The sequence below is a fragment of the Panicum virgatum genome, unplaced genomic scaffold, assembly GCF_016808335.1.
Source record: "Panicum virgatum strain AP13 unplaced genomic scaffold, P.virgatum_v5 scaffold_4143, whole genome shotgun sequence".
In the NCBI taxonomy this organism is placed as follows: domain Eukaryota; kingdom Viridiplantae; phylum Streptophyta; class Magnoliopsida; order Poales; family Poaceae; genus Panicum; species Panicum virgatum.
Window position 1 is genome coordinate 1 of NW_024376364.1, and position 69,970 is coordinate 69,970.

Genomic DNA, 69,970 nt, shown 5'->3' on the forward strand with positions numbered 1-69,970 from the left:
TATGCAAGGGTGGTCGCGGCTAGCCAAGGTATGGTGGGTGTGCCAAGGCATGGTTAGGTGTCCGCGTGAACACGGCAATTGGCGATGCACACCACCTGTTGGGCGAAATGTGTGGCCGGTGAGACATTGTTTGGATTTCACCTTTATATCTTTTCCTTTTCTGTTTATCTTGAATTGATTCTGCTTCTTCTGCATTACGGTTGGTTTTGAACCCCAAGACGGAAGAAGATGGCCGTGGCCGAGGCATGGACTCATCAAGGTGAACGGCGACACCCACAGCCAAAAGTACGTCGACGAGGCCACCAAGAAGGAGGTCAAGGACATCTTTCGGCCGCTATGACCACACCCTCCTCGTCGTCGACCCCAGGCGCTGCGAGCCCCAAGAAGTTTTGGTGGGCGCGGAGGTACCAAGAATCGTGTCGTAATTGCTAGATCATGTATCAATTGGTGTTGCGTGTTCTGGTTCTATACCTAGCTACATCTTTACATATATGCTATGGGAGTTTAGAATTTTAAGCCTAGTAGTCTCATACGTGTAACCCACAGAAGGAGTTGAAGGAAACACCGGCAGCTACCGGCAACATGTGGAGTTTTTTGTCCAAACTTTTTTGAGGATGCTGCATAGACATATGTTGCCTCTTCGTCAAATATCTTGAATTTCTGAGACTATATGCATATTATTAATTTTCTCAGTAGCAAACCATCAAAATGCAGTTAATTTCATAAAACATTCCAGTGTTGTTATAACCGGATCCAGCCGCCGCCGGTCCTCCAACGACCGGATCCGTGGCGGGGCCAGCCTCCGGTGCCTCCGCGGGCTCCACGCTGCCTGGACCAGCGCCGCCTCGTCCGGATCTGCCGCCACCGGCCCTCCTCCGCCTCGTGCCGACGCGCGGGAGGTACCACGGAGCGCACCTCCGCCGCCGCCAGGACCCGTCGCCGAGGTCGTGCGTGCGTGCCACGCCCAGGGGTCATGCACCGGGACCTCAAGCCCGAGAAGTTCCTGTACGCGGGCAAGAGCCCAGACGCACGACTCAAGGCCATCGACTTCGGCCTCTCCGTCTTCTTCAGACTAGGTCAGAATGCTCGCTCACACAAGATCCATTGCAGCCAGTAATTCGCATGCTTGCTCCTGTCCTGCACGGCTGCACGTAGTAACAATTCACATCTTTTCCTCCGTCTGCCCCTTGCGATTCAAATCCACTGAGTTCCACAAAGTATATATAGCTAGCAGTCCTAATCAGGAGTGAATACGTTCTAGTGCAAAGATGACCTGATTGTTGTAGCCGAGTAGCTAACGAGAGACTGAAAACTATCCTTGTTCTCCCTGTGCTAAAAAATTACTATTAGCAAGGTATCACTTTCAGTTATGAATCATTATTGAGTAGGTTAGTCAGATATATAGTTAAAGTTCTTCGTCAAAGCTCTGTTATATTATAGTGTTATCATCTTATATTTGATGGTTTGGCAAAGATTGGATGGAAACTGTCACAGTTTATGGGAAATTATGTTGACCGTGGCTACTACTCTGTTGAACGTGTCACATAAGTGTAACATTAGCCTATCCATAACCATCATCGCAGTGATCATGAGCATGATAGGTGTTTAGTATGCACTGTGCACACTCTGTAGCTGGAAAGCTGATCATATCTGCCTTATGGCGTATCCACTAGATTGTGCAACTTTACTAATTTTTTTGTACTAATGTTGTCCCCTGTAACCAAACAGCTTTTAGTGGCTTTAAAAGTTCGCTACCCTCACAGGATCACCATTCTCAGAGGGAACCATGAAAGACGACAGGTATATGGTTTTTGCTGCAGAAATTATCCATTTTTTCTTGCTCCATCACTTCATTCTCTGTTATCAGCTTGTACAAACTAATTTTTTTAGTTAAATTATTTTCTGATCACTTGCAGATTACTCAAGTTTATGGATTCTATGATGAGTGTCTAAGGAGTAAGGAAGTGAGTATCTTTGCTTAGGTTACTGTAATTTCTGCTATTATTCTCTGGAAAATGAGTGTCTAAGGAGTAAGGAAGTGAGTATCTTTGCTTAGGTTACTGTAATTTCTGCTATTATTCTCTGGAAAATACTATCTTGATATCATGGGGCAGGGCTTCATATGCAAATTGAAAGGGATTAATATCTAGTATACTCCAAAAACATAGTTTTTTGCGCTGGAAAACTACATGTTGTGGAAAAATGTTAGTTTAAATTAATTATAACATGCCGAAGGATCGTTTCTCTACTGTGCCTAGCTAGTGTGGAAGTTAATCAGACATTGCAATGATTCCATACTTGCAACTTCTGTCGACTAGTCTTGAGATGGTTAAGGTTACTAAAAAAATATCTTATGAGAAATGCTGTTTAAAGTATTACATCTTTTGGAATTGCTATGATAAATTATCTTGTTGGTTCTTTAGGAAATTGACTCAAGATTGGCCAGAAGTGATTGATTGAAGGCTGGCGGTAAATTTCAGTTCAGACTAAGGGTCGCTGCAAGTGATTGATTGAAGAATGGCAGGAAATTTCTGTTCGGCAAAAGCAAATCCATCTCTTGTAGGTTTATACTGTATTCTTTGTATTAGCAGATTTTTGGAGCTATGAAGCCTAGACGATTATAATTTGTATTTAATTAACATTTGGTGTGTATGCATTGGCTGCTGTTTATGGGCTTTATTGAAAGTAGAAATGGGCTTGGCCCATAAATGATTGCTCATATTGGATGTTGAAATGGCTTGGGCCAAAACAGTTAAATATGTTGAACGTCTTCAAATTAGGCCTTAAAAGCCTTTTTAAAGGGCCCATCCCAACCATTTGGGCTGCATAAAAGCATCCCAAAATATGCTTAGAGCAACTCCAACAGATTGATCTTCTCCTTTCCCCTTTCTCACTATATAGGGAAATCTCCTTTTTTTAATTTCAACATATATGGAATAAGTGCTCTAGCAGATTGATTTTTTCCCCCTTTCTATATGGAAAGGGAGATGTGATGTCTCCCCTTTCTATTGGGGATTGGAGAGAAATTATTGGGGATTGAGAAAAAATAAAAGGGAAAGGGAGATGAAAAATCAATCCGCTGGAGTAGGTTTTTTCAACATAAATCCCCTATATTGAGAAAAAGTGGAAAGGGAAAAGAGGAAGATCAATCTGTTGGAGTTGCTCTTATGATGATTAAATTCATCATAGATCCTGTTCCACGCCATCTGCCACATCAATCGCCACGTCAGCACATAACCATGTCATCAGCCACATGGCAGTACCAGGGAACTATTTTGTGACACTCCTCATGACGGTATGTAGTGTCATTAGCATCTGTGACAGTAAATTTACAGTCATAAAGTTTATGACTGTTTATATATTCTGTCATAGAAGTACACAAAGACAGGTCTTCTGTGACTGCTGGAATACTATCACTAAAGTGTCATAGATTACGTTCGGTGACTAAAAAACCCATGATTATGACTCTTTCTAAGTATCATAGAAGGCCTGATATATTGTAGTGATGCAAACCTTAAAAAGAAGGGGCAAACATACAGTTGTAGGTACAAACGAGGGCAGATATGCAATTTGCCCTTTTTTAAAGTATTGTGGCCTTAAGGATTGAAGCTATAACCTTCGGCTAACACACAAGCAGAACCTCAAATTTAGTTCCTAGATTGAAAAGTTGACCAAGTAACACATACTACTAGCGTGTTAATCCAGGCAAAAACAAGTGACCTACTCCTGCAAACAATAAGTTCAGTAGTGCAATTGGGGACGGCCCTGCTCAGACTCAGTGGAGCTTCTCCACTTGGATCTCCACCTGCTGGCTGGCGCCACGGACGGGCTCCCGCGGCAGCGACATGACGCTGGCGACGTCCACACGAACTCCCAGCTCAGCCTCGCCGCGAACCGTGCCGTCCCCGCCGGCCACCACGCACTGCACGGTGCCCGCGCCCTGCCGCAGCACTAGGAACGCCACGCGACGCCCCACGCCGCGCACGCGCCCGCGCCCCGTGGCGCCTGTCGGCTCCAGCAACGCCAATTCCGCCCACGCGTACCCCTCTTGCAGCTGCCGGACCTCTCCCATAGTGGCCGCCGTAGTCCTCCCCCTCGTGGTGCTCACGTCCGGAAGTCCTGAGTACTCCTAGCTAACACATGTAAACTATAAATCTTATTTGAGAGTTTTGCATTGTAATTTTTCTCATGTTCATAGTTGGCCATAATACCAGTGTGTTCAGGCAATATTGGTCACAGTACCAGCGTGCATTGGACAACATGAGCCATGTTGAAGTTAAAGAAAAGAAACAATAAATAAATCTCTATGCCTTCATAACATCACAAAGATACTGGTGGGACAATATGATAAGGAATCTGCCAGTACTGAATTTTCATTATTCCAAAGATACATGCACAAAGGCTGACTGTCCAAGCACACACTATGACTACGAGTAAGCTACTTTTGCTTATACTCTCCCCCGAATCAGTTCTTCATACTTTTCTGTCTGTTAACCCTTTGATGCTAAAGCATCACTGATTCACTGTGATTTGAATCTTAATGCTACAATGCTTTGTATTGTCCTTATGCAAAAATGAGTGGGCTAAGTATCACAAATTAAAATTTTTATTGCTATTTTACCTTATGATCTATACTTCCTACTATATTGTAACTTTCAGAGCATGCAAGCTGATCCCAAAGATATCAAACAACTGAGCAGAAGAAGACCACCTGATTGAGTGCCATCTATAGTTCTATACATGTAGCATGTTGCTTAGCATTTTGGTGCCATCTTAGCATTGTGATAGTTAATCTTTATATCTTCATGGATTGGTTCACTCTGGTACTTCACTTTGATAGACACATTTTCTTGCTAGGGGTCGGGCGAGATAGGCCAACAAGTGCACATGAATGCTGGATCTAGGCAAATGCTTCCATACTAGGAACAACACTCTAATGAAACATCGAGTTGCTCCAGAGCAATAACAATGCACAAGACGGAATTTTCTGACCCAAATCTTAAGCTGGCCATCAGTTTTTAACTCAGGTGACAAATTTACCTTTTTATTATTACACAACATTGTCCTTTTGCAATATGATCATCCTACGTATGCAACACCTAACTATATACTCAGAATAGGCTATGGAACCATTAAAACATGGGATTAATCTGTTTTTTTAAATGAACCTGCAGGAGAGCTGCATGTTATATTGAAAAGTAGAAAACGCCCAGAGGGGCGAAGGTAAAATTTACAAGGCAGAACAAGAAAAACGGAGCTCCAACAGCTGCCAAGTCGGATTAATATGTTTGATCTTGCTAATATTGACATAGTGTACTGGTCAACTCCATTGAGGGTGCGGCAAAGCCGCGCTGTGTTTCTAGTATATACTTATTATCATTTGAATGGACAACACACAATCAGGAGCTAGCACAAGTGCACAACTATCAACTACTGCGAATAGCTACGTCAGTGCACTAATTAGTTGGACGATCCTTCAAGTTCGTGCTAGTGCACCTTGTTTGAAATCTTTCTTCCCTTTTCCTGCTTCTCCTATGAGTGGGAAGACTGCTGTTGATGTATGCAGATGAGTCGCAACTCTTCAGTCTCTCAATCTTTCTGCTTGTGTGCCGTGTTTGTATACTGAATTCTGGGTGAGCTTTTTTCTTTGGTCCTGGTTCTGCTTTCTGTATGTAGCAGTCCTGTTTTTTCTGAGAGGAGATGATGTGATGATCAAATTGTTTCCCTTTTGTTTTTATTGGCCACCATGATGGTTCAAACTGTATTAGCTCTATCTGATTATTTCCTTCACAATCTAATTTTTTGAAACCATTGAAGCCATTATTTTATCTCCGCCGTGTTGTTTCAACGATGTTGTTTCAACAATGCCGGTCCCAAGCCCAGATAAAGGAGGAGGGTTGTGTTAGGCATGGCGAGCCAATGTAGAACCCATCTACTCTTATGGAGATGAAACCCAAGAGAAAACCATTGGGGCGTAACCTTCTTAGCGGCGTGCCATATCGCAACCCGGGTATGGTGTTAAATGAGCAAGGGCCGGGCCATCACCCCATTGGTGCCGCGCCATATCGTGATCTAGACGCGGTGTTAAGTGAGCAAGGATCGGGTCGTCGCTTCCTCAGTGGCGCGCTACATCGTCTCACGGGTGTAGTGCTAAATGAGCAAGGGTCTTCGCACCTGACTCAGCGGGTGCGAGGGGTAAGGAAGCTAGTCGTGCCAACTAGGATCCATCTAGGTAGCTGGAATGTAGGGTCCCTCACAGGTAAGTTAAGAGAGTTAGCTGACACAGCGATTAGGAGATGTGTAAATATCCTATGCGTCCAGGAGACGAAATGGAAGGGTCAGAAAGCGAAGGAGGTGGAGAACACAGGCTTCAAGCTTTGGTACACAGGAACAGTTGCAAACAAAAATGGAGTGGGCATCTTGATTGACAAGAGTCAGAAAAATGGAGTGGTGGACGTCAAGAGGCTGGGGGATAGGATCATCCTAGTCAAGCTTGTTGTTGGTGACTTAGTCTTCAATGTTATAAGTGCGTATGCTCCCCAGGTAGGCCATGATGAGAGTACAAAGAGGCAGTTTTGGGGTGACCTAGATAGCTTGGTTAGAGCGGTACCCACCAATGAGAAGCTTTTCATAGGAGGAGATCTCAATGGCCATGTAGGGTTGTCTAATGCAGGTTACGAGGTGGCACATGGAGGGTTTGGGTATGGTAGTAGGAATCAGGAGGGAGAGGAAGTCTTAGACTTTGCTATAGCTTACAATCTGATGGTAGCCAACACCTTCTTTAGGAAGGTGACCTTCTGTAGTGGCCATCACGCTAGTCAGATTGACTTCATTCTCACAAGAAGAGAGGATAAGAGGACATGCTTGGATTGTAAGGTAATACCGGGAGAGTGTGTTGTCTCTCAACACAAGCTCGTGGTGGATGATTTCCACTTTCATCTGCGTACCAGACGGGATAAACAAGTCAAAGCCGTGAGAACGAAGTGGTGGAAACTAAAAGAGGCGGCGTCAGCAGACTTTAAGAGAAGGGTTATCACGGAGGGCTCTTGGGAAGAAGGGGAAGATGCAAACAACACGTGGGAGAAGATGGCAACTTGCATTAGGAAGGTGGCTGCGGAAGTGCTTGGTGTTACCAAAGCGAGCAAAGGTGCAACTAAAGAGACTTGGTGGTGGAACGAGGATGTACAATAGGCCCTTAAGGAGAAGAAAGAGCGATACGAACACATGTTCTATGATAGGAGTACAGATAACATAGAGAGGTACAAGGTGGCAAAGAAGTTTGCAAAGTGAATAGTGAGTGAGGCAAAGGGCAGAGCATATGATGACCTTTACCAAAGGCTGAGTACAAAGGAAGGAGAGAAGGACATCTACAAGATGGCTAGGGTTCGTGATAGGAAGATAAGGGACCTCAATCAAGTCAAGTGTATTAAGGATGCGAGGGATCAACTCTTGGTTAAGGAGGAGGACATCAAACTAAGGTGGTGTGAGTACTTTGATAACATGTTCAATGGGGAGAGTGAGAGCACGTCCACTGAGTTGGACGACTCCTTTGATGATGGCAATAGACACTTTGTGCATAGGATTCAAGAGTCTGAGGTTAGAGAAGCCATAAAAAGGATGAAAGGGGGCAAGGCAGTGGGCCCTGATGCGATCCCAATTAAGGTGTGGAGATGCCTAGGAGATATAGCTATTGTTTGGCTAACAAAGCTTTTTAACCAGATTGTGCGATCGAACAAGATGCCCGAAGAGTGGAGGAGAAGTATATTAGTACCAATCGTCAAGAACAAGGGAGATATCAAAAGCTGCACTAACTACAGAGGGATTAAGCTAATGAGCCATATGACGAAGCTATGGGTGAGAGTTATAGAGCATCGTTTGAGAAGATTGACGTGTATTACCATGAACCAATTTGGGTTCATGCCAGGGAGATCAACCATAGAAGCAATTTTTCTTTTAAGACAAGTTATGGAGCGGCATAGGGAGCTAAAGAAAGTCCTACACATGGTTTTCATGGACTTAGAGAAGGCTTATGATAAGATACCAAGGAAGGTTATGCGCTGGGCTTTGGAAAATCATAAAGTCCTAACAAAGTATGTGGCCTTCATTAAGGACATTGAAAGTGAACCGGACACCTAAGAGGGGGGTGAATTAGGTCTTTATCTAAATTTTCGCTCACCTAAGGGCTACTCAAATTCACACCAATGTCACACTAAGCAAAACCTAAACATGATATGAACGGTGCAATGACGGTTTTGCTAAGTGTGTCTACTCTACCAAGAGCATACAAGCAACCTAATAGCAACTCTAGAATATTTCTACTCTAGACAAGCATACAATCAATTGCAAGTATGAGAGTGCAGAATATAAATGCGTAGAGTAAAGAGAGGGTTTGGAGAAGCAAACTCCCGGAGTAGATGACACGTGGATTTATCCCGTGGTGTCGGGGAGGCAATCAACCTCCCCACTAGTCCACGTTATACAAGTCCCTCTCGAGGGCCCCGTGACTTGAACCTCCAATGGAGATCAAGACAACCTTGTCCTCTCGAGGACAAGGACACCGCATGCGCCCGAGGTGATCCTTAATCAAGGATCAACTTCGCGTCCGGGAACCGCCTAGCCACCCAAAGCCTTGGGCCACGTCTTCCCGGTCAGCTTCCACTAATGTAGAGCTTCGGACAAATCGCCGAGGGCCTCCCTCCCTCTCACAAGTATGGTGGCGACCCCTCCTCCCGAAGGACCTCGCAAGATTACAAACCACACACCTACAAGTCTTCGTGCTCTCGAGCACGGATAAGCTTTGAGACATGCAGGTCTCAGTGGGTGTAAGGGTGTTACAACTCACACTCTAATGCACTAAGGCTCTAGAATGCTAAGGGGGGTTCTTTCCTAGCTTGGATGAGTATTTCAATGTGTAGTAGTGAGCTAGGGGTGCTTGGAACCAAGGAATGAGTGCAACAGCACTTGGGTAAGCTCAGGGGTGTCCAAGCACACAATGGAGGCCGACCATGGGGGTATATATAGGCCACACCTCGAAATATAGCCATTGGGGGAAACTACACATTTGCAGTGAACGACGGTCCGTCCGTCGTGTATACAATGGACCGTCCGTCGTGTGTTAGGCACCGCCCCCAAACTAGCCGTTGGAGTCGACCGTTGGACTTGTCAGACGTTCATTGTGAACGACGGACGGTCCGGCGTTGCACGCCGGACCGTCCGGCGTGTAGAGTTGCTTTGCCCGCTATCTTGAATATCTCTCGCTCCTTGTCGTCCGTCGTGTAGCGACGAACCGTCCGTGGTGTATACGACGGACCGTCCGTCGTGTGTAACTTAGCCGCTCCTTCCTTCCTTCGCATTCTCGGCCGCTGTAGTCCGTTGTGTAGCGACGAACCGTCCGGCGTTGCACGCCGGACCGTCCGTCGTTTGTAGACTTTGTCGCCGGGTTGTTGTCAGATGCCGTGCAGCCGCAGGTCTATGGACGCCAGACCGTCCGCCGTTACACGGTGGACCGTCCGTCGTGTGCATGTTGGTTCTGTAGCTTTGTCCTCTCACCGTATTTCTTTGCCGTGACTTGGGTCTTTGCTTCGTCTTCACTTGTACCTCTTCTATAGCCTTTTGATGCCTTCATTGAGGTGTTTTGCACACCAAGCCATCATCTTCATCCCTGGGACATAATCACATACAACTTGACACAATCTTAGTCCCATTGGTTAATGTTGTTATCAAACCCCAAAACCTTTAAGGTATAATGGTTAGGGGGCCATTTTCCTTACAGACATGTACAACAAGGTTGTGACTAGTGTTCGAAGAAATGACGGTGACACAAGTGACTTCCCAATCAACATAGGACTACATCAAGGATCAGCTTTGAGCCCTTACCTTTTTGCCTTGGTGAAGGATGAGGTCACAAGGGACATACAAGGAGATATCCCATGGTGCATGTTGTTTGCTGATGATGTAGTACTAGTGGATGAAAGCCAAGCAAGAGTAAATAGGAAACTAGAGTTGTGGCAGCAGACTCCAGAGTCGAAAGGTTTTAGAATTTGTAGGACTAAAACTGAATATATGAGATGTGACTTCAGTACTGCTAGACAAGAGGAAGGAGATATGAGTTTGGAAGGTTAGGTAGTGCCCAAGAAGGATACTTTTCGATACTTGGGATCGATGCTACAAAAAGATGGGGATGTTGATGAAGATGTTAGCCATAGAATCAAAGCGGGATGGATGAAATGGCGTCAAGCATCTGGTGTTCTATGTGACAAGAGGGTACCACAAAAGCTAAAAGGCAAGTTCTATAGGACGGCTATTAGACCTGCGATGTTGTACTGTGCAGAGTGTTGGCCCACTAAAAGAAGACATATTCAACAACTAAGTGTTGCGGAGATGCGTATGTTGCGTTGGATTTGTGGGCATACCTGTTTCTAAAGAATCCAACCCGTGCGAGAGCCTAGATCGACGGTCCAGGGCAAGCCTAACTTAAAACATACAAGTTAAAATAATCTCTAGCATTGTGGTGCACGAGAGTGCCACTAGTACACAAACGCACTACAGAGGCGGTCCCAGAGGCCACAGCAGAGGCGGTGGAAAGATCCGCTGCTGCGCTAGTGTTGCTACTAACCCGAAGCTAGCAGCAGCGGTGATTCGAACCACCTCTGCTATGTACTTAGCAGAGGCGGTGGACTCTGTGCACCGTCTCTGCTATTTGGTCTAGCAGAGGCGGTGGGTTGTACCCACCACCTCTGCTAAGTCTGTAGCAGAGGCAGTGTAATGAATTTTCCACCGCCACTGCTAATGTTTGAATATTGGCGCAACGTTTGAATGTCCTGCTCTATTTATGTTTCCCGCCATTTTAAAAGCATTTGGTTCCCGCTATTTGTGATAGCATTTGCTATTTGATTTGAAATGCAGGTATTTAGTATTTTCGAAACACATCGACAAAACGGGATCACCGGTATTGTAGCACACCTCGAATATATAATTGAAATGCATTTTCGTTGCTTTTTCTCTAACACATGCGATAATAAAGCTGTGACAAAGTTAACACACATTTGTTATCCTATATACATCCAGCTTCACCAGATATACATATATATATATATATATACATATATATATATATACACATATATACAAACATACAATATATGCACAGAAGGCTGCACAGATATAATTAATACAAGTTCATTAAAATGAATGGTGCCCCCAGTCGATAAGCCGTTTGAATTTGTCGTCGCGTGTTAGGTATGACTCTGGATCAAAGAACCGACCTTGCCGGTTGCATACCTCGTGCATTGTGAAACGGCAGAGGTCGGCCACGACGTTCATAAGATGCCTTTCAGTTAGGGGCCAACAATACATAGGGATTTTAGGGATCTAATAATTGATAAAGCAAACATTATTAGTGATTTATACATATACGGACACGTTGTGTATTGCATTATTAATTGAGATGTTTCATGGAGCACTTACGTCTTCAGGGTTCGTTCTATACCTGACTCGCAAATATTTGCAAGCGTAGTATCCATAGTATCCAGACCCTTTAGGTTGCCGGTGGACCTATCACTACTGGAAACCGTTTTTCCCTGTCGGTGAAACAATTTCCTTGACGGTTTTTCAAAAACTGACAGGGAAAATATATTATCCCTGTCGGTCCAAGCACTAACCGACAGGAAAATATATATATACTAGCAAGTAAATAAGTATTTTCCTTGTCGGTTTTAGGAAACCGACGGAAAAAAACATAATACCTACAGGAAATAGGTATTTTCCGTGTCGGTTTCAGGATACCGACGCGAAAAAACAGAACACCGACAGAGAAATTAAGTATTTTCCTTGTCAGTTTCACGACATCGACAGAAAAATAAGAACGCCAACAGGGAAATATGTATTTTCCTTGTCGGTGTTTACAATTACCTTGTCGGTGTTACGTGCACCCACAAAGAAATTATGGCAGCCATAGTGAAATAACAGAGTGAAATTTAGCCGCGACACATTTTTTGTTCATCCGCATCGGAAAAAATAAAACCCCACCAAAACGCTGCCGCCCAAAAATACAAAATTTGTACAAAGTTTATTTTGTACAATATTTATCTTTACTAAATTTATTTATACAGTAAATCATCAATAGTGCAATTAAATTCATAAAAATATTGTATTGTTGACCAAAATTTGCAAATAAGTTATCTAGTTCAATAAATATGCTATACTAAGGTAATCTCAAGCCTCCACATGAAAAGTATAAATTCAACTATGGATCATGTTGAACCTTGGATGATTCTACCGACTTAATAAGTGACCCACGTTATGAGTGGAAGCCATATGAAAGAAACACTGGCAACATATGAAGTTTCTTGTCCAAACTTTTTTAGGGATGCTATATAGACATATGTTACCCCTCCACCAAATATATTTATTTTTCGAGGCTAATTGTGTATTATTAATTTCTTTTTGCAGTAAATTATTATTAATTTCTTTTTGTAGTAAATTATTAAAAATACAATTAAATTAATAAAATATTATAATATTGACAAAAAATGCAAATAAGTTATCTAGTTCAATAAATATGCTATACTAAGGTAATATCAAGCCTCCACAAGAAAAGGATAAAGTGAACTATGTATCGCGTTGAAACTTAGACGATGAGGCTAACTTCACAAGTGATCCACGTGGCGAGTGGAAGCCATATGAAAGAAACACCGGCAACATATGGACTTTCTTGTCCAAACTTTTTGGGATGCTATATGGACATATGTTACCCCTCCACCAAATATATTTATTTTCCGAGACTATTTGTGTATTATTAATTTCTTTTTTAGTAAATCATAAAAAATACAATTAAATTCATAAAATATTGTAGTGTCGACAAAAAATGCAAATAAGTTCTCTAGTTCAATAAATATGCTATACTAAGATAATAGCAAGCCCCCACATGAAAAGGATAAAGTGAACTATGTATCACATTGAAACTTAGACGATGAGGCTAACTTCACAAGTGACCCACGTGGTGAGTGGAAGGCATATGAAAGAAACACCGGCAATATGTGGATTTTCTTGTCCAAACTTTTTTGGGGATGCTATATGGACATATGTTACCCCTTCACCAAATATATTTATTTTCTGAGGCTATTTGTGTATTATTAATTTCTTTTTGTAGTAAATCATCAAAAATGCAATTAAATTCATAAAATATTGTAGTGTTGACCAAAAAATGCAAATAAGTTATCTAGTTCAATAAATATGCAATACTAAGGTAATCTCAAGCCCCCACATAAAAAAGATAAAGTGAACTATGGATCACGTTGAAACTTAGACGATGAGGCTAACTTTACAAGTGATCCACGTGGCGAGTGGAAGCCATATGAAAGAAACACCGACAACTTGTGGATTTTTATGTCCAAACTTTTTTGAGGATGCCACATGGACATATTTTACCCCTCCACCAAATATCTTGATTTCCTAAGGCTATTTGGTTATTATTAATTTCTTTTTGCAGTAAATCAACAAAATGCAATTAAATTCATAAAATATTGTAGTGTTGACCAAAAAATGCAAATAAATTACCTAGTTCAATAAACATGCTATACGAAGCGAACCTCAAACCCCCACATGAAGAGGATGAAGTGAACTATGGATCTTGTTGAAAATATTGAAGTGAACTAGGGATGGCAAAAGTGACTTCGCGTGTAACACACATGACGAGTTGAAGGAAACACCGGCAACATGTAGCGTTTCTTGTCCAAACTTTTTTGAGGATGCTACGTGGACATATGTTGCCCCTCCGCCAAATATCTTGATTTTCTGAGGCTATTTGTGTATTGTTAATTTATTTCTGCACTAAATTATAAAAATTCAATTAAATTCATAAAATATTCGGTGTCCACCGCTGCTGCTAATGGAGTGGGTCCGGCCACCCTCACTTACCAGCAGCGGTGAATTTTTCCAACCATTGCTGCTAAGTGCCTTATACTTATTATATTTATTCTATAATACATTTCTCCAACCTGCAACAAGAATACATTTCTTCTATATTTAATTCTTCTATTTACTCCTTTACTTTTGTTTATTTCTTTTATATTTAGTTCTTCTATTTACCCCTCTACTTTCATATATTCTTGCAATATCATACCTTAAACAACAAGAACACATTTGCCATGCACTCATGTTATAGTCATCTCAATGTGAGCTGAACACAACAAGAAATAATAAAACATAAAAACTGAAATAATGATACATAAAAGCTAACAGCTTACATCTCAGCAAGCATTTTCTCCACAACGATAAAAAAATGTCAACGTACACACAATTTATCCACTAACTTGATGGATTTGCAACCGTCTTTGTAGAACTTGCAGGTGGTGTACACCTCAGCAAGTATTTTCTCTGCCGGTGGGTAGGACTCATATTAGCTGAGATGTACACCACCTGCAAGTTCTATAAAGGAGGGTAGGGCAGCTGCAAGGCAACTGGTTATGGAATAAATCCATTAGGATTTTTCCACAACCTGGAACTCCCACCGGAATAGTTGCATCCGGCGAGAGATTAGGATTTTTCCACAACTTGGAGTTTGCATTACATGCAACCTATCCCAATAAGCAGAAAGGCAAGGAAGGAGGAGAAGAATATGTGAGACATTGTTTCTACTGATGTAGCTTGGCAAGAGGTGGGGGGCACTGGAGGGTATTTATAGGCCCAAGAGGAGCAAAAAAACCAAAACAACTTTCGGTGGAGGGTCACAAGAACACTGTTTAAAAACTGAAATCGATGTTGAAAAAAATATGGGACACTATCAGAATCGGTGAACGTAATCCACCGCTGCTGCTAACATATAGCAGCAGCGGTGGATAAATTGTCCACCGCTGCTGATAAGTGGAGTGGGGCGGGCCGCCCACAGTTATAGCAGCAGTGGTGGACTTTCCAACCGCTGCTGCTAAGTCACTTAGCAGCCGCGGTGGATAGCGTCAACTGCTGCTGCTAACTTATTTATAATTTATAATTTACTTATTCATATTTTCTTGTTTTATATAATCTTTTATTTACTTCTTTTATACATAATTATCTTATATTTACTTGTTATATCCCTTATTTTATATTTACTCCTTTTCATATTTTCTTGTTTTATATTGTCTTTTATTTACTTCTTTTATACATAATTATCTTATATTGACTTGTTATATCCTTTTTTTTATATTTACTCCTTTAATATTTACTTGTTTTTGAACAACAGAAGACAAATTTTGATCAAACTCAAAATATTTGACGTGCAAAGGTTACAATGTGAAATTAAATAACAGTAGTGCATTAGGCGGTTACAAATCTTGGCTCTCCATCGAGCCGTGACCATGGTTTAACATCCTTTATGCTTGCTTCTACAATCTTGATCTTGGTTGGTAGATCTGTGGAGACCTGCATGTCATCATAGTCATTGAAGGCCTCCACATCGTTCACACCATGAACCCCGATAATAGTCTGTTTGTCCGAGGCAACTATGTGCTTCTCGTTCTTCTGGCTTGGGTCGAGGACATATACAACCTGTGCAACTCATTTGGCGAGTACCCAAGGGTCATCTTTGTAGCCAACTTTGGCCAGGTCAACAATCGTCAGGCCGTAGTTGTCCACCTCTACACCTTGTGGGTGTTTGACCCATTGGCACCTAAACACAGGAATCTGTATGGTCCTTCCATAGTCAAGCTCCCATATGTCCTCTATAAGGCCAAAATATGACCTTGTTTCCCGTTGTGTCATCAGTCTATCCAAACTCCACTGTTTTGGCAGACACTTTTCTTATCCTTGGCAGATGTGTAGAATGTATACCCATTAATATCATATGCCTGCCATGTCCTGACCTGTGCAAAAGGACCCAAAGCCAGCCGTTTCAATGTGACTCCCTCAACAGTTGTTCCCTCCTCTATGTTTTGGTCCATGAGCCAGGTGGTGAATCGTTGTTTGTGCTCCTTCATGACCCAAGCCTCTGATCGGCTGTTGCTTTCTGCGCGAACAATATTAAGGGGCTGCTCGATGAACGGAGACATAATCTCCAACTGGTGTAGGACACTGAAATGAGCGCTTGCCACTTTATGGTATGCCCTATCAACAAATGTTTTCCTCCCCCTCGTTCCTTTCCCTTCTAACTTCCCCGTGTGATGAGATGTAATCACGCCAATACCTTTCTTGTCCACCAAGAAATCCTGATAGCATTCTACAATCTCTTTGGTGCAGTAGGCCTCTATCATGAACCCCTCAGGACAAGCACAATTGAGAACATAGCGGTTTAGAGTCGCCATGAAACGCTCGTATGCTCACATTTCATGTAAGTAGGTATGACCAAGTGCACGGATCTGGTCGACCATATGTACCATGAGGTGTCGCATTATGTTGAAAAGTGATGGAGGAAAACGCATCTCTAGCTAGGCCATAGTCTCCGTGCAGAACTGTTGCAGTGAATCCAATTCATCTAAACGAATTTCCTTTTGCGAGATTTTGCTGAAGAAGTAGACCATCCGAGTTATTACCATACGCACAAATGCAGGCTTGGCAACCCTTATAGCAACCGCGAGGAATACCGTTAGCATCATGTGGCAATCGTGAGCGTTGTATCCGCTTAGCGATAAATCTTTCATGGATACTAGCTTCTTTATTTTAGATGACAGCCCGGTTGGCACTTTTAGACGACTTAGACATAGGCAAAGTTCCCTTTTCTCTCCTAATGTCAGGTTGTAGCTAGCGGCTGGCAGCATAATTTTCCCATTCGCATGTTCCACGAGGTGGAGGTCACTTCTTATTCCCATGTTTACCAGGTCCCAACGTGACCTCAAGCCATCCTTTGTCTTGCCTTTTACATCCATCATCAAATAGATAGTGCTATCGAACACGTTCTTCTTTATGTGCATAGCATCGACGGCATGTGGAACCTCCAAGTCCTTCCAGTATGGCAAATACTTAAAGAACATTGACATCTTCTTGAAAGGCACGCCCTCTATAGGGGCTTTAGTTATCTTGATCTTCTTGCCATAGCTGACGTTAATCTTCCTTACCATATCAAAAACATATTTGTTGTTGTGTCTTCTTATTGGTATTGAACCTGACTCTGCCTTACCATCAAAGAGGGCGTAGAACACCTTCCTGCGGTATTTGTGCCTTTCAACAAGGAACCGGCGGTACTTCAGATACACAAATTTTTTTTGAACCATCCAGGTACACAAACATCGTGCCATCCAGCCATACTAAACATCCCGTCTTTCCTTTGATCTGTCTAGAGATCGAGAACAATGCAGGGTAGTCATTGATGGTAACGATTATAATTCCTCTGCATGTGAAGTGGTCCATAGCATACTCGTCCCAGATTCGCACACCCTCATTCCAAAGCTTCACCATATCAGCCATCAATGGCTCAAGGAAGACATCTATATCAATGCCCGATTGTTTTGGCCCTTGTATCAGAATACACAACATTATTAACTTCCTCTTCTGGCAAAGCCAAATCGGTAGGTTGTATATGGTCAATATAACTGCCCATGCGCTGTGTATGCTGTTTCTTTCCCCAAAAGGATTCATTCCATCTGTCCTTAGTGCAAACCTCACATTCCTTGGGTGTGAAAGCTTACCCTCGTCTTGAATCCGCTCTTCATGCCACCAACACATCAGCTTTCCTTCTCGAGGGTTTGCAAACATACGCCTTAAGCGGTCGATTGGATTGAGGTACCACATAACCAATTTGGGGAATCTCCTCTTGTTCTCGTCTATGCCTAAGCATGTATCTTCTTCGGAAGGTTCAGGCACACCCTTTTTCTTGCTCTTCTTCCTTTTGGAGGATGCTTGATCGTCGTCCTTGTAAATGTCATTCTGCTTGTAACGACTAGTGCCACATGTTGGACATTTCTCTAGTTTCCCAAATGTTTCCCCTCGATATAGTATCCTGTAGTTCGGGCAGGCATGTATTCTCTCAATTCCCATTGTGAATGGGCTAATAATCTTCTTTGCCTGGTACATGTTCTCAGGCACAAAGTTAGGCTTCGGAAGCAACCAGGATAAGAGTTTCATCAGATCGTTGAAGCTAGAGTCAGACCATCCGTACTTGGCCTTCAGAATCAACAGCTCGAGTACAAACCGTAGCTCAGACCAATGAGTTGGACACCCCCTTTCTCGTACATGCTATGGTGTGCTGCATCCTCTACCACCTTGAAATGCTCTAACCCTTTCGCGCTCCCAATAAGGACATCCGCCTTAAAGTGCTTCAGCATTTGTTCCAGCTCATCTGCATCACTATCATCATCACCATATTGGCCTTCTAAACTCCCCGAAGGTATGCTTATGTATCCACCACCGCCGTCATCATTTCCATCAACATGAGAACACGTCATGTGAAGGTCGGCATCGAAGAATGTTTCACTATCATCCGCATCTCCACATCCTATAAACCCGTATGTTCCTTGATCGGTTACTGGTAGTTCCGAAGGAGTGTCATGCTCTCCATGATGGATCCAAGTGGAGTAGTCATCAACAAATCCTTCAATGATCACGTGTGACCTGATGGTGACTGCGTCTGCCCAGACCTTCAGATTTTTACACTTCCTATAAGGGCAACATATACCGGAAACCCCCTTGATCCTCGCATCCATCTTCGCAACATCAATGAATTTATCCAATTCAACACGGAAAGCCCTCTCCGTCCTTTTCATGGTATACATCCACCGACGAGCCATCTACAAATTAAATTTTCACAAAACATTCCGTGGCACATCTTGAGATAATAGACTATTGATCTCGTAACAAACTTACATTATTTGACTGGTACAAATACATGTGCTTATAAAAACATATGTTTAAAAACTTGAATTTCGTACGTTGTAAACGTACACCTATGTTGCTTGGTTCGATTAAAATATATATAGACGTTAAACACATGCTTGGGTTTTCTTAAGATCCAAAGACAGTACATATATAAGAGTATATCCATATTGGAGGAATACATCTGGCGATTGCAGGTGGCACAGCCAGAAGCAGCAGATCTGAGCTCCTGGTACATGTTTTATCTGTTTTAATCAATGACATCTCAAGTCCTCTGTTCATTTTTTCTTTCTCCAGCAAAGTTGGTCGATTTCTTCTCCCACGATCAATGAATATACACATTCTGCTTTCGCTGCAACTGTTTTGAGCAAACAAAACTGGTGATTGTTCTGCCCATTATCAGGTACTAGGGGCAGGAAACTCAGAAGTCATATATCATAAGTACAATACGTAGCCAGAGGAGAGGACGAATACGTTTGAGCTCAGCTGGTACATCTTCTGTTCTAACCAAGGACAGCTCAAGTCCTCTGTTTAGTTTTTCTTGCTCCATACTCCATTGAGGTTCATCAATTTACAATCAACATTGACACCTTCTGCTCTGAATGCAACTATTTTCAGCAAACAAACACTGATGATTATTGATCTGGTGGCTATTGTCAGGTACTGAAGGCAGGATACTCACAAGTCATACATCACAAGTAGGAAACTTACGTGATAATGCTTGGTTCTTCTAAGCTAGAGGCTATTTATCTTCAGAGACTAATCGACCACATCGTTCTCCCAATTCTCATCTACGGAAGGCTGAAAGCTCAAAAGGCATAAATCATAATTACAGCACAAGATCCTATTCAATTGCTTTGTGAGTTGAAGCTACGGTATGTTAATCTTAAACACCATTACTTTTCTATTTGACATGCTCAAAAGTCCTAAATCTCCTCATACATACATATGTACATATGCATGAGAAAATGCGCGTACACGCATCTGATTCTGTTGCTGCTGACCACGCATCTCTGCAAAACACCAGCCGACCAGCATCTGTCCCCATGGACGCACGTCTGTCTCTGCAACACAAAGCGCGACGCACGCAGCATGCGTTTATCGGTCCCATGTGCTTATTGCATGGCAGCCTGTTGCAATAATTACGTTTTGCGTACAAGCTAAACAAACAGACTTGCCAAGTTTTTAATCTCCTATTGCAGCCATAAAAAGATAGGCAGAAAATCGTGTGACCCATGTATGCTAGCTACAACTAGTCTATATTTCTTCTGTGCATATAGTTGCAAGTAACTCACTTAAAATTAGGCAATACTAGTCCACCAACCCGTGCTCCTCCACGGGCTAGAACTATAACAAATATAAACATTAATTAGGTGGTTGTGGATAAATTTAATACATACAACTAATAAAAATACTTATATTTGTTTTTTTCTTTCTCTGTCATCTGTCCACGCGCTCACATTTTCTAACTGTAATAATGCTTTCTTAGTTTGTATTCTATATTGATTGTGATAAACTAATAATTAATTATATAACTTTTATCATCTACGTTGATAGTTTCTCACCCTTCAAAATGTGTCCTTAACATATTATTTTACGATTTAAAATTTGTCCATAGGAACTAAAAGTTAGGAGATTAATAACATAAGGAAAGTGATCAACATAGGTAACACGTCAATAAGGGGACACATGTGCCTTAACTCAACCTTACTAAATTAAACTGTATGAGAATTTATAAAACATAAATTATCATGGAACATAGGGAGTACCTTGAAATCTATGTTTAAATATGTCATCTACTTTTTTATCCTTGTTGTGGTGATGTACGAATCCAGATTTCCTTTTAAACTTTTGTTAATTTAGTTACTTTCTATTTATCTATTTTCTAATAATAGCTAATACTGGTAAATGTAGATGTAGTTTTTTAATTTTAAAATGACATAGATGTCTAATTTATATGAATATATTGGGTGTGTAGATTATTTACTATAATATATAATATGGTTTTCTATTTAACTTTATAAGATTATATTAAAGAAATTAAACATGTGTGAAAAATTACATGTAGATTTTAGGGTTGTTTTAAATAATATTTCATATTGTAAGTGGGTAATTCAAATACAATTAAAGGGGTTACCTTAAATCATCTCTTATAATATAGATAATTTGAATATATAAATTTACTGTGCTTCTTTAAGTTCTATTTTATAGGGTTGTTTGTGAATTTGTTTAAAAATAGAATGAATGCAATAATTATTTCTATAGATATATGTTTTTTAAAATATTTAATACTTACTCTATCGGTCTAAAACTATAAACCACAACTAACATTTGATTCAATGTTTGGTTGTCTATTATATTTAATAAAATTGTATGTATAATATTTATTTTGTTGTGTTTTTCGTTCTTTCTAAGTATTTTATGTATTATGTTTATTGAGTATTTTCACTAATTATTTTAATATTACTGGCTAGATGTTGTACCACAACAAAAAAGTAAAACTTTAAATGGTCCTCCAAGATGTATCAATGCATGGATTAATTGAAAGTTAATAATAAGAAGAAATAGAAAAAAAGATTTTTAATGGTCCTCCAAAAAGTATGGATTTATAGGTTGAATACAGTGGGACATAGGTTAATAATAAGAAAAAATAAAAAAATAAATGATCCTCCAATCGATGCATAAATTGATTGAGGTGGGAGGTGGTTTAATAATACGTAAAAATAAAATAAAAAAATTAAATGTTCCTCTGTGAGGAATCGATGCATGGATTGACTGTGGTGGCAGGTGTGTTAATAATAAGGAAAATATATAAAGAGAATTTAAATGATCCTCTATGAGGAATCGATGCATGGATTGATTGCGATGGGAGATGGGTCACCTTTGGCTACTAATAATCATGGATATAATTAGAAGGCCAGATGTTTCTGATTATTGTGGAATTTTCTAGACTTTTTTCTCTTTTTCTAGAGCGCTTCGTAAGCCGTGCATCCTTTTCATCTCCAATTAATAATAGTAAGATGTTCAGTTGCAGTTGTTCTCATCCACAACTACAAACTATTTCAATGTCCCAGTTACAACTAGATCATTAAAACCGTTGCATCTAGGACCGACGAGGCGATTGCAATTACAACTAAGGAATATACTCAGTCGCAATTGGCCAGATCCCGTGCGTGACTGCAACCGCTTCACTGCAGCCGTAATTACAACTAGGATCTTTAAATCGGTTGCAACTAGGACCAATAAAGCGATTCCAGTTACAACTAGAGAATATGCTCAGTTGCAATTGGCCTGACACCACAATTGCAACCGCTTCAATACCCTGGTTACAACTATGATTATTAAGCCTGTTGCGACTTAGCTAGGACCAGTAAGACGAGTGCAATCTGGCTTAGTTAGTTACATGACAGAGAGTAACTAAAAAAGTAATTACTCTCATGCAACTAGCTTACTATCCTAGTATATGTTTTGTTCTAACCAAAGACTACTCAAGTCCTTTGTTTTGTTTTTTTCTTGCTCGATCCATACTCCTGTTAAGTTCGTCAATTACCATCAACATCCACACTTTCTGCTTTCAGTGCAACTGTTTTCAGCAAATAAAAATGTATTATTATCCTGCCTATTGTTAGGTACTGAATCCAGGAACTCAGAAGTCACACATCACAAGTAGGAAATAAACGTAATTAGAGTTGATTCGTCCGAGCTAGAGGCTATGGTATGTTCATCTTGAGGAACTAATCAGCCATCTGTTCGAGATCCTCATCTGCTCCTTTGTGAATCGAGGCTATGGTACGTTAATCTTAAACACTGTTACCTTTCTCTTTTACATGCTCCAAAGTATGAAATCCCCTCGTATATATAATGCTTCTTGTTTCATGTGATAACAGGAACAAGAAGGCTAGACGAGACTGTTTGCGGCCACAGTTGTGCAGCTCAAAGACTAAAAGGCTAAAGAGCTCAGCTTCAGGCTAGCAGTCTACCTGTTTTCCCAGGTCAGACATCAATATCATCAACTACTGTTTCATATAGGTCTATCAGATGGTGCCAGTCATACATCATGTTAGCAAAGTAACAAAGAAACAATCATGCATGAAAAAGTGCCATAGGATTCAGTTAGTTTGGAACATGCATAACCCATAATTTATTGAGAGTACAGCTAGTTTGTGCAGATCATTTTTTTTTGTTTCAAAAGTAGCAGCTCATGTTCAATTTGGTCTGCAGGATTTTTGGGCAAGCAGACACTTTCAAAATAAATGATGGCCAGTATCGAAGGTGCTGCTGTGTCTGCAATTTTGAAAATTTTGGCAAACAAGTTAGCTCCATTGATGATGAAGCAGTACAGCTCTATAGTGGGTGTGACAAAGGATCTCCAGGATCTCAAGGGTCGATTTGAGGATATCAGCTCCTGGCTAGAAAAAGCAGGATGTAAAACTACGGATAATGATCAATTTTTCATCAGACAATTGAAACACGTCGCATACGACGTTGATGATATTGTTGATGAGTTCCATCTAGAGGCTGAGAAGCACGAAGCTGAAGTTGCCAACAATATTGTGTCAAAATGTCTCTGCACAAAACCAAAATCATATCTGTTTCAATTCAAGGCAGCCCTCAAGATCAAGGCTATAAAGAAGAGATTTGATGCAATAGTGAAGCAAAGAACTGACTTCAGTGCAACAGTAAACAGTTTGCCGGAAGGTCATCCTGTTCCACACATGAACAGGACTGCCAGGGCAATTCCAACAGTGCCAAATGTTGCTGTGGCATCAATAATATGTGGAAGTGAGCGAGAAAAGCAGGAAATAATATCTAAACTAGTGGACAAAAATAACCAACAGATAATCAAGATAGTCTCCATAATTGGGCTTGGTGGCTCTAGGAAAACTGCCTTGTCTAACCTTGTTTTCGGTGATGGTAACACCGTAAAGGATCATTTTGAAGTAAGAATATGGGTTCATGTGCCTCAAGAATTTGATGTCTAAGAGCTTATGATGAAGATGTTTGAAGCCATTACTTATCAAAAATCTGAACATCATTCCATACAGAACATAATTCAAACTATAGCAGATACGTTGACTGGAAAGAGGTATTTGCTTGTATTAGATGATGTCTGGACTGTGGGCCGAAGTCAATGGGAAGATTTTATGTTATATATAAAGAGAGGAGCACCTGGAAGTAGTATTTTGTTGACAAGTCGCAATAGAAATGTTGCAGAAGCAGTGGAATCAACAGATCTGTTGAAGTTGTTGTCCTTGTCTAAGGATGATAGCTGGACTGTGTTCACTCAGATCATTGGTGAGGACATAAAAGGTTTGGACTCTGAATTATTGGAAGTTGGGAGAGAGATTGTGAATAAATGTGGTGGGGTTCCACTTGCAATTAAAGTTCTTGCAAATGTCCTTCGTGGCAAGACACGTATAGAACAATGGAAGGCCGTGAGAGACAGTAATCTACTAGATGCTGAGGATAAAGAGCATAGAGTATTAGCAAGCTTGATGTTGAGCTATTCCCATTTACCATCCCATCTGAAACGGTGCTTCACAATATGTTCATTGTTTCCTAAAGGCCTTCCGCTCGATAAACAACAATTGGTTGACCAATGGATTGCTCACAATGTGATTAGTTTGACTCATGGTTACAATTGCTTGGAGGATGTTGGCGACGAGTGCTTCAATTCACTTGTGCAAGTTTCTTTTCTCCAGGATGTGAAGGAATATTTTGGGAGAGTGTGTTGCGAGATGCATGATTTGCTTCATGATCTTGCCCAGTTCATCTTGGATGAGCAAATTTCAACTAATGTGCCAAAGGATGCAACCAGTTCCACAAAATACCACAGATACTTTTCCTTAGTTCAACAGCCAAAAAAACCTTTGCCTAGAATGTTTTTCAAGAATGCACGTGCTATATATGTTGATGGTGGTGATTGTGATGATATAATATTCAACAAGGCCAAGAATGCAAAGCACTTGTGCAGTATCATTGCAAACAATAATCTATCGACAACAGTGCTCACTGCCATATTTCAGACAAAACATTTGAAATATCTTGAGATGTCAAGATTGCAATGTGAATCACTCCCTGAAACTATGTCAGATATTTGGAGCCTGCAAGCTCTGCATCTAGAATGTAGTAGCCTTCTCGAGTTGCCCAAATCTATTGGTAAGCTGCAAAAGTTAAGAACACTGAACCTATCATGGTGTATGAAGCTAAAGTTTTTACCAGATTCAATTGGTGACTGTAATATGCTTTCAAGCATTTATCTTTGCCAGTACATGGAGCTTGCAGCCTTGCCAAATTCTATTGGTAGAAATAAAAAGCTAAGAGTTCTTAAACTAGATCATACCAAGATTAAGGAGCTACCTGTAGTTATAACAAAATTGAGAAATCTACAATGTTTGAGTCTACGTAATTGTTATAGGCTGGTAGAGTTGCCCAAAGGCATCGGAAATTTGGATAAGCTTCAAGTTTTGAACCTAGAATATTGTGTGCAGCTGGTAGAGCTACCTAAAGACATTAACAACTTGGAGAAGCTTCATGTTTTGAACTTGGAAAATTGTGGGGAACTGGTAAATCTACCTGAAGGCACTAGCAAGTTGGAGAAGCTTTAAGTTTTGAACCTCGAAGGCTGTAGGAAGCTGGTAGAGCTGCCTGATGGCATTGTCAAGTTTGAGAGGCTTCAAGTTTTGAACCTGAAAGATTGTGAAGAATTGAGAGGGATGCCTGTAGGCATTGGACAATTCAGCAGTCAACTACAAAAGTTGCCCTTATTTGTTGTGGTAACGGTGAAAAGTTTGCTGGAATATCAGAGCTCGCAAATGTAGGTAGGAATAGTGAAGGTCTAATTATCAGAGGTATTTCACATGTGTTGGAGAAAGATGATGCACATAAGGCATGCTTGAAAGAGAAGACAAATTTACAGAGGTTGAAGCTAGAATGGAAGATGCATCAGAAAGGTGAGGTGAACACTGAGTTTTTCTTTAATGAAAAGGTGGACACTATGTTGGAGGAGGCTGTACTTGATGGCCTAGAACCGCCAGCTGGGATTAAAGAGCTAGAAATTTGTGGGTACTCAGGCGAGAAATATGCATGGTGGATGCATAATCAGGTTGTTGGTACTGAAGTAAAGGGGCAAGCTTGCTTCCAATTTTTGAGGGCGATGAAGCTATCTGATTTCCAAGGATTGAAGCATCTACAAGGGCTTGTGGAACTTCCTTGTCTGGAGGAGCTTGAGCTGCACAAGATGCCTTCTCTTGAGAGCATAAGCTGTGGCCCATTTCCTTCACTGGTGAAGTTATTAATGGATGATCTACCTAGATTGGAAGAAGTGTGGTTGGTAGCAGAGAGGACCATGTCTGATGGAGAAGAGGGAGGAAACTGCAGCAATTGTGCACCTCACTCGGGACAGGTCCGAGTTGGTAATTGCTTGACATGTCTGAATATATCAAATTGTCTTACATTGAAGATCATGACATTCCTACCTTTGTCTTGTCACCTGAAGCATTGGAAGTTCTCCGAGTGTGCTGGGAAGTGGATCACAGAATCTAATTACCACAGCCAATTCCATTTCGAGAGGTCCAATTCATACTTCTATCATAGCCACCTACAAAACACCGGACGTGAGTGGGAGGTGGTGCAACACATGACAGCATGGGAATTATTGAAGACTTTTCTCATTGATAATGCGCTAGGGGAGCTTCGATATCCACAAGAGCTAAACATTCTGAACTGCTGTCGCCTTAGTAGCCTTCCTCAAGCAATGGGGCAACTCACATCCCTCCAGGTGCTACGGATAGGAATGTGCGACGGACTTAAGCAGTTGCCGGAATGCTTGGGCGAGCTCTGTTCTCTTCGAACTCTACATGTTGAATGGCTGCCCAAAATAAAGAGCCTTCCCCAATCGCTGCAGCATCAGCATCTCACATCACTTGAGGATCTCAGGATTCATGCATGTCATGCACTTCATGAGCTGCCTGAATGGCTGGGAGATCTCTGTGCTCTATGCAAACTCCACATTTCTGGGTTGGATGGGCTGGCTTGCTTTCCCGAATCCATGTGCCGGCTCACGTCCCTTAAAGAGCTATGCATCGACAGCTGCCCACTCATCACATCCTTTCCGCAGGGGATGGAAAGCCTGGCCTCCCTTGAAAAGCTATGCATCTCTAGGTTAGGAGGAATCGGATCCTTGCCAGAGGGCATAAAAGGTTTCACCGCTCTGAAGAAATTGGAGATCATTGACTATCAGGGAATAAAATCCTTGCCAGAGGGTATAAAATGCCTCACCACTCTGAAGAAATTGGTGATCAAGAAGCGTCCTGATCTGGCGAGGCGCTATGAGGAAGGAAAGGGGAAGGACTGGCACCCCATTTCGCACATCCCTGATGTGCGGATTGATTGAGGTGTGTCATGGGCCCTTTTTTTCTACTCCCTCCGAATTTAAATATTTGTCGCGGTTGACTTTTTTTGCAACTTTGAATCATCCGTCTTATATATATATATATATATATATATATATATATATAGTATCACTATTTAGCTCCTGGGGTGTTGAATAACTATTCAACGCACCATCCAACAGATTCAACCACCCGCAACCGTAAAATCCTCCCGCAGCAGTAAAATTGCCTCTCATCTTATCTTCTGCATGTCCACCGCCCCACAACCGGAAAATCTTTAAACAGGATTGTAAAACTCTAACTAGTTGTCATGCACGTGCGGCATGCACATGTAAGAAAATTATTTGAATATATGACAATGCATATGCTATATAAGTATCAAGACAATAAAAAATGTACATAATATTGAATCATTGATAATCAAACTGGTTTCTAAAACTGTCAACAAAAGTGGCCAATAACAGCTAATTTGAGTTGGAGAAAAGATATGCTTTCTTGCGGTCAAGGTCATTATCACAATCCACATTTCATTTATACATCAGGGTAGAACCTATTCTCACAGTCCACATTTCATTTACATCTCGCAGCACCTATTCATTAACAGTTACCTGCATGCTTTACGGCCACTAACTTAGATACCTAGTCTCCTACCATATTCCCATTGTAATCTTCATGCATTCACGTAATTTAGTGTGGTGCTTGAATGATCCTCCGTTCACTGCTGCTCAACGTCGCAATATATCCCAAGCTTCTCCAGGACCCGTGCAAGCCCTGCGGCAGCTATTCAATTTGGCACCCTGTAGACAAAAATAACAGTCGCATTTAGGCATAATATCATGAACTATTTATGTGGAGGCAATTACAATTCACAGCATATAAATTGGCAATATAGCTACTGGACTGGGTTCTTGAGATAACAATTATCACAAAAGGCCCTGTTTGCATACTAATAAAAGAGGACACAAAAATTGAACCAGGCTACACCAAATTTAGCAAATGGTAAATCATAACAGTTTGATTTCCTGATGGCCATAGACCGTAGGGGGTAATCCACATTTCTTATTTTGCAATTGTTTTAAACGGCACTACTTTTAAAGGACAGAGTTAACATTGCAGAGTTGTAAAGATATGCATCTATTCTGTATATAGATTTGAAATGATCTGAAATAACACAACAATCTGAGAAGAGGAACAATAACAAAAGATATACCTTGCGGCAAAGATTTTAGTTCTAACATACTCACTGAAGATGAGGAACTACAGAACCTTATGGTTTGACATGCAAATCATTCCAAATTGGGAATTACTTCCAACAGGTTCTAGGAACACTCCTTCTGTCTTAATTGCAAATTTGGCACAGAGTGAAAGGAACCCCCACTGTAATGGAATGGCAAACAATAAAAATATCCGTGATATCAAGAACCTCTTTAAACTACAAGGCCAACTTCAGAGCAATTTCAGTCAGACTTATTTCGACCTTCTCGATTCATCCTCAAATGCAGCGATCGTGACAAGAGTTAGTTACCTTACAAGATGTGGTAGTGCAATGACTGAAACAACAGGTATCGATCTTCCTGATGCCAACAGTGTGCCGCAGGTTTCAACTGGGTGCCAAGTGCCAACAGTGTGCCGCACAATTAAACAATAATGGTGCAATTGTCTTCATTATAAAGAAAAATCCTCCTCTATGGATTCTTCAACTGTCAACTAATTAAGTGCCTCAATTTTTTTATGATTTTTTAGTTTTAAGTAGTTGACATCCTTATTTACAGATCATCTCCAAGTTAGAGAAATAACCAAATATTAGATGTTTACTCAAACAACTGCAAGAATAAATGACAGCTTGGACCATCGTAATTGCAGGTTTAAAGACAAAGGGTATGAAAATAAGCCAAACAATATAATATAAAAATGATTTAGGCTTTCAGAAATGGGTGACATGCTATAGTGATATCACAGGCATCCTAGTAGGCTCCAAAAAACACTGAACTGCACACAAACCAACTGAATGTTAGCATGTCCGACCCAAGCCATGACCTTGCAGTCTAAAAGATATGGAACAATATAACTTAGAATACCAAAGTAAGAAAAGATATGGAACAATATAACTTAGAATACCAAAGTAAGAAAAGATATGGAACAATATAACTTAGAATTTAGAAAAAAAATAAACTATCAGAAGCAATTATGCTATATACTTATGGTTAGTGAACCTAGCAATCCCTTGCTGCTGTTGCTAGAAAATAGATTCTAGAATTGAGCATTACCTGAACCCAAGGTTAGTTTGTGGCAGTTCCTGAACAGAGGCAAGAGCTGCTACCGCTGAAACCGGAATGAAGCACTGTAAGTCAAAGAAGCAACAGATCAGATGATATGCAGACAGCCGACATAAGCAACCTGCAAAGGCAACAATAAACAAGCCGCTAGGCCACCGGCGTGAGCTGCTAGGACCAGTGAAGATGGCACGAAGGTCAAGGGACCAGATCTTGTGGGCGCCAACCAGTGCTGCCGCTTGCCCCTGTATGTGGCCGGCTAGCGTGCCGTTGTAGACCTCGCGCATCGAAATGTGGGATTCTGAAACTTGGAGGGATGAGGGCATGGAGCAACAGGAAAGAGGAGATTGGTGAAGGGATTGTACTCTGAGGGCTCTAGATGTCGGCCATAGTGGCCTGAGCGCCGAGGATACCGGTGCCGCGCCCTCACCCTCGCCTGAGCGGAGCAGGAGGTGGAGCAGAGGGCGGATCTGAGGGGCCTCCCTCCATGGCGGAGAGCAGGTTCTCCACCAGTGTTTGGTTCAGCACACGCGCGATTGCGAGGAGGGAGAGGGGAGGAGCAAGGCGAGCGGAGTGCGGAGATCGGAGGCGATGCGCTGCAAGTTGTGGCTGCTGCTGGCGTGATTGATGGGCGGCGGCGCGGCATCCATGCGGTGGAAGGAAAACATGCACCTGATTTACGGACGTGTGAGAGGCGCGGGTATGCGGGCGGGTAGGCGGAGCAGATCGGTTTGAAAAAAATCATCAAATGGCAGAAACATTTTCTATCTATCGGTTTTCACCACTTTCGACTCCTTTCCGGTCCCTTGGGCCAGCGCAGTGGATTAACCAAAACTCACTCTTTTGTAGTGTAGATTAAAACCGTAAAATAACATTGTAGATATATAAAGGAGTCCAACCCTAATTTTCGCCTAAATTTTCTCTCTCCTCTCATTTAGATCCCCCCGGCACCCACAAGAGGCGGCGACGGTGCTCCTCGGGTCCTCCGTTCCCCGGCATCGAAGCGGAGACGGCGGCGGTCCTCTCCCTGCTGCGGCAGCGTGAGTCCCCGGCGGCGGCGCTCTTCTCCTTCGACCGCGCAAGTCCCCGGCGGCGGCCTTCCTCCGTGACGGCGCGCTCCTCACCTATGGCGTCCAGGCAGCATCCCAGCAGTGGCCGGCGGCGCGAGTCCCCGGCGGCAGCGCTCGCGAGTCCTATGCACACCGATCTGCAGGTCAGTCCCCTCCGCACCCCCTCTAATTTCTAATCTATGTGCCTGTAGCGTTGGAGGAAATCCCGTCATATAGGAATATATTGTTTCGATTTGGTTTTGATTTACTGATTTCTAATCTCCAATTTCACTTCCGCGTGCATATTCTAGATAATTGTTGAGTATAGATCCAATTTTGTTGGATATCAATAGACCAAAATCATGGACTACATCGGCTAATCTAATTGCTCATCTGATGAACATGTCAGTCAGTTCTCCCTTCCATGCCCACAGCAGATGCTACGGGGTAATTGCCACCGGCCCGCGAATTGAGGATGCATCCCGTTCTTCTTTTCCTTTTAATTAATTCCTGTAACATATAGTCCTAATTTCCTTTCTCTGTTCAAACTATCTTTAACAAAATATCTCATGTTCAAACTATTAACGATAAAACTAATCATAACAAAATAAACGATAATTTCTACGTGAATTTTAATTACTGCTTGCCTATTAATTGAGGGTTAAGCGGGAGCCCTGATCAGCCTATCGGTCAAGATGAAAGACCTGCATCTGCATGGGTGAAGAGGTAGATCAAGATCTTGACGCTGTATGACGTCAACCAATCCATCGCAACCTTTGAAGTTGATTTCGTCGAGTGGCCTCTGCTTTGCCACAAAGAGATGCACTGGTTAGTTTTCTGTCTAACTACTTCGATCCTGCCTGTGTACTCAAGCAGGCAGCCTGCGAGAGCTTCCTTTGCTGCCTCGCACCATGAAGCAATCTGCTGAGCTGCACCTGCACGGTTTGTTCTCCATATTCGGTTGTTTGTATTGTACTGTATCCACCACACAGCCCTGTTTTCTCAGATCCAGCGTATTTGCTGGAACAAGCAGTGCTTGTTTGGTTTCATTCACAAACGATATTTCATTGCGGTTTCAGAAAAGAGGGAGAAAACATTCTTCTCTGCTTGCTCGGTTACAAGCTAGCTAATGGATTATGGATGCTCCTGGAGAGATGGAGCAAGCCAGGGGCGACCAGCCTCGGACTTGCCGGTTGCCGCCTCTGCCATGGCGCGGCCCGGCGTCTGCGCGTGGTGGCACAACTATGCAAGGGTGGTCACGTCTAGCCATGGTATGGTGGGTGTGCCAAGGCATGGCTAGGTGGCCGCGTGAACACGGCAATTGGCGATGCACACCACCTGTTGGGCGAAATGTGTGGCCGGTGAGACATTGTTCGGATTTCACCTTTATATCTTTTCCTTTTCTGTTTATCTTGAATTGATTCTGCTTCTTCTGCATTACGGTTGGTTTTGAACCCCAAGACGGAAGAAGATGGCCGTGGCCGAGGCATGGACTCATCTAGGTGAAGGGCGACACCCACAGCCAAAAGTACGTCGACGAGGCCACCAAGAAGGAGGTCAAGGACATCTTTCGGCCGCTATGACCGCACCCTCCTCGTCGCCGACCCCAGGCGCTGCGAGCCCAAGAAGTTTGGTGGGCGCGGAGGTACCAGAAATCGTGTCGTAATTGCTAGATCATGTATCAATTGGTGTTGCGTGTTCTGGTTCTATACCTAGCTACATCTTTACATATATGCAATGGGAGTTTAGAATTTTAAGCCTAGTAGTCTGGTACGTTTTTGAATAATCTTACTATTACTAATTAGAGGTCTAAAAAGATGCACTGTTTACGAGACGCTTTAGAAAAAAAGAAAGAATCTAGAAAATCCCACAATAATCAGAAACATCTGTCCTTCTATTTTAAACCATAATCAACCATAGCCATTGGATTAACATCAGCCACCTAGCCTTCTATTCCCGCATAGTTGATCCACTAGCAGATCCAACAAGGATCAATACACAACTTGGACACTTTTTTTCCTTTTCTATTAAAATATGTAGAACCATACGCGGATACACCCCTAAGCAACGGGCAACTAAAAAGTGTACTACAGCATACTAAAATATTGCTACCCCTACAATAATCACGCCTGAAACTCTTTATTTTTTTCCGGGTTTTCTCTCCGCGAGCTTTGGTGACCAAATGTTACGTTCGGTACGGGGCTGATTAATGTGGTAAAAAGAGACTACTAATATTATGTGATAACGAAACTTGATTAATGGTGACGAGGTTTCATATCCGACTGTGTTACAAAGACGAACATGCATGGAAATTCTACTTCACCAGTTTCTCTACTTCTGCCTCCTTTATCAATGAGTAAAATCCATCTCCGGTCCCTAAACTTGTCACGCTATGTCATCCCGGTCCCTAAAGTCTCAAAGTGACTATCCCAGTCCCTAAACTATGTTTGGGTCTCATCGAGGTCCAAACGGGCATAGGGCAGACTCATTAGCTAACGTGGCACCGGACTCCACAATGACGTTAGCTCGACCTACTCTGAAATTCGGCAGTTTCTGCCCAAATCTGAGTGTCAAATAAACTTCCTACAAATAGAAGCATGAAACAATAAAATAAAATCTGAGTGTTAAATTAGCCTCTTTATCTCTAGCAACCGTAATACCCATCAATTGCTAGAAACAATTATGATAGAATGAAAAACACGACAACAAAACCATAAATATAACAAGTGAAATTACTATGAATTGTAGTAATTATTTGATTTCTGCGAATGTATAAAGTGAAAATACACCGGTATTTGACACTCAAAGATTATATTAATTTCCTACCGATACATCAATATTTCACACAGGAACATCATCAAATCGACGGTAAGTAACACGTTGAATGGTTGTTTAAACCTATAAGGATTACAGAAGCACTGTTTGCACACTTTCAATCCTTTTTTTTTGAAGGGGCTATTGCAAAACTACCCTCGTTTCGTCCTCTGATTGCATGTTTGCCCCCCTTTTTTTGACTTTGCATGTTTGCCCCCTTTTTTGACTTTGCATGTTTGCCCCTTTTTTGAATCTGAAGCTTCCAGTTGCCCCTATTCTGTTAAGAGCCGGTGACGGTATTAAATGGCAGTTGAAAAGACACATATGCCCTTGTGGGACCCACTCGTCAGCAGCAACAAAGAGTCAAAGACATCCGCTCACTGGCGGAGGATGAGGCGGCGCTCTACGACGCTCGTCGGCGTGGGACTGGGAGGCAGCTGGCCTCGCCCAGCGCTGCCGCGCGGGTGTACAACTGGATGCTGGAGGAGCGGGCCCCAGTGCGCAGCCTCACCCACGCACCCCTCAACGACGCCGTCGCCCCGCGGGACCGGCCCGGCCGCTGCGGCGATGACGGCGGCGGTGGCGTCGCTGCCTTCTCCGCCCTCGCGGGCGACCTGCGCCACCGCTTCCGCGTCGCGCACGGCCGCCAACCTAGGTCCTTCACCGCCGGCGCGCTGGCATTCAGCAGGGGCGCTGGCGGTCGAGCTCCGGACCTCTGGCGGCGTGCACTGGCAGTCGCGGAGCAAGCTGCTGGCGTCGAGCGGGAAGACCAAGGTGCTCGGCGGGATGGCGCGCCACCTCCGATCCTGCTAGCCGCCGTCGCGAGGAGGAGCGGGCCGGGCCCATGGCCGGCGCCATGGGCCTCGTCCCTGTCTTCACCCCGACAGCGGCGAGGCGGGAAGAGGCGGAGAGGCGACGCTCACTAGCGCAGGGACGAGGGTGCAGGGGAGGAGAGAGGAGATGCTCGCCGGCTGCCACGGGCTCCGCCCGCTCCTCCGCACCGCCGGTGGCCACGGGCTCCGCCCGCTCCTCCGCGCCGCCGCCGGCAATGGGCTCGGCCTGCTCCTCCTCAAGCCGGCGGGCGGGCGCGGCCTCCCGGCCCCCGCGCGACGCCGGCCACCCAGGCAGCCCCACCCACTCCCTTCGCCCCTCTGCCTTTCCCCCGCGCCTCAGTCTTCTGCCACCTCCGCCGGTCCTCCCCCAACGAGAGAGCCAACAGAGCAGGGGTAGGAGAGACATTTCCTATCTAGATTTTCCATATTTCCTTTTTCTTTATTTGCTGGAAGCTGCCTCGGTGGACGCCGTTGGAAATCAGGGGCAAACGGATGATTCACACTTGAAAAATAGGGGCAAACATGCAAACCTTAAAAAGAAGGGGCAAACATACAGTTGTAGGTACAAACGAGGGCAGATATGCAATTTGCCCTTTTTTAAAGTATTGCGGCCTTAAGGATTGAAGCTATAACCTTGGGCTAACACACAAACAGAACCTCACATTTAGTTACTAGATTGAAAAGTTGACCAAGTAACACATACTACTAGCGTGTTAATCCTGGCAAAAACAAGTGACCTACTCCTGCAAACAATAAGTTTAGTAGTGCAATTGGGGACGGCCCTGCTCAGACTCAATGGAGCTTCTCCACTTAGATCTCCACCTGCTGGGTGGCGCCGCGAACGGGCTCCCGCAGCAGCGACACAACGCCGGCAACGTCCACACGAACTCCCAGCTCAGCCTCGCTGCGAACCGTGCCGTCCCCGCCGGCCACCACGCACTGCAGTGTGCCCGCGCCCTGCCGCAACACTAGGAACACCACGCGACGCCCCACGCTGCGCACGCGCCCGTGCCCCGCGGCACCTGTCGGCTCCAGCAACGCCAAGTCCGCCCACGCGTACACCTCCTGCAGCCGCCGAACCTCTCCCGTGGTGGCCACCGTAGTCTTCCCCCTCGTGGTGCTCACGTCCGGAAGCCATGGGTGTCTGGGAGCACAGGAAGAAAGAAGGAGGCAACGGCCACATAGTTTGATGGCCGCCGAAGTCTATTCGAAGAGGAATGAATGGATTCGGGAGGAAAAGATAGGGGATCGGTGGGGGGAAGAGGAGGGTGTGTGTGGGGGTCCCACATGACAGTCCAAGGTGGCATACCCGTTTGGACCTCGTTGAGACCCGAACCGAGTTTAGGGACCCAATCGGCTACTTTCAGAGTTCGGGACTGGGATGACACAGCGTGACAAGTTTAGGGACCGGAGATGTATTTTACTCTTTATCAATCTTATTTGCTTGCCTTTTCACCTCAATTTTTGTCCAAAGGAAGGTAAAATATTACATTCAATGTATCATCATACCCCAAAAAACTAATTATTTCACATTACAAAAACTAGCCCATGCACTGTCACGGGTTGATCGGCTGGTGTCATAAGAATGTGAATACTCTTGGCTAGTCTGTCTAATATGGTTATGCTTGTTACCTATAGGCTATAGCAAGGAGAGGACGAGGGCGCTGCAGCCGCCCATAGGACCCACAGCACCGAAACATGCGGCGCCATCCCCCTTCCTATCGCGCCCCTCCAACGCCCGCAGAACCACTCGTCACATCCCACTGCTCCCGGCTACGGGCCTGTGCTCGGGACGCTGCGCCATAGGGCCGGGCTTTGCCTCCTCCCTCGGCTCCACCGGCGCCACCCCCCCCCCCCCCCCGCCTGCGCCAGAGCAGCCGTCGTTCGGCCCCTTCATCCCACTGCCCGTGGAGGCGCCAAGCTGTCCACACGCTGGTGCAGAGCAAGGTGCGAGCGCCGAGCGACGAAGAAGGCCGGTGCTCCATGGGTCCTCCTGGCGCCTGGGCAGCTGCTTGGACAGTAACAGCAGCACTGTCTTCGACGCGCACCTACTGTCATAGATATGCTAGCTTGCCAAATGTCTGACACACGCTGCATGTGTTCGACAGAATGTCGACTAATAATATGTCCGTTTAGATCGCAGTGATCAAGGCTTTTGTCCAGTAAGTAGGCAGAACCGGTCCACTGATTACTTGAGCCACTCGCTATTCCTTTAGGCAAAAATTATTTCTAGGTATAATAGCCTTATATTTTGACCCAGTGATTTCAGTGGACAATGCTATGCTACTATTTTTAACCTCTGTAAACTTAATATGCTTCACAAGGTACTGAAATTGAAACATGGAATAGGTAACAAAGGCTACCCTACTTGTACGACCTTTGTTAGCGTTTCTGGTACTTTAATTGTAAATTAGTAGTCGCTTGCATCTTGTTGTCCTTTGTGCAAGGCCAACTGATGACTACGATTACATTGTATATTACCTTGCTAAATGAGCTTCCACCCTGAACTGTCAAACAACATTCTTTCAAAATAATAGGGAATTGCCTGAACAAAAAGATTGATTTTTTCCAAACATACAAACTAAAACTGAGTACTCCTAGCTAACACATGTAAACTATAAATCTTATTTGAGAGTTTTGCATTGTAATTTTTCTCATGTTCATAGTTGGCCATAATACCAGTGTGTTCAGGCAATATTGGTCACAGTACCAGCGTGCATTGGACAACATGAGCCATGTTGAAGTTAAAGAAAAGAAACAATAAATAAATCTCTATGCCTTCATAACATCACAAAGATACTGGTGGGACAATATGATAAGGAATCTGCCAGTACTGAAATTTCAATATTCCAAAGATACATGCACAAAGGCTGACTGTCCATGCACACAATATGACTACGAGTAAGCTACTTTTGCTTATACTCTCCCCCGAATCAGTTCTTCATACTTTCCTGTCTGTTAGCCCTTTGATGCTAAAGCATCACTGATTCACTGTGATTTGAATCTTAATGCTACAATGTTTTGTATTGTCCTTATGCAAAAATGAGTGGGCTAAGTATCACAAATTAAAATTTTTATTGCTATTTTACCTTATGATCTATACTTCCTACTATACTGTAACTTTCAGAGCATGCAAGCTGATCCCAAAGATATCAAACAACTGAGCAGAAGAAGACCACCTGATTGAGTGCCATCTATAGTTCTATACATGTAGCATGTTGCTTAGCATTTTGGTGCCATCTTAGCATTGTGATAGTTAATCTTTATATCTTCATGGATTGGTTCACTCTAGTACTTCACTTTGATAGACACATTTTCTTGCTAGGGGTCGGGCGAGATAGGCCAACAAGTGCACTTGAATGCTGGATCTAGGAAAATGCTTCCATACTAGGAACAACACTCTAATGAAACATCGAGTTGCTCCAGAACAATAACAATGCACAAGACGGAATTTTCTGACCCAAATCTTAAGCTGGCCATCAGTTTTTAACTCAGGTGACAAATTTACCTTTTTATTATTACACAACATTGTCCTTTTGCAATATGATCATCCTACGTATGCAACACCTAACTATATACTCAGAATAGGCTATGGAACCATTAAAACATGGGATTAATCTGTTTTTTTTAATGAACCTGCAGGAGAGCTGCATGTTATATTGAAAAGTAGGAAACACCCAGAGGGGCGAAGGTAAAATTTACAAGGCAGAACAAGAAAAACGGAGCTCCAACAGCTGCCAAGTGGGATTAATATGTTTGATCTTGCTAATATTGACAGTGTACTGGCAAAGCCGCGCTGTGTTTCTAGTATATACTTATTATCATTTGAATGGACAACACACAATCAGGAGCTAGCACAAGTGCACAACTATCAACTACTGCGAATAGCTACGTCAGTGCACTAATTAGTTGGACGATCCTTCAAGTTCGTGCTAGTGCACCTTGTTTGAAATCTTTCTTCCCTTTTCCTGCTTCTCTTATGAGTGGGAAGACTGCTGTTGATGTATGCAGATGAGTCGCAACTCTTCAGTCTCTCAATCTTTCTGCTTGTGTGCCGTGTTTGTATACTGAATTCTGGGTGAGCTTTTTTCTTTGGTCCTGGTTCTGCTTTCTGTATATAGCAGTGTTGTTTTTTCTGAGAGGAGATGGTGTGATGATCAAATTGTTTCCCTATTGGTTTTATTGGCCACCATGATGGTTCAAACTGTATTAGCTCTATCTGATCATTTCCTTCACAATCTAATTTTTTGAAACCGTTGAAGCCTTTATTTTATCTCTGCCGTGTTGTTTCAACGATGTTGTTTCAACAATGCCGGTCCCAAGCCCGGATAAAGGAGGAGGGTTGTGTTAGGCGTGGCGAGCCAATGTAGAACCCAGCTACTCTTATGGAGATGAAACGCAAGAGAAAACCGTTGGGGCGTAACCCTCTTAGCGGCGCGCCATATCGCAACCCGGGTATGGTGTTAAATGAGCAAGGGCGGGGCCGTCACCCCCTTGGTGCCGTGCCGTATCGTGATCCGGACGCGGTGTTAAGTGAGCAAGGGTCGGGTCGTCGCTTCCTCAGTGGCGCGCTACATCGTCTCTCGGGTGTAGTGCTAAATGAGCAAGGGTCTTCGCACCTAACTCGGCGGGTGCGAGGGGTAAGGAAGCTAGTCGTGCCAACTAGGATCCTTCTAGGTAGCTGGAATGTAGGGTCCCTCACAGGTAAGTTAAGAGAGTTAGTTGACACAGCGATTAGGAGACGTGTAAATATCCTATGCGTCTAGGAGACGAAATGGAAGGGTCAGAAAGCGAAGGAGGTGGAGAACACAGGCTTCAAGCTTTGGTACACAGGAATAGTTGCAAACAAAAATGGAGTGGGCATCTTGATTGACAAGAGTCTGAAAAATGGAGTGGTGGACGTCAAGAGGCTAGGGGATAGGATCATCCTAGTCAAGCTTGTTGTTGGTGACTTAGTCTTCAACGTTATAAGTGCGTATGCTCCCCAGGTAGGCCATGATGAGAGTACAAAGAGGCAGTTTTGGGATGACCTAGATAGCTTGGTTAGAGCGGTACCCACCAGTGAGAAGCTTTTCATAGGAGGAGATCTCAATAACCATGTAGGGTTGTCTAATGCAGGTTACGAGGTGGCACATGGAGGGTTTGGGTATGGTAGTAGGAATAAGGAGGGAGAGGAAGTCTTAGACTTTGCTATAGCTTACAATCTGATGGTAGCCAACACCTTCTTTAGGAAGGTGACCTTCTGTAGTGGCCATCACGCTAGTCAGATTGACTTCATTCTCACAAGAAGAGAGGATAAGAGGACATGCTTGGATTGTAAGGTAATACCGGGAGAGTGTGTTGTCTCTCAACACAAGCTCATGGTGGCTGATTTCCACTTTCGTCTGCGTACCAGACGGGATAAACAAGTCAAAGCCGTGAGAACAAAGTGGTGGAAACTAAAAGAGGCGGCGTCGGAAGACTTTAAGAGAAGGGTTATCACGGAGGGCTCTTAGGAAGAAGGGGAAGATGCAAACAACACATGGGAGAAGATGGCAACTTGCATTAGGAAGGTGGCTGCGGAAGTGCTTGGTGTTACCAAAGCGAGCAAAGGTGCAACTAAAGAGACTTGGTGGTGGAATGAGGATGTACAAAAGGCCCTTAAGGAGAAGAAAGAGCGATACGAATGCGTGTTCTATGATAGGAGTACAGAGAGGTACAAGGTGGCAAAGAAGTTTGCAAAGCGAATAGTGAGTGAGCCAAAGGGCAGAGCATATGATGACCTTTACCAAAGGCTGAGTACAAAGGAAGGAGAGAAGGACGTCTATAAGAAGGCTAGGGTTCGTGATAGGAAGATAAGCGACCTCAATCAAGTCAAGTGTATTAAGGATGCGAGGGATCAACTCTTGGTTAAGGAGGAGGACATCAAACTAAGGTGGCGTGTGTACTTTGATAACATGTTCAATGGGGAGAGTGAGAGCACATCCATTGAGTTGGACGACTCCTTTGATGATGGCAATAGACACTTTGTGCGTAGGATTCAAGAGTCTGAGGTCAGATAAGCCATAAAAAGGATGAAAGGGGGCAAGGCAGTGGGCCCTGATGCGATCCCAATTGAGGTGTGGAGATGCCTAGGAGATATAGCTATTGTTTGGCTAACAAAGCTTTTTAACCAGATTGTGCGATCGAACAAGATGCCCAAAGAGTGGAGGAGAAGTATATTAGTACCATTCGTCAAGAACAAGGGAGATATCAAAAGCTGCACTAACTACAGAGGGATTAAGCTAATGAGCCATATGATGAAGCTATGGGAGAGAGTTATAGAGCATCGTTTGAGAAGATTGACGTGTATTACCATGAACCAATTTGGGTTCATGCCAGGGAGATCAACCATAGAAGCAATTTTTCTTTTAAGACAAGTTATGGAGCGGCATAGGGAGCTAAAGAAAGACCTACACATGGTTTTCATAGACTTAGAGAAGGCTTATGATAAGATACCAAGGAAGTCCTAACAAAGTATGTGGCCTTCATTAAGGACATTGAAAGTGAACCGGACGCCTAGGAGGGGGGGGGTGAATTAGGTCTTTATCTAAATTTTTGCTCACCTAAGGGCTACTCAAATTCACACCAATGTCACACTAAGCAAAACGTAAACATGATATGAATGGTGCAATGACGGTTTTGCTAAGTGTGTCTACTCTACCAAGAGCATACAAGCAACCTAATAGCAACTCTAGAATATTTCTACTCTAGACAAGCATACAATCAATTGCAAGTATGAGAGTGAGGAATATAAATGCGTAGAGTAAAGAGAGGGTTTGGAGAAGCAAACTCCCAGAGTAGATGACACGTGGATTTATCCCGTGGTGTCGGGGAGGCAATCAACCTCCCCACTAGTCCACGTTATACAAGTCCCTCTCGAGGGCCCCGTGACTTGAACCTCCAATGGAGATCAAGACAACCTTGTCCTCTCGAGGACAAGGACACTGCATGCGGCCGAGGTGATCCTTAATCAAGGATCAACTTCGTGTCCGGGAACCGCCTAGCCACCCAAAGCCTTGGGCCGCGTCTTCCCGGTCCGCTTCCACTAATGTAGAGCTTCGGACAAATCGCCGAGGGCCTCCCTCCCTCTCACAAGTATGGTGGCGACCCCTCCTCCCGGAGGACCTCGCAAGATTACAAACCACACACCTACAAGTCTTCGTGCTCTCGAGCACGGACAAGCTTTGAGACACGCAGTTCTCAGTGGGTGTAAGGGTGTTACAACTCACACTCTAATGCACTAAGGCTCTAGAATGCTAAGGGGGATTCTTTCCTAGCTTGAATGAGTATGGCAATGTGTAGTAGTGAGCTAGGGGTGCTTGGAACCAAGGAATGAGTGCAACAGCACTTGGGTAAGCTCAGGGGTGTCCAAACACACAATGGAGGCCGGCCATGGGGGTATATATAGGCCACACCTCGAAATATAGCTGTTGGGGGAAACTGCACATTTGCAGTGAATGACGGACCGTCCGTCGTTTGTTAGGCGCCGCCCCGTCCGTCGTTTGTTAGGCACCGCCCCCAAACTAGCCATTGGAGTCGACCGTTGGACTTGTCAGACGTTCATTGTGAACGACAGACCGTCCGGCGTTGCACGCCGGACGAGTTGCTTTGCCCGCTGTCTTGAATATCTCTCGGTCCTTGTCGTCCATTGTGTAGCGACGGACCGTCCGTCGTGTATACGACGGACCAGTCCGTCAGTGTGTAACTTAGCCGCTCCTTCCTTCTTTTGCGTTCTCGGCTGCTGTAGTCCGTTGTGTAGCGACGAACCGTTCGGCTATGCACGCCGGACCGTCCGTCCTTTGTAGACTTTGTCGCCGGGCTGTTGTCGGACGCCGTGCAGCCACAGGTCCGTGGACGCCAGACCGTCCGCCGTTACTCGGCGGACCGTCCGTTGTGTGCATGTTGATTCTGCAGCTTTGTCCTCTCGCTGAATTTCTTTGCCGTGACTTGGGTCTTTGCTTGGTCTTCACTTGTACCTCTTCTATAGCCTTTTGATGCCTTCATTGAGGTGTTTTGCACACCAAGCCATCATCTTCATCCCTAGGACTTAATCACATACAACTTGACACAATCTTAGTCCCATTGGTTAATGTTGTCATCAAACCCCAGAACCTTTAAGGTATAATGGGTAGGGGCCCATTTTCCTTACAGACATGTACAACAAGGTTGTGACTAGTGTTCGAAGAAATGACGGTGACACAAGTGACTTCCCAATCAACATTGAACTACATCAAGGATCAGCTTTGAGCCCTTACCTTTTTGCCTTGGTGATGGATGAGGTCACAAGGGATATACAAGGAGATATCCCATGGTGCATGTTGTTTGCTGATGATGTAGTACTAGTGGATGAAAGCCAAGCAAGAGTAAATAGGAAACTAGAGTTGTGGCAGCAGACTCTAGAGTCGAAAGGTTTTAGAATTAGCTGGACTAAAACTGAATATATGAGATGTGACTTCGGTACTGCTAGACAAGAGGAAGGAGATGTGACTTTGGAAAGTTACGTAGTGATCAAGAAGGATACTTTTCGATACTTGGGATCGATGCTACAAAAAGATGGGATGTCGATGAAGATGTTAGCCATAGAATCAAAGTGGGATGGATGAAATGGCGTCAAGCATCCGGTGTTCTATGTGACAAGAGGGTACCACAAAATCTAAAAGGAAAGTTCTATAGGACGGCTATTAGACCTGCGTTGTTGTACTGTGCAGAGTGTTGGCCCACTAAAAGAAGACATATTCAACAACTAAGTGTTGCGGAGATGCGTATGTTGCATTGGATTTGTGGGCAAACCTGTTTCTAAAGAATCCAACACCCGTGCGAGAGCCTGGATCGACGGTCCAGTGCAATCCTAACGTAAAACATACAAGTTAAAATAATCTCCAGCATTGTGGTGGGCGAGAGTGCCACTAGTACACAAACGCACTACAGAGGCAGTCCCAGAGGCCACAGCAGAGGCGGTGGAAAGATCCGCTGCTGCGCTAGTGTTGCTACTAACCCGAAGCTAGCAGCAGTGGTGATTCGAACCGCCTCTGCTGTGTACTTAGCAGAGGCGGTGGACTCTGTGCATCGTCTCTGCTATTTGGTCTAGCAGAGTCCGTAGCAGAGGCAGTGTAATGAATTTTCCACCGCCTCTGCTAATGTTTGAATATCGGCGCAACGTTTGAATGTCCTGCTCTGTTTATGTTTCCCGCCATTTTAAAAGCATTTGGTTCCTGCTATTTGTGATAGCATTTGCTGTTTGATTTGAAATGCAGGTATTTAGTGTTTTCGAAACACATCGACAAAATGGGATCACCGGTATTGTAGCACACCTCGAATATATAATTGAAATGCATTTTCGTTGCTTTTTCTCTAACACATGTGATAATAAAGCTGTGACAAAGTTAACACACATTTGTTATCCTATATACATCCAGCTTCACCATATATATATATATATATATATATATATATATATATATACACATATACAAACATACAATATATGCACAGATGGCTGCACAGAAATAATTAATACAAGTTCATTAAAATGAATGGTGCTCCCAGTTGATAAGCCATTTGAATTTGTCATCGCGTGTTAGGTATGACTCTGGATCAAAGAACCGACCTTGCCGGTTGCATACCTCGTGCATTGTGAAACAGCAGAGGTCGGCCATGACGTTCATAAGATGCCTTTCAGTTAGGGGCCAACAGTACATAGGGATTTTCGGGATCTAATAATTGATAAAGCAAACATTATTAGTGATTTATACATATATGGAAACATTGTGTATTGCATTATTAATTGAGATGTTTCATGGAGCACTTACGTCTTCAGGGTTCGTTCTATACCTGACTCGCAAATATTCTCAAGCATAGTGTCCACAGTATCCGGACCCTTTAGGTTGCCGGTGGACGTATCACTACTGGAAACCATTTTTCCCTGCCAGTGAAACAATTTCCTTGACGGTTTTTTCAAAAACTGACAGGGAAAATATATTATCCCTGTCGGTCCAAGCACTAACCTATAGGAAAATATATATACCGATAGGTAGATAGGTATTTTCCTTGTCGGTTTCAGGAAACCGACGGGAAAAAACATAATACCGACAGGGAAATAGGTATTTTCCTTGTCGGTTTCAGGATACCGTCGGGAAAAAACAGAACACCGACAGGGAAATTAAGTATTTTCCTTATCAGTTTCACGACACCGACGGAAAAATAAGAACGCCAACAGGGAAATACATATTTTCCTTGTTAGTATTAATACCGATAGGGAAATTACATTTCCCTATCGGTTTTTACAATTACCTTGTCGGTGTTACGGGCACCCACATAGAAATTATGCCAGCCATAGTGAAATAACAGAGTGAAATTTAGCCGCGACACATTTTTCGTTCATCCGCATCGGAAAAAATAAAACACCACCAAAACGCCGTGCCCAGAAATACAAAATTTGTACAAAGTTTATTTTGTACAACATTTATCATTACTAAATTTATTTATACAGTAAATCATCAATAGTGCAATTAAATTCATAAAAATATTGTATTGTTGACTAAAATTTGCAAATAAGTTATCTAGTTCAATAAATATGCTATACTAAGGTAATCTCAAGCCCCCACATGAAAAGCATAAATTGAACTATGGGTCACTGTCGTGGTGCTGCAAACCACAGCCGGGTGGCGGAAGGCACCCGCCCTAGCCCAGAGGGTGTGTACTCGGGGGTTAGCTAGTCTTAGATCGATCTCACACAAGAACACGATGAACACAGCAAGATTTAGAGTGGTTCGGGCCGCCGGAGCGTAATACCCTACGTCCACTGTGTGTTGTATTGCCTTCCCATGAGAGTGAGAAGGTGCGAGAGCTTGAGTCTGGATTGTGGAGATGATGTGTGAACCTGTGTTCTAGCGGGCGTGCTCTCCCTTTTATATGTCCAAGGGGAGCACGTACACTGAGCGGGGCCCCGACATGTGGACCCGGCGATGTATTATAAACTACACTTTGGCCTTCAATGGCTCAGATCCGGAGATCTTGTCGTCGGCTTCTGTGCGTAGTTTCTGACCAGGGATGGTCTTGAGTTGTCCTGTCAGGGTAGAGTCTAGCCTTTGCAGTCGCGCGTCGAGGTTACGATGAAGCGCCGAACTACTGACTCAGTCCACTGTAGCAGCGTGCACTGTTGCTTCAGTCAGTAGCTGGTCATCATGACTCGTCGCTCATGCGCGTAGCGCTGAGTCTTTAATGCTTGTCTCGGTATCTGGCGATCCACAGTGTCGACTGACAAAAGCTGCCCCGTGCCCAGAGGCAGCAGATCCCGCCTCAACCACTCGCACTTAATGCGGGTGGGTGAGGGAGCTTCCAGCGGAAGGCTGGCGCCCGCGCCCGCGTCTGCGTGACACGTGGCGGCTCCGGACCCCACCCGAGCAGCTTGCTGAGCCGAGAGCTCACGGGGGTCCGGATAGGCACGTGGAGGTCCCGGACCCGCCTGCGGGAGTCCGGATGGCACGTGGAAGTCCCGGACCCGCCTGCGGGGGTCCGGGTCCGCGGCCACAGGTGCTGAGCATTTCCACCTCTGGGACACGTGGTGACACCGGACCCGTCCCCAAACGGGAAGCGGGTCCGGGACCGTTGGTCCGGTGAGATGGAGTCGGAACCCAGGAGTCCGGCTGCTCAGCTCCTTAGGGCGTAGTTACGGATAACTACGCGAGTCTTGGCACAGTAGGAGTGGGTACCCCAGTTGTAGGGTACCGACAGTGGCCCCCGGGCCCGCCTCGGGAGAGGCAACGAACCCGCAGGTGGGGCCACTACTGTGAGCAACTTGGCTGCTTCTGGCACCCAGCGGTGCGCGCCGCAAGGGTCTTGCCCTGCATCGTCCATCCTTTGGGTCACCTGCTGCATCATCACGTTTGGACCTGCACATGACTCAAGGTAGATGCTTAGTAGCGTGCCCACGGGTCCCAAATCCTGTTGGCTGTAATCCTTTGAGATGGATAGCTAGGTTCAGTGAACGAAGCTCAAGGGGCCGGCCTTTAGGTTAAGAGAAAGTCCGGACCTCCAGGTTCCCAGTCCTAGGTACTACGGCACTCATTCACAGGAGGTGGTGCGTGCAGGCTTAGGGTACGGAACCAGGCTAAGCGGCTACACGGCTCCGGACCTCCCCGGAGAATGAGTGCGCTTCCCTGAACCTGCAGGTTCCCAGGGGTCCGAACCCCTCTCTTCCATGAGGGGTCTCGAGCTAAGTCACTAACTAGCCAACTCAATTCGGACCACAATCACCGCACAAGAGTAAGAAGCCACGTGGGGGTTAGCGCAAACAGAATGCGTAGATTGAAATTGGAATGTAACATCCTTAGAGGCGAACTAAGAATAAACTTTTCCTTTATAACTAGATGTACATGAGATGTGCGATGTAAGCCAGAACACGGGTTTATGAGGCCGGAGCTGTCCGGACCACCGGGCCCCCAATCTTAGGTACTACGGTACTCGTCCTAGGGAGGTAGAGCATGCAGGCTTAGGGTACGGAACCAGGCTAAGCGGCTACATGGCTCCGGACCTCCCCGGAGGGTGAGTACGCTTCCCTGAACCTGGTTCGCAGAGGTCCGGACCCCTCCACGGGGGAGGCTCACCGGACTGGACCACACGAAAGTACTACCTAGTTACAAAGGAAAATGTTTTATTCCCTGCTGGGCCTCTAAGTGCAGGACTTACAGAGATGTAGAGTCGGGGGTGCGACCGGAGTCGGCTTTCCGCCGGAGAGAGCCACCAGAGTCGGCTTTCCGCCGGAGCGGGCTTGGTGCGACCGGAGTCGGCTTTCCGCCGGAGCGGGCTTGGTGCGACCGGAGTCGGCTTTCCGCCGGAGCGGGCTTGGTGCGACCGGAGTCGGCAGTCCGCTGGAGCGGGCTTGGTGCGACCGGAGTCGGCTTTCCGCCGGAGCGGGCTTGGTGCGACCGGAGTCGGCTTTCCGCCGGAGCGGGCTTGGTGCGACCGGAGTCGGCTTTCCGCCGGAGCGGGCTTGGTGCGACCGGAGTCGGCAGTCCGCTGGAGCGGGCTTGGTGCGACCGGAGTCGGCTTTCCGCCGGAGCGGGCTTGGTGCGACCGGAGTCGGCTTTCCGCCGGAGCGGGCTTGGTGCGACCGGAGTCGGCTTTCCGCCGGAGCGGGCTTGGTGCGACCGGAGTCGGCAGTCCGCTGGAGCGGGCTTGGTGCGACCGGAGTCGGCTTTCCGCCGGAGCGGCTTCCTCTCATGAGTGAGGTATGCTGTGAGCTGGGATTTGTCGCTCCGCCGCTCGCAGCTTGTGAGGGGGCCCTTGACGGGTGCCCTGACTCTTGCCGGCGGGCGGCGCGCGCCGCCGCCAACGGTGGCTGCTCCACAGGCACAGTTGCCCCTGGAGCAGGAACGCGAGAGGCATGTGGCGTGGAGGACGCCACCCCCTCCGTCATCTCCACGTCGTCCACGCGAACCATGGGGACGAAGAAGATGATGAAATGCGACCAGCTAGCCCCCCTACCTGGCGCGCCAAATGTCGTGGTGCTGCAAACCACAGCCGGGTGGCGGAGCGCACCCGCCTATTCCCAGTGAGGGAGTACTCGGGGAAGTACTAGGCGATGGGGCTGGATCTTCGCTGAGACAAGGACTCAAGAACACTCGATTTAGAGTGGTTCGGGCCGCCGGAGCGTAATACCCTACGTCCACTGTGTGTTGTATTGCCTTCCCATGAGAGTGAGAAGGTGCGAGAGCTTGAGTCTGGATTGTGGAGATGATGTGTGAACCTGTGTTCTAGCGGGCGTGCTCTCCCTTTTATATGTCCAAGGGGAGCACGTACACTGAGCGGGGCCCCGACATGTGGACCCGGCGATGTATTATAAACTACACTTTGGCCTTCAATGGCTCAGATCCGGAGATCTTGTCGTCGGCTTCTGTGCGTAGTTTCTGACCAGGGATGGTCTTGAGTTGTCCTGTCAGGGTAGAGTCTAGCCTTTGCAGTCGCGCGTCGAGGTTACGATGAAGCGCCGAACTACTGACTCAGTCCACTGTAGCAGCGTGCACTGTTGCTTCAGTCAGTAGCTGGTCATCATGACTCGTCGCTCATGCGCGTAGCGCTGAGTCTTTAATGCTTGTCTCGGTATCTGGCGATCCACAGTGTCGACTGACAAAAGCTGCCCCGTGCCCAGAGGCAGCAGATCCCGCCTCAACCACTCGCACTTAATGCGGGTGGGTGAGGGAGCTTCCAGCGGAAGGCTGGCGCCCGCGCCCGCGTCTGCGTGACACGTGGCGGCTCCGGACCCCACCCGAGCAGCTTGCTGAGCCGAGAGCTCACGGGGGTCCGGATAGGCACGTGGAGGTCCCGGACCCGCCTGCGGGAGTCCGGATGGCACGTGGAAGTCCCGGACCCGCCTGCGGGGGTCCGGGTCCGCGGCCACAGGTGCTGAGCATTTCCACCTCTGGGACACGTGGTGACACCGGACCCGTCCCCAAACGGGAAGCGGGTCCGGGACCGTTGGTCCGGTGAGATGGAGTCGGAACCCAGGAGTCCGGCTGCTCAGCTCCTTAGGGCGTAGTTACGGATAACTACGCGAGTCTTGGCACAGTAGGAGTGGGTACCCCAGTTGTAGGGTACCGACAGTCACGTTGAACCTTGGATGATTCTACCGACTTAACAATTGACCCACGTTATGAGTGGAAGCCATATGAAAGAAACACCGGCAACACATGGAGTTTCTTGTCCAAACCTTTTTAGGGATGCTATATGGACATATGTTACCCCTCCACCAAATATATTTATTTTTCGAGGCTATTTGTGTATTATTAATTTCTTTTTGCAGTAAATCATTAAAAATACAATTAAATTCATAAAATATTGTAGTGTTGACTAAAAAATGCAAATAAGTTCTCTAGTTCAATAAATATGCTATATTAAGATAATAGCAAGCCCGCACATGAAAAGAATAAAGTGAACTATGTATTACGTTGAAACTTAGATGATGAGGCTAACTTCACAAGTGACCCACGTCGTGAGTGGAAGCCATATGAAAGAAACACCAGCAATATGTGGATTTTCTTATCCAAATTTTTTTGGAGATGCTATATGGACATATGTTACCCCATCACCAAATATATTTATTTTCTGAGGCTATTTGTGTATTATTAATTTCTTTTTGCAGTAAATCATCAAAAATGCAATTAAATTCATAAAATATTGTAGTGTTGACAAAAAAATACAAATAAGTTCTCTAGTTTAATAAATATGCTATATTAAGATAATAGCAAGCCCCCACATGAAAAGGATAAAGTGAACTATGTATTACGTTGAAACTTAGATGATGAGGCTAACTTCACAAATGACCCACGTGATGAGTGGAAGCCATATGAAAGAAACACCAGCAATATATGGATTTTTTTGTCCAAACTTTTTTGGGGATGCTATATGGACATATGTTACCCCTTCACCAAATATATTTATTTTCTGAGGCTATTTGTGTATTATTAATTTCTTTTTGCAGTAAATCATCAAAAATGCAATTAAATTCATAAAATATTGTAGTGTTGACCAAAAAATGCAAATAAGTTATCTAGTTCAATAAATATGCTATACTAAGGTAATCTCAAGCCCCCACATAAAAAGAATAAAGTGAACTATGGATCACGTTGAAACTTAGACGATGAGGCTAACTTCACAAGTGACCCACGTGGCGAGTGGAAGCCATATGAAAGAAACACCGGCAACTTTTGGATTTTTATGTCCAAACTTTTTTGAGGATGCCACATGGACATATTTTAGCCCTCCACCAAATATCTTGATTTCCTGAGGCTTTTTGGTTATTATTAATTTGTTTTTGCAGTAAATCAACAAAATACAATTAAATTCATAAAATATTGTAGTGTTGACCAAAAAATGCAAATAAATTACCTAGTTCAATAAACATGCTATATGAAGCGAACCTCAAACCCCCACATGAAGAGGATGAAGTGAACTATGGACCTTGTTGAAAATATTGAAGTGAACTAGGGATGGCAAAAGTGACTTCGCGTGTAACGCACACAATGAGTTGAAGGAAACACCGACAACATGTGGCGTTTCTTGTCCAAACTTTTTTGAGGACGCTACATGGACATATGTTGCCCCTCCGCCAAATATCCTGATTTTCTGAGGCTATTTGTGTATTGTTAATTTATTTCTGCACTAAATCATAAAAATACAATTAAATTCATAAAATATTCCGGTGTCCGGCAGAGGACGACAGAAGAATACCAGAAGCTCAGCACACTAAACTAAGAGCTGGCAAAGAAAAATGTACACAGCCATCGTCTAGGCCCGAGTGGGTACTAGGCACAAGTGGAGAAGTGGAAGAAAGAGAGGGAGGACGCGATCGCCAGAGGGGAACCCGACCCATATGAGGGCCTGGACGAAAGTTGCTTCAACTGGGTCAAGGTCCGGGAAGTAAAGGAGTCCACGGGGACCAAAAGTATTGCCAAGCCCAAGACAAGAGAAGTCGTGGGAAACATTAAAAGGTTTGCAGAGGCACAGAAGGCAGGAAAATTCGTGCCTGACAAAGAGAAAGACTCTCTGGCCGTAGCCTTAGGTACAAAGGAGCATTGTGGCCGTGTCCGAGGCATCTCCTGCAAGCTGAACTGGAAGGAGGGGTTCGCTAAGGACTTAGATAAATATAAAAAGCATGACCGCTACAAGGAAGAGATGAGAGAGATGAACAAGGAAGAGATGAACACCTGCTCTACTTAGCAGGGGCTCACTCCACGTAGCAGCAGCGGTTGACTCTATCCACCGCTGCTGATATATGTTAGCAACAGCGGTAGATAGGGTCAACCGCTGCTGCTAACTGGAGTGGGGCCGCCCGTCCACAGTTAGCAGCAGTGTTGCACCTTTCCAACCGCTGCTGCTAAGTCTCGTAGCAGCAGCGGTAGTAAATGTCCACCGCTGCTGCTAATGGAGTGGGTCCAGCCACCCTCACTTACCAGCAGCGGTGAATTTTTCCAACCGCTGCTGCTAAGTGCCTTATACTTATTATATTTATTCTATAATACATTTCTCCAACCTGCAACAAGAATACATTTCTTCTATATTTAATTCTTCTGTTTACTCCTTTACTTCTGTTTATTTCTTTTATATTTAGTTCTTCTATTTACCCCTCTACCTTTATATATTCTTGCAATATCATAACTTAAATATCAAGAACACATTTGCCATGCACTCATGTTATAGTCATCTCAATGTGAGCTGAACACAACAAGAAATAATAAAACATAAAAACTAAAATAATGATACATAAAAGCTAACAGCTTACATCTCAGCAAGCATTTTCTCCACAACGATAAAAAAATGTCAACGTACACACAATTTATCCACTAACTTGATGGATTTGCAACCGTCTTTGTAGAACTTGCAGGTGGTGTACACCTCAGCGAGTATTTTCTCCGCCAGTGGGTAGGACTCATATTAGCTGAGATGTACACCACCTGCAAGTTCTATAAAGGAGGGTAGGGCAGCTGCAAGGCAACTGGTTATGGAATAAATCCATTAGGATTTTTCCACAACCTGGAACTCCCACCGGAATAGTTGCATCCGGCGAGAGATTAGGATTTTTCCACAACTTGGAGTTTGCATTACATGCAACCTATCCCAATAAGCAGAAAGGCAAGGAAGGAGGAGAAGAATATGTCAGGCATTGTTTCTACTGATGTAGCTTGGCAAGAGGTGGGGGGCACTGGAGGGTATTTATAGGCCCAAGAGGAGCAAAAAAACCAAAACAACTTTCGGTGGAGGGTCACAAGAACACTGTTTAAAAACTGAAATCGATGTTGAAAAAAATCTGGGACACTATCAGAATCGGTGAACGTAATCCACCGCTGTTGCTAACATATAGCAGCAGCGGTGGATAAATTGTCCACCGCTGCTGATAAGTGGAGTGGGGCGGGCTGCCCACAGTTATAGCAGCAGCGGTGGACTTTCCAACCGCTGCTGCTAAGTCACTTAGCAGCCGCGGTGGATAGCGTCAACTGCTGCTGCTAACTTATTTATAATTTATAATTTACTTATTCATATTTTCTTGTTTTATATAATCTTTTATTTACTTCTTTTATACATAATTATCTTATATTTACTTGTTATATCCCTTATTTTATATTTACTCCTTTTCATATTTTCTTGTTTTATATTGTCTTTTATTTACTTCTTTTATACATAATTATCTTATATTTACTTGTTATATCCTTTTTTTATATTTACTCCTTTAATATTTACTTGTTTTTGAACAACAGAAGACAAATTTTGATCAAACTCAAAATATTTGACGTGCAAAGGTTACAATGTGAAATTAAATAATAGTAGTGCATTAGGTGGTTACAAATCTTGGCTCTCCATCGAGCCGTGACCATGGTTTAACATCCTTTATGCTTGCTTCTACAATCTTGATCTTGGTTGGTAGATCTGTGGAGACCTGCATGTCATCATAGTCATTGAAGGCCTCCACATCGTTCACACCATCAACCCCGATAATAGTCTGTTTGTCCGAGGCAACTATGTGCTTCTTGTTCTTCTGGCTTGGGTCGAGGACATATACAACCTGTGCAACTCATTTGGCGAGTACCCAAGGGTCATCTTTGTAGCCAACTTTGGCTAGGTCAACAATCGTCAGGCCGTAGTTGTCCACCTCTACACCTTGTGGGTGTTTGACCCATTGGCACCTAAACACAGGAATCTGTATGGTCCTTCCATAGTCAAGCTCCCATATGTCCTCTATAAGGCCAAAATATGACCTTGTTTCCCGTCGTGTCATCGATGGCGTCTATCCAAACTCCACTGTTTTGGCAGACACTTTTCTTATCCTTGGCAGATGTGTAGAATGTATACCCATTAATATCGTATGCCTGCCATGTCCTGACCTGTGCAAAAGGACCCAAAGCCAGCCGTTTCAATGTGACTCCCTCAACAGTTGTTCCCTCCTCTATGTTTTGGTCCATGAGCCAGGTGGTGAATCGTTGTTTGTGCTCCTTCATGACCCAAGCCTCTGATCGGCTGTTGCTTTCTGCGCGAACAATATTAAGGTGCTGCTCGATGAACGGAGACATAATCTCCAACTGGTGTAGGACACTGAAATGAGCGCTTGCCACTTTATGGTATGCCCTGTCAACAAATGTTTTCCTCCCCCTCGTTCCTTTCCCTTCTAACTTTCCCATGTGATGAGATGCAATCACGCCAATACCTTTCTTGTCCACCAAGTAATCCTGATAGCATTCTACAATCTATTCGGTGCAGTAGGCCTCTATGATGAACCCTCAGGACAAGCACAATTGAGAACACAGCGGTTTAGAGTCGCCTTGAAATGCTCGTGTGCCCACATTTCATGTAAGTAGGTAGGACCAAGTGCACGGATCTGGTAGACCATATGTACCATGAGGTGTGGCATTATGTTGAAAAGTGATGGAGGAAAACACGTCTCTAGCTAGGCCATAGTCTCTGTGCAGAACTGTTGCAGTGAATCCAATTCATCTAAACGAATTTCCTTTTGCGAGATTTTGCTGAAGAAGTAGACCATCCGAGTTATTACCATACGCACAACAGGCTTGGCAACCCTTATAGCAACCGCGAGGAATACCGTTAGCATCATGTGGCAATCGTGAGCGTTGTATCCGCTTAGCGATAAATCTTTCATGGATACTAGCTTCTTTATTTTAGATGACAGCCCGGTTGGCACTTTTAGACGACGTAGACATAGGCAAAGTTCCCTTTTCTCTCCTAATGTCAGGTTGTAGCTAGCGGCTGGCAGGATAATTTTCCCATTCGCATGTTCCACGAGGTGGAGGTCACTTCTTATTCCCATGTTTACCAGGTCCCAACGTGACCTCAAGCCATCCTTTGTCTTGCCTTTTACATCCTTCAACAAACAGATAGTGCTATCGAACACGTTCTTCTTTATGTGCGTAGCATCGACGGCATGTGGAACCTCCAAGTCCTTCCAGTATGGCAAATACTTAAAGAACATTGACATCTTCTTGAAAGGCACGCCCTCTACAGGGGCTTTAGTTATCTTGATCTTCTTGCCATAGCTGACGTTAATCTTCCTTACCATATCAAAAACATATTTGCTGTTGTGTCTTCTTATTGGTATTGAACCTGACTCTGCCTTACCATCAAAGAGGGCGTAGAATGCCTTCCTGCGGTATTTGTGCCTTTCAACAAGGAACCGGCGGTACTTCAGATACACAAATTTTTTTTGAACCATCCAGGTACACAAACATCATGCTATCCAGCCATACTAAACATCCCGTTGATCTGTCCAGAGATCGAGAACAATGCAGGGTAGTCATTGATGGTAACGATTATAATTCCTGTGCATGTGAAGTGGTCCTTAGCATACTCGTCCCACATTCGCACACCCTCATTCCAAAGCTTCACCATATCAGCCATCAATGGCTAAGGGAAGACATCTATATCAATGCCCAGTTGTTCCGGCCCTTGTATTAGAATACACAACATTATGTACTTCCTCTTTGTTGATGCTGCTTAAAGACGAATATTTTATATCATTTTATATTGATTTTCACTGATTTAATGCATCAACTATGCCTTTTACCACGATTTATCACCGATTATTATGGATTTTGCAATATTGCCTTGGGGAAATTGTATTTCTATTTATTACAAGTTTTAGGGCAATTTTTCGCAATTTTCATCATAATCCACCTCGAGTAATTAAGACCTTCAAGATGGTGTTTTCCTGAAGACAAGTGATCAAGAAGAGGCTTGAGTGACTCACCCCTACCTCTGTGTCAAGTCAAAGCTCCCAAAGGTCAGAAGCTTCATGAAGATTCCAAGAGCTACCGGAATATAGAAGATTATCCAAAGGGAATACTTCCAATCAAGTCAAAACTAGAAGATTTCGTCAAATCTCGGAGAATATCGAAGATTCCAGAACCCCAAGAGTCCGAGAACCCCCGTTGGTGGCACGGCTGGAGGAGGTGTGATGATTGATCTTGCGTACCTCCTCAAATGAAGATAGCACTTGGTCGCTCTTCTCTATTCTGCACTCACGAAATGTTGGTGGGCATGGTTTCAACCTCAAGCACGTAACTCCTCCACCACACCTTCTTCAGCATAGTATGCTGTGCTCCACTCCTCCAAGCCTTCCATGAATGAGATTTTGAAGTTTGAGAGCCGACGGAATGCTCCTTTGCCACCACAAAATTCCCAGCCCGTTTTTGTAATGCTAGGCCAACGATCGAGAGACAGCTCTTCTAGGTGTGGCAATGAGAAATGTCCATGACCCAGCCTGGAAAGCCGGTACTGCTGTAGCCTTCTAGAAACAAGTGTTCCAGAGTTCTTGGTGGCACTAGCTAGTTGTCCCAACAAATCGCTGTCCTCTAGATGCCGATCCACACCGACAGTCCAATCCAATGTTAACTCCGAGAGATTGTGTTTGTCCGCCAACTTAGCTTTCCTTGCTTCTTCTAGACACCTTGCATTTTCAAGAGAAAGTATTTGTAACTCACTGATGTGATTTGCACCCTCCAGCAAATGAAGCTTGCGGCAACCACTGACGTCATCAGCAAGAACCTTGAAGACTGGTAATGTTCGTGAATAGTGCACCAGTGAACTGGCCTGATCTATCGATTCAGACGATCGAGCAGCACTCCATCCGTAAAGACTTTAGCCCAAGTGTGCCTATACTGTCAGGTAGGGACAGAAGTTTTTGACAATAACTAAGATTCAACATCTGTAATCTTTTGAGGTTACCAACGCTTTTTGGTAAACACACAAGAGGATTCCCGGATAGGTCAAGGCCCTCCAGGTTGGTAAGGTTACCAATAAAGTCAACGGCATTTACTTTGCAGCATACTAATCTCAACTTCTTGAGATTGGTGAGGTTTCCAAAATCAACAACTGATTCTTCATGAGAAATAATCGTCCATGACAGATCCAGGTATTGTATTGCGGTGAGGCCACAGTGACCTCCCTAATACTAACCACATCTCCATGCCCCCGCACCCTGAAAGATCTAGATGCAACAAATTGTGGAGTTTCATCATTGACTCGGGTGGTTTCTTGATTTCCTGACACTCTGACATATTTAAATACTGTAAATCAGCAAGGTTGCCAATAGCTTCTGGTAGCCATTGAAGACAATTACAAGATGATAACTTCAAGTGTTGGAGCTGTTTGATGCCACACAACGATTCAGGTAATTCTTGGAGACTGGAGCAATTAGATAACTTAAGGTGCTGCAAATTCGCAAGCTTACCAAACGATCCTGGCAGGACACATATCCTACAACAACCGGACATATCAAGATGCACCATACATTTTAAGTCCCCAAATGATTCTGGCAATCTTGGTATACGAGAACATCTTGATAAACCTAGACATTCTAGACACACAAGCTTGCAGATTGATTCTGGTAGTGTAGAAACTTGAGAAGATTCACTTATGTTTAGGTACTGCAGTTTTGCTAGCTCAGTGATACGTTCTGGGAGACTCTTATTTTGCATTCTTTAAGCAATAAGACACCTCAGCTGCTTCAGTTGGCCAATAGAGTCTGCCAGCAATAGAGCAGAGGTTTCACTGAGATCCAAAGTACGCAGATTCGCAAATGAAAATGCACCACTAGGTATATCCAGTTTGCCACAATCTGATAAACGAAGTACCCTCATCTTTGACGGCAAAATATTTGACAAATTTGTTGTCCCATCATATTTTCTGAGCAATGAATAGCGACAATATCTGTGTGTACGGGCATTTCTCTTCTGTGTAACATCATAGACAATCAGCTCGTCAGCCATGGTCAATCTTGTGAGGTCAATCTTGTGCGCATCAGGTCGTGAATGGTGTACCGCACCACATGCTGTTCAGATGTCTGAAATGATTATTATATAGCACACTTCATTAGAGATACCTACCACATAATAATATAATCCTACTTTCACATCTTAATATTACTAATTAGAGGCTCCTTTTGAAGCATCCACATTAATCCTCACGAGACGCGCTAAGAAAAAAAGATAAAATCCTAGAAATTCTCACAATAATCAGAAACATCCTACCATCGATTAACATATTGGATATTAATAGCCATTAGATTTGTTTTCTAAGTAATTACCCACCTCTGCCATTATGATAGGTTTTGAGTTCAACTCTCAACGAAAGCAGTTTTTTTTGAATGTTGATTAACATACTTTATAAATAAATCAATGAGTCAAAAATATTGTACATTTAGATCTAATCCCAACGCGCATATACATATCTAACGGAGTGCCTGAAGAACATACGCATGGACCTATAGAGGATGTATTGGATCTTGAATCCCAATGATCATATGGTGATGCGTCTATAGAAAAAGAAATCATATGTGACGTGTTGGATCTTGCATCCCAATGATAATACATGATAATACTCACCGTGCCATTAAAAAGATGAATTAAAGTAAGCCTTAAATCTACATATAAATTAACCAATACACAATCATAAAAGATAAGTTAAAATAATTTCCAAATTTGCACGTTCACCCTCAAACGTCATTACGAAACATGAATTAAAATAATCACCTCTAATATTACTAAGGATTGAATCTATATCTGCTAATAAAACTCTAACCCGTGCGAGAGCACGGGTTGATGAACTGGTACATATAAACGTCGGACACCTAATTTACTTACGACACATAAACATAATCTATTACCCTCTCTATCCCAATTTATAGCCCGTTTGAATCTTTTGACACCAAGTTTGACTTGCTCGTCTTATTCAAAAAATTTCACAATTATTATTTATTTTCATTATGATACATATTTATGCTTATACATAAAATATTTTTACCAAGTATACTCATGTATGCATTTAAAAGCTAAATATACATATTTATACATGCAGTCAACCATTCAATTATGCATATTTGTGTACATGTATGATATAAGATATAAACATTTGTGCATGAGAAAACAAAATTTCCTTCAACCCTCACCAACTGCCAGTCCGTCCTCTGCCCTGCACCATGCGGGCTGTGGAAGGTGGACTCCTGCACTACAGAACGCAATTGGTGAATGCGGACCGTGGCATTCCGGCAGCTGCGGAAGGTGGCGGCACAGTGCCGGCGGAAGTGAAGGTCGCATCCTGCCGCCTGCGCCCCTGCGCACGGACAGGCAAACTACTCCCTGATCCCTTTCGTTCTGTCCACTGCATGTCCCAAAATATTTGTCAGTGGTGGCATGACTTGACACTGGCTAGCTTCTGATCTGCACACATCCAGTCCGGGCATGGATTCACAATTAGATCACCTGCAATATACTTCATAAAAGGTTTTACGGTTCATCCTGGTACCTCCCAAACCTATCAAAAAGGGGTCTATGAGCTATGGCCTATGAGTCTTAGTTCCCTGGTCAATATTTGTTAGTGGCGGCATGACTTGACATGCTAGCTTCTGATCTGCACACATCCAGTCTGGGCACGAATTCACAATTAGATCACCTGCAATATGCTTCATAAAAGGTTCTACGGTTCATTATGGTACCTCCCAAATCTATCAAAAGGGGTCTATGAGCTATGAGTCTTAGTTCTCTGGTCAGAAGTCTTGTAACTAGAAAATACTAGGATCTAGAGGGAGATGACTCCACAACAATTAAGTTATACTAGTCCATCAACCCGTGCTTCCGCACGGGTTAGAGTTCTAGGTATGTAAATTAAATTCTGAGGAGCTATCCTGAAGAGGGTGGGTCTCATGGCTCCTAGAGAGATGAGTGATTGTCAACGCAAGGCTCGCCACCCTGAAGAGGGTGGTGAATGGAGGTCGCCACTGAAGAGTGGTGAAGGCGTCACTGAAGAGTGACGGAGAAGTCCCCTGAAGAGGGACCGTCCTGAAGAGGGCGAATGGGCTGCCGTAGTGGGCGCCGGTGTTCAACTCAGGTACACGGAGGGCGGTTAGCGGGCTGAAGAGCACCGGGGCTGTGGTGTCGAATCCGGGTGCACGGCGACGGGCGCTTTGGCGGTTTCGGTGCAAAACCGTCACCTATCCCGAGAAAGCGGAAAGCTTCGGCGACTACTTCGGAAGGCGTCGAGATGGACGGGCTCATGGGCTGACAACGCTCATGGGCATCACAACAAGAAACAGGTTAACTTCCGTTGGCCGGGTACGCCGCCAGTTTTTGGCTAACTCCTGTCGGTACCCGGCCGAAGGCAGTTATTCGACGGGGTTTAAATAACTGTCGTCGGCCCCCATCGGCCACAATCCGGCCAACAGCAGTTAATCTTTGCCACGTCAGCCCTGGCCCCCGGCGTTAACTCCCGTCGGCCGATGCGAAGCCGGCGGCAGTTACTGTTGCCACGTCAGCCCTGCCGGCCCGTAGTAACTCCCATCGGCCGCTGCAGCCGACGGGAGTTAACCAATAACTCCCGTCGGCTTGACCATAGCCTACGGGAGTTATTCTATACATAGTACAGAATAACTCCCGTCGGCTATGGTCAAGCCGATGGGAGTTAAGTTGCCCCCTCAAACAGCCCTGTTTCTCTCTAAACCACCCACAAACAAAGCATATACCATATATTTTCATTCAAGTTCACAAGCACATTCACATACACATTCATATATGTTCACAAGCACATTCACAATATAGATTCACATATCCATACAATTTTAAGTCTTCAAATCCACAAGTCACAAAACATGAATTACATACGAGGTCCACAAGTTAAGCTCTCCATACACAAATCCATAAGTTTAGTCACAAACCGCTTCCTCCCGCCGCATGCATGGTTGGAGCCATGGCCGCTTCCGCTTCCTCCCGCCGGATCCTCGTAGTGGAAGAACGAGTCCGCACAACCTCCTTGCCATCGCACTTCCAGCATCCTGGCTATCGTCGCCCTACGCACCATGAACCGAAATAATCAAAATTTGTACATATTAACTCCAGAACTCTAGTGTAGAGGTATAATACAAACCTGAGATCCAGGTGCAGGTAGATCTGCCGGCGGTGTGCTAAACTGGGGCGGTGTAAGCACATGTCCCTATTCAGTAGATAAAAATAGCAAGTTTAGTTACTATTCATGTCTTATCTCATTTAGGAGCTCAATCTAAGTTAGAAGCTCAATCTCCTGCTGAAGCTAAAGCTAAATTCTCTAAAGCTTGTTTATATTGCGTAATTAGAGAATGGACATAGAATTTCTTACCGGAGGTGGAGGAGGGCCCATAGGGATGAACGTCCATTGCGGCGGAGGCGGTGGGGGCACCCAGGCTATGCCCTGCTGCTGAGCTAGTAACTATTAACCAAATATGTTAGTATTGCGCATGGAATGTGTAAAGCAACGAATAATGAGTAATAATGCAATATACTGACTTGAAGCAGCTGCTGTTGCTGCTCCTGGACTTGGGCATAATATTCACTTTGAGCCTTCAACTGTTCATCACGCAGACGGTTCTCCTCACGGAGCCTAGCGATCTCAAGCTCTTGCTTGGTGGGTCAACGAGAGCTACCACCGCAGCTCTGGGACGAAGAGGCCAACCTCTGAGATGCTCTGACCTCCTGCGTGTTCATCATTCCATCAAAGAGAGAGAACCTTCAAGTGTTATCATAGAAGGCTTAAGGCATATGCTCATGTGACTAGATAATTTGTTTGTAATATAGCATCTCACCGTCCATGTGCCTTCCCTCCACTGCTAGCATGCACGGCTTGAGCGTCAATCGGCATGTGCCTCCAGTCGCAGTCCAGTCCATGACGCCGAATCATCTCGTCCCTATATGCCCCCCTGTACCAATTTGTTAAACTTAGTTTGATCATATGTTGCGATCATTAAGCTAATACGAAGGACAATAGCTCACCAGCCGTTCGGAAGCTGTCTGTCTGCACAGTACGTCCGGGATAGTAGGGTCCTTTCCCTTATGCCCAGCCTCATACACCTCGACAACAGTCGGCTCATGACCTAATTGAACACTCTGTATATATAGCAGAGTTAGTACCATATATGAACATATATGTTATAAGTCTCACTAACTAAACCTTACGAGACATTGAGCCTTCCTCGTGAAGTTGTCACCACCGAATGTGTGGTTCGGGTTTGTTCCTCGACACTCCCTGTGCTTAATCGATGTCTCGTGGAAGCCTTCCGAAGCCCAATGCTGACACCAAGCCATGTAGGTGTCCAGGATGTGAGACATCCACAGGACCATCACCTGCACAAATATGCGCGTATCAATACCGACTCATACTCTAACAAATCCATAGACAATCCAATGAGAACAAACCTGGGAGTACTTATCCGCGGTGAGGTATTATATCGAGGCCCCATCATCCTTGGTCATTGTAATCCCTTCACATGTTGGAAATATTGACAGGTTGCCGAAATCCTAGCCATGTACAGGGCATCCTTCACCAACCGATATGCACTCATGTTGAAAACCAATTCGACATGGTTATGGTCAACATCGTCGGGGAATCGAAACTGTAACTACAAGATAAATGCACATGTTATTTAACAAAATTATGTTTTCTACACATAAGTCATGCAGAATTAGAAATGGACATCAACTCTTTACCATGAAGTCATGGCAAACAAGTCCCTAGGCATCACCATGGTTGATGTCTTTCTTCAACTTGTACTCTTCCCAACTTGAGATGAGAACCGGTTCAGCAGCCGGATCGTCTGACGTCCGCACCAGACCAGGGCAGTGAAGCCTGACAAGGGCACCCAACACTTGGTTCACCTATGTCTTGCGCCCTTGGGCGGTGAATGAGTGGTCGTACCACTCCCTACAAAATAAGACAAGCATCAAGCATGCATATCTTAGATGTTTAGAACATATTCTAAGCAAAAGATAGAACACTCACCTATCTCCGACGGGGGAGATCAAACGCCTCTGATCTGGCGTACTGGGGACACGTGAAGGTTTTACGCAGTGGCTCTTCCTAAACCAACGTTTAGGGCGTGGAGCTGCAGAGCCTCCGGAAGCCTCCACATGGCCCAACTGCTCCTCCTCCACTGAAGGAACATACTCCTCATCCGCCGCCTGTTCCTCCTGCCCATCGTCCACCTGCACCTGCTCCTCATCCCCCTCCTGCAACTGCTCCCCACCCCCTCGTGCACCTGCTCCCCATCGTCAGAATCTGACTCGGTCTCATCCTGCAAACAACACAATCAAGTGTTACACACATTGAAGGAATCAATATACATGAGTCACTCTGAAACACAAGTGTTATATACCTCATCTCTCTGAAGCGCAAGGGGATGCCCCTGTACCTCAGGGTGTGCGCTCCTCCAAGGCTGCTCCTTCCTGCGGCTGCTCGAAGCACTGCCACGGAAAAGTGTCTCCTTGAGCCCCTGGAACCCCTTCACAACCTGCTTCATCTTCCTAGGCATCCTGTATAAATGTAAAGACATTAGTGACCAATTATATTAAAACAAAATAATGATAACAAATAAAGTATAACAAATCAGCATAAAAATTCACAAAAACACCATAGTTAATAACAATGGTACTTAACTTGTTAGTTATCACCATTATCAGGATCAATTTGTTTTCTTCTAATCGACGATCACCACATTTGTTTTTGGGTCTCGTTTCCTTTTCTGTGGCAATGTAATGTCATTAGGGTCTCCATGTAGAGAATCTAATGCAGGAGCAGGGTCTATATCAAAAGAGGATGACAACTCTTCTTCTTGAAACATCTCATCAATATGCTGAAGCAGCCACTCATGGGGGTTGGTTTGTACACAACCGACGATGCACTCAGCTTAGGGCATGGATATGTCGAGTAATACACCTGCTCCACCTGATGAGCAAGGACATATCTATCGCCCCCTTGAAGTATTTCTCTTCTTTCTCACGATCCTTCCAAAATAGCATGCAGTTGTCCGGGCACACATCGATCCTCTCATACGGCATTCCTAGAGCCTTTAACAATTTCTTTGACCGGTACATGGTCTTTAGGCACCTTGTGATCGGCAAGAAGAACATCACAAATCAGGTCCACAATTGCCTTATAACAATTGCCTGAGAAAGCAAACTTCAACTTGATGCCCATTAGATGGGTCACAAACTGGAGGACTGTAACCGTTGTCTGTCCGTGCAGAGGATATTCTAAGGCTTGGAGGAGTTCAATAATTCCTGAACCTCTTTTGTAGGCGGATCTTCACGATCTAGGTTAAAACTCTGGTTGCAGATCATCAAGCATCTGATCCCAACCTATCAACGTCTTCACATCATCCACTTCCATCTGTGTGATACTCTACTGTGTGACTCACTGTGGAAATGCCATTCCTCATATCCTGGCACGAACCCATTCTTGCATAGGGTAGCGTGACTTGGTTCATTTCATAGGCCACCATGTTCTGGCATTTGTTGCATGGGCATTTAATCACGCCGTGTTGGTGGCTTTTAGTAAGCATGGTCCACAAACTGCTGAGTCTTCTCAAACCATTCCTTTGTGTGAGACCTGCCCTTCTTCTAACCAACGTACATCCACCCATAGTCGTCACCCCTGCTTGCGGCTACATATTGTTCGATGCAAACACATTTCATAAGAACCGTCCTCTCTACACACTCACGGCCCTACATCTATGTGTAATTGATATGTCCTAAACCCACCCAAGGGCGCCCGATAGTGTGTGTTTATTATGACGAGCCTAAAGCGGCTCAGGCAAAATTTCGGCAGCATAACCCCGCTGCTCTCCATCTGCATGCCCGATTGGTGCAGTGGAGATCAACAAGGTTAGCCCCTGAAATTTTGCCTGAGCACTCCAGGGCCATCATAAACACCACACTCTATCGGCCACCCGAGGCTGTCCTAAAAGGGACAATTCCAGACCGGCACATCCTCACCCGGTCCGAACGGGTGACGCATAGGTTTTGAAACCCTAACTGCATGCAATGTATGATTAAGGAAACATAAATGAAACAAGAGTATTATTGATCTTTTACATGTTAGAGCAACAACAATAGTAATAAATATGTAAACAACATGTAATCGTGCTACTGCTAGCTAACTACACAATACTAACTTTAATCAACGTTTCAAGTAACTAGCATTAGACTTCACAATATAAAACTACCCCCAATCATGCAGGCCATATATTTATAGCTACCAATCAATCCTCACCAAACAAAACCAACTCAACCAGTTAAAATTAACTAACAGTATCCATCATCATATAGTGTATTTACACTACATCATTATCAATAATATAAAACAAACTCTAATCACATTAAATTAACCTCCCGTCGGCGGAATCCATGCAACAACCGACGAGATTAAACAAGATTTCATACAAAAATTGTGACGCCACGGTCTCTAACTCACTTGGTGATTTCGAGTCGAAGTAGAACCCTAGGTGGAGCGGGAGGCCGGAGCGATGGCCGGGGCAGGGGCCGGCGCGGCAGCCGACGGCCGGCCAGGGAGTGCAGGGGGCTTGGGCCCAGGCTGCGGGCGGCCGGTGGAGGGGCGCGGGCCAAGTAGGCTGGTGGTGACGCGCCGGGGAGCGGCGCCGGGTAGGGGAGGTGTTGGGGCAGGGGCGCCGACCCGAGAGGCGACGAGGCCAGAGAAGGGCGCGGATTGCGTCGGAGGAGTTGGAGCAGGGCCGCCGGACGGAGGAGCTGAAGCGGGGAGGGGGAGGGGAGGGGCGGCCGGACGGGCCAGGGGAGCCAGAGCGGGGGGCATCGGTGTCGCAGGTATGGTGCAGTACCTACGGGCGCCGCGCGCGGTGCAGTGTGTGGGGGCGGCGGCGCGCGAGGTGAGCGAGGGAGAGAGTGAAGCAAAGAGAGGAGAGGGCCGGCCTGACGGTTGGACTAAGTCACCGGGCCCGGGCTAACTCCCATCGGCAGACACCAAGCCGACTGGAGTTAAGTTAACTCCTGTGGGCTGGAAGCCTGGCCGATGGCTGTCGCCCGTCGGCAACCCTAAAAGCTGATGGAGTTAATTCAGCTGACGGAAGTAGTCTATTTTCCTGTTGTGCATGCTGGTTTCGATGGTTTGGGCCTCATAACCATCTCTGCCTTATTTGGGTTGGCAGAGGCTCGGATAAGATAGAAACCCTAAAAGTCGCCGTCGGACGCGTGTTGTACATTGCCACGCTTGCACTAGAAGCTAAGCAACACTCCAAAGCCACGAGGATCGTCGGATGAAATCTCCTATGTATCTTTTCCAGTTTTGCCCCTACGGGCATTGAGTCGTTCTAGTTAAGTGTAGGGGTAAGCGTTCGTATCAGGTCATTATTCCCATGGCCTTCAATACCAAGGTGGGCAGCCCATTGGGGCTAACATCACCCACTTGGTCATTTGGAGAGAGCTTTGTGAGCAGCCAATGCTTATTGTGAAGAGAGACTAGATTAGGAGGCTAATTAATCCCCACTTAGTCTAGGACCATCTAGTGAGAAGGATGAAGGGCGGTAGGCTATGATCGAGACTCTGTAATAACTCTAGTTGGATGAAATAAAAGCTTTTCCTTGTGCTAGTTTCATCCATGAGTTGATTCCTCTCCACCCCCCTTCTTGTGTTGGTTTGGCTTTCCAATCCTTGGCTTTTGCGGTGTTTGTGTTTTCCAAGGGTGGGGCTTTTTGATTCTCTCCGTACTGCGTTCAAGTCTTCATTAGAATCCTCAGATTTCACTCGAAGACTTGCAGCAGAATGAATCGGGAAGTTTTGGTGTTCTTAGTGTTCTTGAGCTTCCAACCTTCATCGCCTTGGTCCGGTAGAAATTCATGAGATTTGGTGATTCCTTTCGGGGATTTCTTTTGGGATAGCCTACTAACAAACTCTCTTTCGGTGTCTTCAAGGTTTGGGGAAGATTGGGGTTCATTTGGTGAAGTTTGGTTGGATTTGGTTTTCCCAGAAGGTTGTCTCGGGCTTGGCCTCGCGTTTTCGTACACGCCGGACTGTCCGGCGTAATACGCTGGACCATCCGACGCATGCCAGACCGTCCGGCACACACGCGGACCGTCTGACGCTTGCGTTTGCGTGAGCGCTTGTTTGGCCGTGCTCGGGCCCTGTTGTCCGAGTTCGTCGGACCGTCTGGTGCTAGACGTCGGACTGTCTGACGTTTACGACCAGGCGCCGTGCTGTGCCTTTGACCTCGTGGCCGGCTTAACAACCGGGCCGTCTGGCTGGTCATGCCGGACCGTCCGATGTCCCACGCCGGACCGTTCGACGTGTGCTGCGTCTGCGGGTTTTGGTGCCTCTTGTGTCCTTTCTCGTGGGCTTTTTCAAGGGGACCTTTTGTGTGAGTGTTTGCTGTGCTTGTTGGGTGTGTAGCCTCCCAGTGGCCGACACTCAAGGCCGTTTTAGAGGGGTAGTTTTTGGGCGTGATTTTTGGTTCCGACCATTGACCCCCCTCTAGTCGCTAAAGTTGATCCTACAAATTCTTAGTAATGTAGATGTAATTATTTTAATTCATCATTTATAATGGTATTTTGGATTATTTATATGCAAATATAGAAATAATTCTAATTTACCTTTGATGATGGCATATAGGGTAATTTATATGCATTTTATTCATTTTTTAAAATGGCATGGTGAGTAATTTATCCATAATTTGGAGGGTAATTTATTTCATCTTTCATAATGGCATGGAGGTAAGTTTTGTTAATTTAGGAGATATCTTAATTCGTATTCATAATGGCACGATGGGTTATTTTTATATAAATTTAGGAGGGTATTTTATTTCATGTTTTATATGGCATGATGCTTATTTTTATGTAAATTTAAGGGGTTATTTTATCTCATCTTCCATAATGGCATGGTGGGTAATTGTTTAGAACTTCTAATGGCTATTATTATTAGAGCTACATGATGGACAACCGGATTTTTCTGATTTTTGTGAGAATTTCTTGAATTTATCTTATTTAAAAGCATGTCTAATGGCTATTATTATTAGATCTACATGATGGACAACCGGATTTTTCAGATTTTTGTGAGAATTTCTTGACTTTATCTTTTTTAATAGCATGTCCGGTGAATATTAACGTGGAGGCTCCAAAACCCGTGTTTAGGATACATGCATGTTAAAAAATAGTGGATGAATTTAATAATGATAGAAATTAGTAATTTAAAACATATGTGGTTTATTACTTAAATAGCAGTTCCTTCATCACATAATAACTTTTAAGATTCAAAATTTAACCATAATAATTGATGTTGTAGCCATTAATTTTCTAAGAAGAAAATTTAAGCCATGCATGCATGCAAATGCCAAATAAGAGAAAGATGGATCTATTAACCAAAGACACTTTGTCTACCAACACTAATAGATTTTCAGAAATTTTGCTAAAACAATTGTTATTTTGAGACGAGTATATGTTGGCAATTTTAGATGCTGGTTCATCTGTTTCTAATTCATATATAACAATGCAATAAGTGGCCAATTTAGATACAAATTTCAAGGGTTATTGTAGATTATCTATCATATAATAGAAAATATAAGAAATTTAGATATAAATTTAAGGAGTTTTTTTATTATATGCCATAATAAAAATATGGAAAATAAATTTAGATACAAATTCAGAGATTACAATCAGCAAGAACATGAATTAAAAACAGAGATAGAGATTACAATCAAGTTACAGGCATTACAGTGCCGGATTGCATGCTAATACATGCAGCCCGGGGCTAGTTTGGCATATTCGAAGGCGGCTTTACTATTACAAGAATGAGCGAGGATAGTGAAAAAAGAATTTAAACTGAAGGGAAATGAACTTTTAATACAGTAGAGTGGGTCGTACTATGCCTTGCTGGCACGGGCAGCAGCAGTGAAGGCCCCTTCCATTGCTTCATATTTTTCAGCAGGGGGAGATCCAATGACCGCATCGGCAGCATTGTTGTAGTCACCAAGAACTAATGCAATTTTTTTCTCATCTCCTGTTGTATAGGCCTTGCTGATAGCTTGGCCCATAGCAAATCCTTGAGCTATTACCGCATCTTTAATTTCTTTCGCTTTGGCTGGTGGGGCAGCAGCTATGACTTCTTCTTGGGCCTTCTTGATTTTGGAGTGTGTCTCCCACAAAAGGCCTTGTCAACGGTGGGCATTTTGTTGGATCTGGCGTAGCTGCCATAGAGAAGGTGCTTTCCATTGCGTCAAACTTCTGAGCTGGCGGGGCAGCAATGACAAGGTCAGCAGTTTCCTCATAGGAACTAGCAATTCTAATAGCTTTCTTCTCATCTCCTGTGGCACGGGCCTTAGCGAGAAGGGTGTCAATGGTTTTCAGTGCCCTGTCGTGGCCTTTTTGACTTCTGACCTTTTGGGTGGTGGGGCAGCAAGGACGACTTCATCGAGAGCCTTAGCGAGCTTCAATTTCATAGCGTTGATGGGACTTGCTAGCGGTGGCACTCCATTCTGCTGGTATTGGAGCAGCTTCTGCAATGGTGATACAACAACAAGGATACAAGTAGGAGGATCTTGGCCATGGCAAACAATTTTTCTAACAATTGATTGGTTGGGAGACAATCGTAACTCAACAAGACGATGTTGGTCTGGGATTATACTAAGTTGCACCTTTTTATAGATGGACAGCATTTCTATAAATAGTGGATGTGATATATACCATAAGGTAATGGGGGATTCGTGTGGTTAAGCATTTGATTCGGTGGTTCTAAAATTCGCTACCTGCATGCATTTCAAGCCTAGTGTTCGGGTACCGTACTACTCGCTCCTCCTGCCTTTTCTCCTCCTCCTTTTGGCTTATTGGGCCATTACATGCCAGTATGATACATGTTGGCGGTGTGCACAATAATGGAACATTCCATAAACAGTGGGTAGCAGCTATGTCGAGCATTAGCTTTGACAAACCACTTTGTAACTATTGTATGCATGGCTTATATTATTAGTGACAATATTATATCCCTATGTGCTATATTATATGTAACTCCCAAAAATTTTGTGATTGAAAGTTTCCTAGAGGGAGGAAGGGTAAATAGGCAATCCTAAAAACTTACACAAACTTGAACCAAAATCAGTAGCCCATCAGTTGTACTGGTGCGGACCGGTTACACTGGTCGAACCGGTGGATCCTATGCGCATCGGTGTCACCGATGAGGAAGAGACAATCTGAAATGATCTCTAAATCTACTCAAGTAAATTTGATACGGAAACTTTCTAGAGGTTCCTGGAGACTTGTTATTGGAGATCTAAGAAGGGCTTGGCTTGATACCTCCACACAAGAGAGATTCACACCAAACTTTGCCAAAACAAGATAAGTATGCTCAAGAACAATATAAACTCAAAGAACACAAGGTGCCACAAGAGCACACGAGAAAAGGATTTATCCTGAGGTTCGGGCACACCACACAATGCATCCCTACGTCCTTGTTGTTGAGGAACCCACAAAGGGCTTAGGCTCACGACCTTATTCTCTTCTCCTAATCACCAAGACCGTGGAGAGGTACTTAGTATGATGCTCAAGAGAGGAGATTACAACTTCCCAGAGTAATCCACATGAGATAGATCTTCAATGGGCGATGTCTAGCTGTCTAGGAGCACCAAACTCCAAGAGTAACAAGTCCACGCACCAAGATGCTCCATGATTCACCAAAGCTCACAAAGAACAAGAGAGAGATAGGAGGATGAACACGGAGTCTTCAATGCTCTCTTAATATCTCACCAACTCACACTCACAAACAATGGAGGATTTGAGCTCAAGAGAGTGGAGAGTGAGGGAGAGTGAACCCAAGAGATATTGATAATCTCTCTCCAAATAAGATCAAAGCAGCTGAAAGTGTACTTGGACTTGGGATGGAAGTACAGGACAATGTCTTGATTGTAAGAAAGTACACGCTGGTTATTACCTCCCTTTGGAAGAAGAGTTTACCTAAAAAAGAGGGTGAGGTAGCGATAGAAAGTCATCATATATG

The 69,970-nt window shown here is 44.4% G+C and overlaps 5 long non-coding RNA genes and 2 other non-coding genes across 7 annotated transcripts; 6 read left to right on the forward strand and 1 right to left on the reverse strand.

The window, feature by feature from the left end:
* The first annotated feature begins 933 nt into the window (after window positions 1-933).
* LOC120694197 lies at window positions 934-1,960 on the forward strand. The gene is made up of 3 exons (XR_005683372.1): window positions 934-1,076; window positions 1,729-1,800; window positions 1,917-1,960. It is a non-coding gene; the product is annotated as an uncharacterized LOC120694197 (long non-coding RNA).
* Window positions 1,961-4,655: 2,695 nt separating this feature from the next.
* On the forward strand, window positions 4,656-5,622 carry LOC120694201. The gene is made up of 2 exons (XR_005683376.1): window positions 4,656-5,027; window positions 5,175-5,622. It is a non-coding gene; the product is annotated as an uncharacterized LOC120694201 (long non-coding RNA).
* A 76-nt stretch (window positions 5,623-5,698) lies between these two features.
* On the forward strand, window positions 5,699-5,784 carry LOC120694203. Its single transcript, XR_005683378.1, has one exon. It is a non-coding gene; the product is annotated as a small nucleolar RNA Z102/R77 (small nucleolar RNA).
* Window positions 5,785-18,952: 13,168 nt separating this feature from the next.
* LOC120694198 lies at window positions 18,953-22,804 on the forward strand. The gene is made up of 5 exons (XR_005683373.1): window positions 18,953-19,012; window positions 19,184-19,269; window positions 19,441-19,655; window positions 22,410-22,569; window positions 22,668-22,804. It is a non-coding gene; the product is annotated as an uncharacterized LOC120694198 (long non-coding RNA).
* A 4,763-nt stretch (window positions 22,805-27,567) lies between these two features.
* LOC120694200 lies at window positions 27,568-30,048 on the reverse strand. The gene is made up of 2 exons (XR_005683375.1): window positions 29,441-30,048; window positions 27,568-27,970 (listed from the first exon to the last, which is right to left on the reverse strand). It is a non-coding gene; the product is annotated as an uncharacterized LOC120694200 (long non-coding RNA).
* Window positions 30,049-31,179: 1,131 nt separating this feature from the next.
* Window positions 31,180-37,952, forward strand: LOC120694199. The gene is made up of 4 exons (XR_005683374.1): window positions 31,180-31,323; window positions 31,575-32,140; window positions 37,468-37,637; window positions 37,785-37,952. It is a non-coding gene; the product is annotated as an uncharacterized LOC120694199 (long non-coding RNA).
* A 333-nt stretch (window positions 37,953-38,285) lies between these two features.
* Window positions 38,286-38,371, forward strand: LOC120694202. The gene has a single exon (XR_005683377.1). It is a non-coding gene; the product is annotated as a small nucleolar RNA Z102/R77 (small nucleolar RNA).
* Window positions 38,372-69,970: the final 31,599 nt, after the last annotated feature.